The 64,821-nt window shown below is 43.4% G+C and overlaps 1 pseudogene; it reads right to left on the bottom strand.

Annotated features, from left to right (window-relative positions):
• Window positions 1-11,453: 11,453 nt before the first annotated feature.
• On the bottom strand, window positions 11,454-33,386 carry LOC100428143 (uncharacterized; annotated as a pseudogene).
• Window positions 33,387-64,821: the final 31,435 nt, after the last annotated feature.

Raw genomic sequence — 64,821 nt, 5'->3', positions numbered from 1 at the left:
CTAATGTTGAGATACCGAGGTTGCAAGCCTTCACCCAAGTCAACCTTCTCATTTTAGAGACGAGGATGTTCAGTCCCTCAAAGTGCCCGAAGAAGACGTCAAGGCGTGGTGAAGTTAGCGATGTACAAGTTATTATATGAAGAGCTTTCAAAACATACAAGTACCTGGGGGCTACAAATAATAAAATGGGTTGTTAGAGATGAAAGAGTTGGGATTCAGGACCTGTTTCAACCCCTTCTTTTTTTTTGAGACAGTGTCGCTTGGTCACCCAAGCTGGAGTGCAGTGGCGCAATCTTGGCTCACTGCAACCTCCGCCTCCTGGGTTCAAGTGATTCTCCTGCCTCAGCCTCCCGAGTAGCTGGGATTACAGGCGCACGCCACCACACCCAGCTGATTTTTGTATTTTTAGTAGAGACAGGGTTTTGCCATGTTGGCCAGGCTAGTCTCCAACTCCTGACCACAGGTGATCTGCCAGCCTCGCCCTCTCAAAGTCCTGGGACTTTGAGGCATGAGCTACTGCGCCCTGTCCAACCCCTTCATTTTTGATGCTTTTGTCTCTCACTTTGACCACGAGGACTTGAGAAAACACTTGTTCCGGATCAAACCAAAGAGCCAGGGCTAAAACCTGGGTATTATGATTCTCAGCCCTGGGACTTTCTTCAACATTGTGTTCCATACACCCCAGGCAGCACATGAAAGATGGCAGGGCTCCCTACGCAGTGAGTCTTCCATACCTTCACCTTTACTTGACTTGATGAGAATTATGCAGGAACCAAAATTTGCAGGTGACGTTCCTATGATGAAGGATTGGCTGCAATGCCACATTCATCACAGAACTCATAAGAGCAGTGCCTACAGTTTGGAAATCCTTTTTCCTTGACAAATGATATATTTCATTTATTTCCCATGATCTTCTTGCATTATTTCAGTATTATTAATACTTGGCAAATATATTAAAAAAGTAATAAACTGGCAATTATGATTGTGCTATGGACCCCAAACTGCAATTATTCATTACGTTTCAATTATTAACTTCCCTTCAAATGTCTTTCAGTGAAGATTGTAAGAAGAAAAAAAAATCCCGATGAAGCTCTCTACCCTAGTTCCTGGAGATCTATGTTTCACTCTGACTTGACATTTTTCTGATTTATCTGCTATCTCAGGGCTATAGGAATCAAAATAATAATAAAAAAGTCCTCGCTACTTAATAAACAATAACCATCAACACCTTATATTTATATAGAGCTTTTTATCTCTTCCTAGTGCCTTAGTATCTATGACTGCATTTTATTTCAAAACTAGGCTCATGAAGTATGTGGTTCCAATATGTGCCCCTGTTTATTGATGGGGGACACAGAGACACATAGAGACTCAGAGACTAGGCACAGAGGACACTCAGACGGTGAGACTTCCCACCACTCACACCACTCCACCACCACTCCCCACCATAGCATCTCAGCACCAGCCCCAGTTCCAAGGCGAGTCTTGACCTAAAGAGAAAGTCAATCACTGAGACTGATGGAGAAGGTGATGATGACAGGAGTAGCTGTTCTCTGAACTTGCACAGGGACCTGAGCGCTGGGCACATGTTACTTTGTCTAATGTTCCCAAGATCCCAGTGGGGAAGATATAGTAATAATTCTACTTGATGGAAATCTTAGGAGATTTGCCCAAAGGCCCACAGCCAGTATCTAGGAGTACAACCATAGTGATGATAACCCTGATTATAGTTGCGTGAATTCAGTGTTGACCATGTGCCAAGTATATTTGTAGATTTTATAAATGAGAGTCCTGAGGATCAAAGGACTTGCTCAAAGTCAGTAACAACCACCATGTTGCTCACCTCTCCACCAGCACCTCTGCCTTCAGCACCCCCACCAAGCACTTGTGTGTGTCATCCCATCTGATGTGCCACCTCATTACTATTTTTGCTTTAACTGCCAAAGGAAAAGTAGTGATGGGAACAGGAAAGAGGGATGTCTATGGATGTAGTTGCCTTGGAGAGACCCTCCCACCAGAATTTGGCTTATGATTAGCCCTCAAAGCAATTCTACACCCTCCACCTGCTCCCACTTCTCACATTATCCCTGTAGGAGTACGATAAGTGATAGCTATAAAGGACATGAAGAGTTCCTTTTTTTTTTTTTTCAAATAAGCAAATTGCATTAAATTTTAATGATGGCCATTATGGACTGGTTTGTCTTTGGTGCTTAAGCGAGTCCTCCGGTCCCCTTTGAAGAATTACATTTGCACAGATTAATTGTCTGCAATTTTGTCCGGCACATCTTTATCCCAGTCATCACACTGCGAAACCTTGTCCCCATCTGGGCACAGCTCAATGATGTAGCACTTTGGCCTTTAAAATATGCACAATAAATATTTCAGATTTTCTGATGAATGACTTGCTCTCATGGCAAGGCTGCAGGGATAGAGTTTTGCAGGGACAGAAGGAGGGAGAAGCGAAGCAAATCTCAAAACGAGAGTCACTTTCAGGCTTCACAAAGAGGTACTGGGTGCCAGGCAGAAGGGGTGGCTTTTGTGGTCAGATGCCACAGCAGCAGGAGTCACGCTGGAGTTGCTTTCTGAAATGCCTGACTGTGTCCTTCTCCTGGACAGGTGTCACTTTCCCAGGATGACTCTCTTCCAAGGAGCACATTTAACCTTCCCAATCTTAGGAACCCTATATGAGACCAAAGTTCCTGCTGAAAGAGATGTGTGATTTTCGGTAAACCGGTCCATGGAAAACTCAATGAAGTGACCAATGTAACATTCAAGCTAACAAGTGAATAGTAAATGGGACACTCAGTTGAATAGTCTGTGGAACCCTCAGTGAAATAATCAATGTAACATTCAATTGGTACTTTGTACTCCATTTATTCAACAATTCAATTTTCCATAAAGCATCCACTTGGTCCTTTAAAGCTCTGGACCAGATCGTGCCATTTACCTTTTAAAAATATTCCGTGGTTTCCTATTACACTTAGAATAATATACTAACTCCTGACCATGTACCTAAGGCTCTGACATGAACCATAACCACCTCACGCATTCATCACCCCTCACAATACTCCATCCACACGGGCCTTGGCCCATCTTCCCTGAACTCACAGAGCATGTTGCTGCTCCAGAACCTTGACACTTGCTCCTCTCTCTTCCCAGAATACTCTGCCTTGGGATCTTCCCAGGGCTGGCTTCTTGATGTCATCCAGGTCTCAACTCAAACGTTCTGTCAAATGTCTGAGGATATATTCTTGAACTAATCTAAGGCAACCCCTTCATCTCAACCATTCTCCATCAATTACTTTATTTTATCAGCTCTCATCACTATTCCAACTTGTTTGCTTTGTTTATGTCTGCTTTGCTTATTGGTTATCAGTCTCTTCCAGTCCAATGTAAGTTCCATGAAGGTAGGGACTTATTTATGTTGTTCATCGTGGTATCCCTACTGCTTAGAATGTAGCTCATCACCATGTCAGTGCACAGAAGACATCTGTTGAATGAATGAATATTTCTTGAGCACTAATGACATGCAGATTGTATGTTGAGCACCTGGAATATAGCACTAAATGAGACATGTGGTTCTTTTTAATGGATCCCTTTACATTCTAGTAAGGTGTTTGTTCTTTCACCTTTCATGGCCTTGCACAGCAGCTCTGGGAGGCAAACACACCCAGATAGGAGTGACTGGTGTCCAATTTTGATCATGATGCTAGGGTCAGATTCAGAAGTCCTAGAGGTTTTAGTGTCAAAAGAGTTTTTAGAGATCATGACATCCGAACTTCCTGTTTGTAAGTCCCAGAGAGAGGATGTGGCTTAGACAAGTTTACACAGAGGGCTAGCGGCAGAGTGAAAATTAAAATGCAGGACTTTTGACTCCAGGAGTTATATTCCTTCAATTTTATTGTCTCAACACTAGGATCTGGGTTCTGAGCAGCCTACGCATTGTTTCAAAAGAAAAATTTATACTAGCACATTCTAATTAAAACCCATCAAATCAAGATTGGTGTATTGGAGCTGAACCCCAGGTAGTACCACAAAAGACCTTACTAGGGGCACCTGAGCCAGGTAAGCATTCCCACTGGCTCTTCCATAAGCAATCCACCTCTCCATTCTTTCTTCCAACAGATTTTCAGTGCCTCACTTATATTGGGACACAAAAACAGCTAGAGCTGCTATGAATTCAACTTTACTTCTCATCTACATGAGGTAGGTTCCCTATTTCATAATAGAGGTATCTGCCAAGAGAATGTTCCTCATTTCTAGTTCACAAAGAATTCTACAGCCCTTTCCATTAAATATCCGATTGACAGTCCCTCTGAGTGCTTCACAGACTATTCAACTTTTCCATGGACTATTCCGTTGACTGTTACATTGGTCATTTCGTTGAGGATTCCACAGACTATTCAACTGGGTGCCCCATGAATTATTCAATGGTTACCTTGATTGTTACACTGGTCACTTCATGAGTTTTCTATGGATGAGTGCACCAAAAATCACACATCTCTTTCAGCAGGAACTTTGGTCTCAGATGGAGTTCCTGAGACTGGGAAGGTTAAATAAACTTCTGCATGAGTGCAAGAGGCCCTTCTATCTCTGTTATCTTGTTGTGGCAGAATCCTTCAGTGCCCACTCCTTGAGGAAAACCAACATGGCTTCCCTTGTGATAACTCTTACAGCAGTTTCAAACGTGGCCATAAAAAGCAGCACTTGATTTCCCAGCTGAAACACTTCTTTTTCCAGTGTCCCAAGGAGGGGGTTGGAATGGGATAAGTTATGTGTTGTGGTTTTAGGCATTAATGAATATGAGAAACTAAATTATGGAATTTTGCAATGCAAATTATATTTTGAACAGAAATTCTTCATTTCTGAATGCTAAGGACTCATAAAGAATGTCAATGGTTTATGAATTAGGCCATTAGCATGCAATTTGTGATTCAAACAGCACACTAGCACTGTGTAATAAGTAACTATATAAAGAGTAGTGTTTTTGTCTACATTTTCAAAATATTTTGCTTAATGCATTAGAAAGTTTTCAAAAGGCTGCAGTGGGCCTCCCTTCCTTCCTCACTCCTCCCTCCCCGCCTTCCTTCTTCCCTCCGTCCTTTTCTTTTGAGACAGAGTCTCGCTCTGCTGCCCAGGCTGCAGTGCAGTGGCGCGATCTCGGCTCACTGCAAGCTCCACCTCCCAGTTCAAGCCATTCTCCTGCCTCAGCCTCCTGAGTAGCTGGGATGATAGGCGTATGCCACCACACCCTGCTAATATTTGCATTTTTAGTAGAGATGGGGATTTCTCTATGTTGACCAGGTTGGTCTCGAACTCCCAGCTTCAAGCAATCCATCTGACTCGGCCTGCCAAAGTGCTGGGATTATAGGCGTGACCCACCATGCCCGGCCCCTCCTTCTTTTCCAAGCTTCCTCCCCAATCCCAATTCTCTCCCTCCCTCCCTCCCATCCTCCTTTATTGGTTAACTACATTCCCCTCCCTTCCTTCATCCCTCCCACCTTTCCTTCTTCCTTCCTTCCTGCTTTCTTTCCCTCCTCCCTCTCTCCCTCGCTGTCCTCCTTTCTCTCTCCTTCCCTGTCTCCTTCCTTTCTTTCCTCTCTCTCATTCTCTTTCCATTGGCTACATTAGCTATTACTCCTATGCTTCCCAGTCTAGTCCTTCCCAGATTAGATTATGGGAGCTGAAAGAGTTTTAAGAACTAATCTAGACTAGTCCCACTAGCTCTAGAGATGGGAACCCTGAGACCCAGAGAGTGAAAGGTCATGTCCAAGGTCCCACAGGGATAGATCCAAGTGGAGCCAGGTCTCTGCAATACTCAGCCCCTCAGTTGACTCCATCATGCCAGTGAGCAATCGACTTATCTAAGATACTTTACTGAGAGTGGGTTTTCATGGAGGCAGAGAGATTAGGGCACTGGCTATCAGGTGAGATGAGAGGGTGGGAAGGAGATGAGAAACTGGAGGTGAAGAAAGGGTGTGGCAGGAAAAAGCTAATGCAAATTTCAACTGTACAGTTTATTAATTGGGATGACTTGATCTCAAGGCAACTGGGACCAGGAAATAGCATTGGTATGGAGTAAAATTTCAGTTCAGTTGAAAAAATGAGGTTTTGCAATTAGAACCATCAGTCAAAGAAGGAAGTACCTAGTGAAGTGGTGCGCATTCCATCACTTAGAGAATTTCAGGTTGAGTGCAAATACTAATACATAGAAATCCAAGAGCCTAAAATTATTCTAGCTTAGTGGTGGTCAACCTTGGCTGCACCTCAGAATCACCTAGGGGAGATTTGAAAACCCTCTCCATGCCCGAGAAACACTGTCAATGAAATCAGAATTTCTAGGGGTGCGACTTGAGACATCAGGACTTTTTTTTTTTTTTTTTTTTTACGTTTTCTTTTAAGAATTCCAGTGTTCAGCTAGGATTCAGAAGTACTAGTAAGCCCAGTGGTTCTCAACTTTTAGTGTGCATGAGAAACACCAATGAAGCTAATAATCAATGTAGGTTCCTGGGTGCCTCTGCCTACCTATTCCAATTCAGTTCATCCGAAGGGGGACCTGGGAATCAACATTTGAACAAACAACCCACATGACACTGATGCTGCTGATCTGAGGACCACAGTCATAGAAACACTCCCTGTGTACTTCTCTGTGTGACATTCGATTCTCTTCAACAAATGTCCCTGCTAGTTATCCACCCGCCACTTTGCTACTTCCAGAAACAAGGAGGAGCCAATTCCACTAATGGGTTAACTGCACGTGAGAGAGCTCTGACTCAAGGCCAACAGTCTCAGATGGCTTTGGGGAGTCCTGGTCAGAATCATTTGGGAATAGACGTATTCAACTTTTAGCTACAGGGATGCACACATAATCCTAGCCTTGAGTGGAAAGCTAGCGATAAGAGAGAAATAACCTTCATCCAAATCTAGCTGTTCTCTTCCCATATTGATGGAGGATTTTTGGTCATCCTTGCTTCTCACCCTAGCCAGCTGCAGTCTCTTCCAGGTAACCAAGATGCTGAGGATTTTGCTGTCTTCTCCAAACAATTCTCTAAAGCCCTTCTCCAAACAATTCTCTAAAGCTTCTGAGAGTGCCTTTCCCACTTTGCAGGAAAGACCTTCAAAGTCAATAGTCCTGTGTTAGCTGTAATGAAATAGACAAGATCTAGAGTCTGCCAGGGATTCCTGCAGCAGCCATTTTCCAGGAAGATGGCAAACAATAGCATTATTCAAATGACCAGAGGCAAAATATCCCCCCTACCAAGAGTACCTTGCAGATTTGCACATTCTGTAATGGACTGTCTTCAGAAGCACACACAGAGAGTGTGCTCTGTGAGTGATGGCCAGAAGGCAAAGAGCTCACCTTGGGCTATGAAATATTTAGAAGTTAACTTAGCACCCTCATGCTTTATAAAGAAGAAAGTTCATGCATTTTTAAATTATTTTGTAGATCATGTTGAAGGCTGACAATGCAGATTTACCACCACGGCTGCGATTTAAATACCAGGTTATTCTCTCATTATGTTAACAGAGTGAAGAGAAAGAGAGAGTCATTCCCTCTGATCTGTCAAAAGCCTGTTGCGCTCCTCTTGGTGAAAGCATGCCCCCCTCCTCAACTCTGGCTTCCAGGAGATGCTCCCCCTTGGTGTGAGAGGTTGAGGAAGGGTGTGATTGGATGCTTTGAGAGAACTGTCTGTGTTTGGGGGAGCAGGTCGGAAGGGGCGGCAGAGTGTTCATGCCTATTAACTAGAACAGCATGGTGCATGAGCCAGGTTACGTCTTCTGCAGCAGAGTGGGGCAGCGGGTGACGTGAGATGCATCTTCCTCCTTTATCAGAACTTGTGAATTCCTTCAAAAGAGAAAGTGTGTGTGTGTGTGTGTGTGTGTGCGCGCGCGCATGCATTTTGGGTGAACAAATTCATATCAGAAACTATCAGGAAACTGTTTCTGGAATGGTGGCTTAAACCATGAGTTCTAGCACTTTGGGAGGCCAAGGCAGGCAGATGACTTGAGCCCAGGAGTTCAAGGCTAGCCTGGGCAACATAGCGAAACCCCATCTCTACCAAAACTTAGCTGGGCATGGTGGCATGTGCCTGTGATCCCAGCTACTCAGGAAGCTGAGGTGGGAGAATAAAGTTGAGCCTGGGAGGCAGAGGTTGCAGTGAGCTATCACACCACTGCACTCCAGCCTGGGCAATACAGGGAGACCTTGTCTAAAACAAACAAACAAACAAACAAACAAGAACAAACTATCAGGAAACTGGAGACCCAGTCTAGGTGATGAGGAGGGGGAAATAATAACTTGCAAATAGCTCACAGACCCCACACTCCACACCCCGTATTGGGTGGAGACAGAGTCATGGTGTGGATTTACAATCAGATGCTATTTAGTAGCTGTTTGCAGCTGTGTGGCTTTGGACAAGTTACTAAACCTCCCTGAGCATAGTTTCCTTTTCTGTAAAGTGGGGCCCAAAACTACCACCCTCAGTGGTCCCATGTGACAATAAAAAGACACAGCACAAGGAAGGGGCTTAGTACAGGCGCAGAGTACAGTCTCAATGCAGTCTGGCCAAAAACACGCAAAATTCCATGATTAAAAAAAAATCTTACTACAGACTAGAAATTTGTTTGGGCTTTGCAGTTTTTATCTTATTTTGTGCTCACAGCAAACCCACGGGGAACTGTCCATATTATGCTTATCTCACAGACAGGACTGAGGTTCAGATAAACAACGAGCCTCAAAGCACACAGACACTAACAGGCAGAGGCAGGATTTGAATTTGGGTGTCCCTGACACCAAAGCTGGGGCTTTTCCACTTTCCCCTGCTGTCTCCCTTCCCTGGAGAGAAGATCTCATGGCTTTATGAGCTTAGGAGCTGTGAGGGCCCATGAGTTGAGCAGTGAGGGAATATTTATTTATTTATTTACTGAGACATAGTTTTACTCTGTTGCCTAGGCTGGATGGAGTGCAGTGGCGTGATCTTGGCTCACTGCAACCCCCAACTTCCAGTTCAAGTGATTCTCCTGCCTCAACCTCCGGAGTACCTGGGACTACAGGTGTGACCACCATACTGGGCTAATTTTGGTATGTTTAGTGGAGTTAGGGTTTCACCATGTTGGCCAGGCTGGTCTTGAACTCCTGACCTCAGGTGATCCACCTGTCTTGGTCTTCCAAAGTGCTGCGATTACAGGCATGAGCCACTGTGCCCGGCCCACTTAGCATGTTTTCATGTTCAACGTTTAAAGTATTGGTGGCAGGAAAATGTTCATGGGTTGGAGAGAAATCACCAACTTAACTCATACTCGTTAACTTTTCTTGTAGACCAGGGGATGGGTGGGCATTATTTTGGTGTAGCTAGATTGGAGGGTGTAACCATCTGCTCTTGCATTGCTATAAAGAAATACTTGAGACTGGGTAATTTATAAAAGAAGACGTTTAATTGTCTCACAGTTCTGCAGGCTGTATAGGCTGTATAGGAAGCAGAGCAGCTTCTGCTTCTGGGGAGGCCTCAGGAAACTTACAATCAGGACAGAAGGTGAAAGCCCGAACTCTCATCTTGATCATGATACAAAATAAATATTGGCTATATCAGAACAATTGGATAGTCTTGTTTTTGTCAGTCATAACATGGTAAGTTCAACCCCCATGTCAATTTCTGAGATTGCAAAATCAGCAATAACTGAGGCAAAGCACTGTTAATGGACAATTTCATCAAGTAAAATCTCGCAAATAATATATTGCTGTTTGTCATCAAGACACTTAATACATCAGGGGCTGCTCCCAAAGCTCCCACAATCAATTTTTGCTAATTTACCAATTCTATGGCTCTGTGAGGATGCTGGTAATTTCATATTTTACACACCCACAGAGGTTATGGTAATTGATTCAGTTCTAGAAAGTACTGTAATGACTTTGAAGCATAGCAGCTTCTGCTTCTGGGGAGGCCTCAGGAAACTTACAATCATGGTGGAAGGTGAAGGGGAAAGAAGATGGGACTTTAGTACTAAGGAGCCCCAGAAAGTATTGGATAACCAAGAATCAATAAAGGCAAAAACCAAGTCTGCTCTGGGACATGAGCTCAAGAATCCATGATGCTTCTCATTGGAGTGCATTAGATCCAATGACATGCAGTTTCTAACTCTTGGTCTTCCAAATATCAAATTCCCAGTGGGGAATCCGATTTTCCCAGGTCCAACCAGGTGCTCATGCCTGGGATCATTCAGCTATGACTGGGTTGGCAGAGGAAGGGGTTCCTATATATAGTGGGGTCATTATTGGAGCCAGATAGACATCCCATAAGGTCTCAGAGTGCTAGTGCTGGGAGGTATTGTCCACATTCCTATGTTTTTCTGTCTCCTTTCTGAGAAAAGACAATCTGAAGCTTATCTTTTTGCTTTGAGACAAATCAAGACATAAACCAAGAAAGCAGCAGGAACTAGAAGAATGCTACACGGGGAACACAGACTTTTTTTTTTTTTTTTTTTTTGAGACAGAGTCTCACTCTGTTGCCCAGGCTGGAGTGCAGTGGCGTGATCTTGGCTCACTGCATCCTCCGTGGCCTGGGTTCAAGTGATTCTCCTGCCTCAGCCTCCAGAGTAGCTGGGACTACAGGCATGTGCCACCATGCCCAGCTTTTTTTTTTTTTGTATTTTCAGTAGAGATGGGGTTTCACCGTGTTGGCCAGGATGGTCTTGATCACCTGACTTCGTGATCTGCCCACCTTGGCCTCCCAAAGTGCTGGGATTGGAGACACTGACCTTTTAGGGTACAGTGATCCTGCCCTTAATCAACCTGGCTCAGAAAGTGGATCCATAGGATAACATGGGGGAAGGAGGGTAAGAAATGGATTATGAGAAGGGAGTGATGAGAAGCACAAACAGCTCTCCCACATCGAAAGTGTTTAAATAATAGTCTGTTCTCTACGTATGACCCACGGTGTCCAGAGAGGAGAAACCGTGGTAAGCTCATTTGGAAAGCCCAAACTCTCATCTTGATACAAAATACCTATTGGCTCTATCAGAACAATTGGATTGTCTTGTTTTTGTGAGTCACAACATGGTACGCTCAACCCCCATGTCAATTTCTGAGATGGTAAAATCAGCAGTAACCGAGGCAAAGCACCGTTAACGGACAAGACAATTTCATCAAGCAAAATCTGACAAATAATATATTGCTGTTTGTCATCAAGACACTTAATACACCAGGGGCTGCTCCCAAAGCTCCCATAATCAATTTTTGCTAATTTACCAATTCTGTGGCTCTGTGAGGGTGCTGGTAATTTCATATTTTACACACCCACAGAGGTTACGGTAATTGATTCAGTTCTAGAAAGTGCTGTAATGACTTTGAATGAACTTGAAAGGTTTTGCATTTGTTTTCAGAGGCTGTTAGAGAGAGTGATTCAGACTCTGCCACACGGGCACAATTTGTAAAGGTTGGACATGAAAACGACGGATTAGCTTTTCTCGGAGACAGCTATCTTCTTGTTATAACCTCCCTGCTCATGAGGCAGGCTGGGCTTGGCACTGAAACACTCGACTTCCTTTTTATCTGTATCTCGATGGTGGCGGAAATCATCTCTGAACATCTGAAGGGAAAAAAGGCAATTATTGAAAAATCCTCCTAGAATGACTTGGCTTTTTGAATTCAGTTTCTTTAACAAACACCCAAAAAGTAAGTTGGCAAAGATGAGAAGTTGTAAAAATTTCCTTCTCGACTTTGGCGCTTCTGAAACTATATATATTCAGCTTCACTTTGGCCCTGAGTGTCTCTTTTAAGCTGGTTAGGCCTGACTGTGAAGACAATGTCAGGAGGAGAAACCCGGAGCTCTGTTGTAGTGGCACCAGCAGCATGGTTATTGCAATTTTTAAGGAGTGTTTTCTATGTCCCTGAGACTGTGCTAAGCACTTTGTACAGTGAGAGCACTGAAGCTGAATGAATCCCTTTCAGGCGGCTCAACCCATTTTACAGATTATAAAATTGAGGCTCAGCAAGGTAAATGTGTGCAGGCTTCCCAGTCTGTCTGGTTACAATGCCTGTGCCTTTAACCACCCTCCTGTTCTGCTAGTCTACCAGCAGCGTGCTGGTAAATGTTTAACAACCAGCTTTCCGAAAACACAAACAAAAACAACGGAACTCTGATATGTAGCGTTTGTTTATTACTGTGGTGTAAATACTCCCACCACGGTTAATTTCAAGCTACTGATGTGATGCTGAGAAATACGGAAGAGTTATGCAAGTGAGGTAGGAGGTGGGACTTTACTCTGGACCAGACTGAAGAGTGGCTGAAACAGGGAAGAGGCAAAAGCACCTCTCCAGAAGGCATGCCCACCAGTGGCAGGTCAGTTGTTCATTGCCATGGCAACACCCAGAAGTTACCACCATTTTTCATAGCAACGACCGGGAAGTTGCCATCCTTTTTCTAGACATTTCTGAAAAACCTGCCCCTTCATTTGCATGTAATTAAAATTGGGTATAACTATGACTGCAGACCTGACCCTAGGCTGCTACTTTCAACACACTGCTTATGGGGTAGCCCTGCTCTGCAGGAACGATCATGAGATTGTAACACGGCTGCTGCCTCATTAAAGCTAAGCTTTCTTCTACCACCATCTTGCTCTTGAATTCTTTCCTGAGTGAAGGCAAGAATCTCTGTGGGCTAAGCCCCGGTTTTGGGGCTCACCTGCCCTGCATTACATGGTCAGCTCTCACGCTGGTGTGATATCAACCCCATAAAGTTTCCTATGAATCATTTATCTATTAATAAACTCATCTTGCACTCCATTTTCTGATATGTGCCCAATATTGCAGCTCAGATTGCTTTTCCTTGTAGCCTCACTTTGTCGGAAGCTACCACTATGGCCCTGTCTTCTGATTCATTCCCAGGGTATAAACATCTTACTAGTCTTTTGTCCGGCACCCCTGCTGGAATGACCTTCACTCTGAGAACTGGGCTTTCACAGAACCTATTTCAGAAAGACAACAACGCCTCAGCCAGCTGCGGTGTTTGAGGGTGAGGTGTTCACTCATGATGGTGTGTGGGGACATTTTCAGTAACTGAGTGTCGAGAGGTGAACTTTAAGCCCACTCCAACACTCCCACGTTGAAGCCAACACGAGTGGGTGGAGAATGCACCAAGGGTTCTTAAAGTGGGCGAGAAACGACTTAGGGGAGCTGCCCGACTTCCGGGGTGGAGAAGGAGCCCCTCTCCAGGCTCAACAGGAACGGAGGCTCCGGAAGACATTGAGGAGTTTCTGTTCATCAGTGAGGGATGAGACTCCGGGTAAGACTCCCTGGAGTGCAATTAGACCATATAGAAAACATTCTCATCTGCGTCCTGATGACTGCTCTTGGGAGAAGGTGGCAGAGTCGAATATATAATGAGGAAATGAACCAATGAGAAAGGGTGAAACCTGAATCTCAAGGGAGGCTCATGAGTTCGATGGGAGATGATGGTGGCCGGGACTGGGGTGTGGGCAGTGCCCAGGGACAGTGGAGGAGGGGGAGTGCTGCTGAGGGGAGAGAAACCATCAAGGATGAAACAGCTCTGGCTGTGGGAAGAGATGGCAAATCTCTATCCACTGTTGAACACCAGGCAGTTGATGTGGCAGATTGAGAGAAGGGTGGTACTCAAGGCTGACTGAACACCCTGCATTAGGCTGGATACTTTATAGGTGTTGCTCTATTTCATCCTCGTAAGAGTCCTTTCATGACAATTAAGCTGAGAACAGTTGCGACTGGGCACCCAGTTATATAACGGGTGTGGTTTGCAGTCAAGCCAGGATTTTCTGATTCCTCCTTCATTGCTGTCTGGTCTCACCCTGTAGAAGGCAACGCTTTCCTCCAAGCCCTTTCGTTCTTTCCTTGCTGGGCTATTTCTTCTCTGTCTTCAAGCTCCTGGCTTTTGAAACTACTATTTCTTGAGTTCTTAATAAGCTAAAGCGCCTGACTGAAGGCTCTGCACCCAATGTTTCATTAAACACACACAGCAATGCAGTGAGGTGAGCGTTCACTCTTCCTACCACCGTTTTTCCCAATTAGAATTCTTACCTGTAGAGGGGTAGAATCACTTGTCCAAGGTCACCCTGTCAATATATGGCAGAGCTGGGCTACGAACTGTGATTGCATCTTGCCTGCTACTCTTCTGATGTGCAAAGTAAATATGTGCAGGCTTCCCAGTCTGTCTGCTTACAATGCTTGTGCCCTTAACCACCCTCCTGTTCTGCTAGTTTACCAGCAGTGTGCTGGTAAATGTTTAACAACCAGTTTTCTGAAAACAAAAATGAAAACAACAAAACTCTGATTTGTAGCGTTTGTTTATTACTGTGGTGTAAATACTCCTACCACGGTTAATTTCAAGCTACTGATGTGATGCTGAGAAATACGGAAGAGTTATGCAAGTGAGGGAGGAGGTTGGACTTTACTCTGAACCAGACTGAAGACTGGCTGAAACAGGGAAGAGGCAAAAGCACCTCTCCAGAAGACATGCCCACCAGTGCCAGGTGGCAACACCCAGAAGTTACCACCCTTTTTCATAGCAACGACCGGGAATTTGCCATCCTTTTTCTAGACACTTCTGAAAAACCTGCCCCTTCCTTTGAGTGTAATTAAAATTGGGTATAACACATTTCAAGACCTTATCTAGGAAACAGCATTTGTGCAAGAGAAGAGTATGGTTTGATGGGGCCATTCTTTTTTTTTTTGAGATGGAGTCTCGCTCTGTTGCCCAGGCTGGAGTGCAGTGGCCTGATCTCAGCTCACTGCAACCTCCGCCTCCCGGGTTCATGCCATTCTCCTGCCTCAGCCTCCTGAGTAGCTGGGACTACAGGTGCCCGCCACCACGCCCGGCTAACTTTTTTTTTTGGTATTTTTAGTAGAGACGGGGTTTCACCGTGTTAGCCAGGATGCTCTCGATCTCCCGACCTCGTGATCCCCCTGCCTCGGCCTCCCAAAGTGCTGGGATTACAGGCTTGAGCCACTGCGCCCGGCCTGCTGGGGCCATTCTTTAAATGTTTTCCTGGTCCTGGCAGGCTGAGGCGGGAGGATTGCTTGAGCCTGGGAGGTCGAGGCTGCAGTGAGCTATGATTTCGCCACTGCACTCCAGCCTGGGCAACAGAGCAAGAGCTTGTCGCTAAAAAAAATAAAATAACTTTGTGGTCCAGAGCTCCATGGATGCACATGAACAGGCTCTTGTTTAATTGACAGCCTAGGAAGCTCTTTTTTTTATTTTTTGGTCTTTTCCTGGGGATTTTCCTGCTGACACGGAGAAGATGCCTTCATCTTTGCCCTTTAGAGAAAATGTGACAAGTATCAGAAAATAACCGACAGTTGTTAATTCTCACATTCTAAACGCAAGGGTGAACGATTTAATTCCAGAGTTAGAAATAAGGCTCTAACTTCACATTTACAACCAGCAGCGAGGTCCTAGGATAACTGCATTTTTGTTTCCTAAGAAACAGGCTATGTTGATGGGAAAAGGCTGTATTGCAATGCTGTGTCCTTATTCCTCACCCATATGCCTCATAGGTTAAAATCCATTAACTGAGGTGAGATTTGCGTAAGTTACTTTATCCTGCTGGGCCTTGATTTTATTTTTTCATGTATGAAGTAAGTTTGATAGAGAAGAGAGAAAATAATTCCTCCTTTTCTGGGTTATTATGAACCTTGAGTGAGAAAGTAAGGTGAGCATGTGCAGAGAGCATGTTAAATGGCGATGTCACCCAGGTACAGTGTGGTAGTTAGGATATAGATGCTGGTGTCTGACAGGCCAAGGGTCTGAAGGCCAGCTCTGCCATTTACTAATGGAGCGACTTTGCAGAAGCGTTTTAGCCTTTCTTTCTCCTTTTTTTTCTTTTCTTTCTCTCTTTCTTTTTCTTTCTCTCCTTTCTTTCTCCCCTTTCTCTCCTTTCCCTCCCTCCCTCCCTCCCTCCCTCCCTCCCTCCCTCCCTCCCTTCCTTCCTTCCTCTCTGTCTCTCTTTTTTGAGACAGGGTCTCACTGTGTTGCCCAGGCTAGAGCACAATCATAGCTCATTGTAGCTTCAAACTCCTGGACTCAAGCAGTCCTCCCACTTCAGCCTTCTGAGTAGCTGGGACTACAGGTTACTCAGCTAATTTATTTTTGATACCTGGCTAATTTATTTTTTATGTTTCTAAAGATGGGGTCTAGCTATGTTACCCAGGCTGGTCTCAAATTCCTGGCCTCAAGTTATTTTCCCACCTCGGCCTCCCAAAATGCTAGGATTATAGGTGTGAGCCACTGTGTGTAGCCTGTTTTAGCGTTTCTGAGCCTCTGTTTCCTTATGTCTAAAAGAGAGATGTTAATGACACTGCCTTATAGGGTAGATGTGAGGATGACATGGGATAACGCATGGAAAATGCTCAACACACGGCCTGGTGTGTAGCAAACATTTAGTAAATGGCAACAACTGTTGTAACAGGGACCTTGTCAGTAGTCCATCAAGTGGCTTCAGTAGGAGCCAAGAGGCAGTGAGGGTGGGGACAAGGAAGGCGGGTTGGAATGTGGGGTAGGGGAGATCACTCCCCACTGGAGGAGTCCAGGAAGAGTCTGGGGACTCATATGGTTTGAGTTGGGTGCCAGGACCAGGAAAACATTTCAAGAATGGCCCCATCAAAAGTTGGGGATGAAAGGAACCCTATTGATCAGTTACGTTCTATGGACTCTTTGAGACACTTTCGTATATAAGACTTCCCTTAACCCTTGAACAAAACCAACAAGGTAGTGTCATTATCTCCATTTTACAGATGTGAAAATGGAGGTTCATGAAAGTGAACTGTATCAAGGGTAGAGTAGGTGATTGAACCCAAATCTCTCAGCTTCTTGGAACTTGGTGCTGTGTCCACTTTGTTCCAAAAGGGGGCTTTTGGGAGAAGCAATCAGAGAGGACACCCACCATAGCTCCTGAAAATGCCGGTGGGCTGGTCCTCCTTCCACCCCCAGGGGATCCGAGGCAGCCCAGGGCCCCAGCTGCGTTTCTGATGACCACAAGGCCCCTTGCTTGGTTCATTCTGTCTCTCTGCATGCCCAGTCCCAGCAAGACGCCAGTGGCCTTCGCTAATGTTCCTGAACAGACCATTCCCAGACCCAGACAAGAGCCCAATTACCTCTGGCCAATCAAAGGCCAGCTCCCTGCTTGGGCCCCACATCTAAAGGCGATTTCTCTTTCTCAGGAGAGTCAGCCAGGGACCTGCGAGCCGCTGTGAAGGTAATTAGGAAAGTTTGGCTGTGGCAACCTCTCTCCCCCTCCTGCCATGGAAAGGAAGGGAGGGGCTCTGAGAGGAATGGGGGTGGCTTTTCTAGGCAGCTGCCTTCACTGAGCGCTGCGAGTCAAATAAGAAGAGATAAGACAGAAAAACGAGTCTGTCCATGTGCGTTCATGGAGCTCTGGACCACAAAGTTATTTTATTTTTTTTTAGCAACAAGTTTTGCTCTGTTGTCCAGGCTGGCGTGCAGTGGTATAATCATAGCTCACTGCAGCCTCAACCTCCCAGGCTCAAGCAATCCTCCCATCTCAGCCTCCTGAGTAGCTGGGATTACAGGTGCACATCAGCATGCCCAGCTATTTTTTAAAGTTCTTTATAGATACGGGGGTCTCCCTATGTTGTGCCAGCTGCTCTCGAACTCCTGGCCTCAAGCGATTCTCCTGCCTTGGCCTCCTAAAGTGTTGGGATTACACGCATGAGCCACCGTGCTCTGCCCTCAAAGTTATTTTTCACGTGTCTTCAAAACAGGCTTGAGATGAGGATAAGCATGTCGTCCCCACCCAAATTGGCTAATGTAGTCATTAAGATAATAACTATGGCTCCTTCTCCATCCACCATACCCAGGAACCATCTCTGCTTCTTCTCTTTTCTTTCCTATTCAAGTCCTGCTCCAGCAGCAAGCTTTATCAGCTCTGCGCCAAACAGACACACTGAATTGGATAATTTTCCTTTGTCTCTGATGTGCCTTAGTCTAAGCCACAGCCACCCCTTGTCCAGATCACCGTGATGGTTTCTTAATTCTGGACAATCCATTGGAAGTAAAAATTAGGTTACTTGTCACTGCCTTGTTTCAACCCAACAATGACTTCTCTTTGCTCTTTAAAAATGGATGCATGATAATGGTACATATTTAAGGGGTTCACGTGATATTTTGATGCAAGCATAAAATGCGTGATGATCAAGTTGGAGTATTTAGGACGTCCATCACCCCGAATGCCTGGGCAGGCTGATCGGCTGTCTGTGAGCTGACCCAAGCCTGTCTCTCTGACATCAGGTCCTCATCTTCCTCCGTCCAGCAATTGCCTGTTCCAGGCACTCTGGCCTTCGTCATGCTCCTTGAAAATGCCATATCTTAGGCCTGTGCACCGTCTGTTCCCCTCTGTCTAGACTTCTCTTACCCCGGCCTATTGTGTGGCTGGCTTCTTCCAGGCCTGATATCATCCTTATAAATAGGTCTTTCCTGAACACCCTTTCTTTTTTCCTTTTTTCAGATTTTTTTTTTTTTTTGCTTACTTAAAAAATTATTATTATTTTTAACTGACAGATAATTGTACATATTTATGGGGCACAGTGTGGTATTTCCATATATGTAGAGAAAACGTCAGGATCATGTTTAGAATATTCAAAACCTACTTTTCTAGCTATTTGAAAATATACGATAAATTATTGTTTATTATAGATACTTGATACTGAACTCCCTTTCTAAAGTAACAACCTGCCTGCACTCCCCAATAAACTGTGTTCCCATGCCCTCTTTATTGTCTTTATAACATTTATCATGGTCTGAAATTGTTTTATCTGTTGTTTGCTGCCTTATGGGTTGTCTCGTGGTTGTCACCACGAGAATAGGAGTTCCATGAAATTAGGAGCCTTTCTTGCTAGCTTTTCTTTTCTTTTCTTTTCTTTTCTTTTCTTTTCTTTTCTTTTCTTTTCAGACAGAGTCTCACGCTGTCACCCAGGCTAAAGTGCAGTGGTGTGATTTTGGCTCACTGCAATCTCTGCCTCCTGGGTTCAAGCGATTCCCTAACCTCAGCCTCTCGAGTAGCTGGGATTACTGGCGTGTGCCACCATGCCTGGCTTTTTAAAAATTTTTTTAAAATTTTTGGTAGAGATGGGGTTTCACCATGTTAGCCAGGCTGGTTTTGAACTCCTGATCTTAAGTGATCCACCCACCTCAGCTTCCCACAGTGCTGGGATTACAGGTGTGAGTCCCCGTGTCTGTCCACTTGGTTGCTTTTTGTAGTATTGCCATCACCAAGAAGATGTGCTTGAAAAAACATTTGTCGAATGCATGAATGAATAGCAGATGTGAGGCCAAGTGGTTTTTAAACCGTGCCTTATTGTTCTCCCTGCAGTCCGATGAGTTGAGGACTATTTTCATTTCCATTTTACCAGGGAGGAAATGGAGACACTGAATATACAAATGAACAATGGCCATATATGACAAGACCATATATGACAACACATCTGTGACCTGGCACCTCTGTAGTCACCAGTCAAGGAATCAAAGCACAACCTCTGCAGAAATCAGCCCAATATGGTCAGGGTCAAAACTTGGTCAATAAACTGACAGCTTCCCTAATTTTTGTTCCTATTTCCAACTTAAGACCAACCAGAGAAAGCCAAATATGCCCTCTAACCAATCACATAAGATGACCACTTCTAATTATTCCCCTACCGCTTCCCAGTGTTGACAGCTTCTGATCAGGCAGACCTGAAGCCACCCCTTTTCTCCACGGTGACACTTTCCCACTCCTCTGTCTGCTTTTGAGTCTCTGCCAAATGCAAGTAATGGTGGCTGACTCCATTGCTACAGCAAGCTCCAAATAAATAGCCTTTGCTTGTTCATATGTGGACGGTCTTCATTTATGTCCATAAAACTGAGTCTGTTCCATAAAAAGTAACGAGATTATGTCCTCTGCAGCAACATGGATGGAGCTGGAGGCCATTATCCTAAGCAAACTAACATAGGAACAGAAAACCAAATACTGCATGTTCCCACTTAAAAGAGGGAGCTAGACATTGAATACACATGGGCAGAAAGAAGGAAACAACAGATACTGGGGCCTGCTTGAGGGTGGAGGGTGGGAGGAGGGTGAGGATCAAAAAACGACCTATCAAGTACTATGCTTATTACCTGGGTGACAAAATAACAGGTACCTCAAGCCTCTGTGACACACAATTTACTCATAACAGAGCTGCGCATGTACTCCTTGAGCCTAAAATAAAAGTTGAAAAAACAAACAAACAACCAAAGCTGCTCTGAAGGATTGATTGGTAACAGCTCAAGGGCACCCAGCTAAGGAAGGGCAGGACTAGGGCATGGGCTTGCGTGTTTGGCTCCATAGGCCCTTTGTGTTCACTGTGCCATGCTTTATTTCAAAGAGATTTCTCTCTCTCTCTACCCCAAACTATGGAACCAGTGGTGTGGCTCCAGAAATAAGAATATGTGGAAGTGGGGCAGGCAGAAGAAGGCATCTTGGAGGGCAACAGAGAGAAATAAAAAGAAGCAAAGGGTCCCAAGACGGTGGCAGGCAGCTTGGCACAGGCAGCTCAGTTGTGGGACTTCAATCTTCTTCCTTATTTCCAGTCCTCTTCCATTATTCATTTGGCAAAACAAATGCTAAATTTCATCAGGTTCAAGCCATGTTTCATCTCTGGGGCTGAAAAGGGGAGGCTGGGCCAGTTCTCACCCAACCATAAAGTCTAGGAGCCAGGGAAGGGCCCCAAGGGGGTCATAATCCCTGGGAGCAATGAGGTTACACAGCTGGATTTATTAATGTAGAGAGACCTCTGAAAAGGGGAATCTGTTGGGGTCATCTAGTATTAGCCCTAACTTCTTTTTGTAACTTAATTTTTAAAAAAATTTCCTTAGGTTATTGGGGAACAGGTGGTGTTTGGTTACATGAGTAAATTCGTTAGTGGTGATTTGTGACTCTCAATGATTGAGAGTCAATCATTGGCCTTTAGGTTGGTATTTGTCTAAAGGCGAGTATGGCAATGGAGAGATTTGTGGGAGAGGAGCAATCAGTACTCCCATTCATCTCAATAGAAGATAATAATAATATTAATGAATAGCCATACCAGGGTGCAGTGGAAAAATTTAAAGGTCTACAAATGGCAGCTCTTCAGGGATCATATCTTTTCTAACGGCCTCTCTCATAGTTGCCTGTTTGTGATGGGAAAAAGCAGAGACTGTCTGCCTCTTCCATTACCAGTAACCAGTTCCTAATTCCTCATCCTGTCATGCCAGGTGTAGGCGTATTTCAGGGACAGAATGTAGAGTCCCGAAATGCTGGCGGGCAAGGACTAGGGATGGGGACGGAAGGACCCCAATGGAGTCATAATTCCTTGGAGCAAGGAGTTTACACAGCTGGATTTATTAATGTAGAGAGAGCTCTGCAAAGGGAAATCTGTTGGGGTCATCTGGCATTAGCCCTAACTTCTTTTTTTTTAACTTAAATTATTTATTTCCTTAGGTTATTAGGGAACAGGTGTTTGGTTACATGAGTAAGTTATTTAGTGGTGATTTGTGGGATTTTGGTGCACCCATCACCCAAGCAGTATACCCTGCACACAATTTGTAGTCTTTTATCCCTCACCCCCTTCTCACTTTTTCACTCTGAGTCCTCAAAGTCCATTGTGTCATTCTTAGGCCTTTGCATCCTCATAGCTTAGCTCCCACTTAGGAGTGAGGACATGCGATGTTTGGTGTTCCATTCCTGAACTACTTCAGTTAGAATAATAGTCTCCAATCTCATCCAGGTTGCTGCAAATGCCATTAATTAATTCCTTTTTAGGAATGAGTAGTATTTCATTGTATATCTATATATTTCATCGTATATCTATACCACAGTTTATCCACTCACTGAATAGTATTCCATCATATATATATATATATGTATGTATATATATAATATTACAGCTTCTTTATCCAAACTAACAAACACAGCCCTAACTTCTGATTATCGCAAAGCATTTTCCTTTGGGGAACTGCCCCTCCCTGGTTCCTAGTCTTTATGGTTGGATAAGAACTGACCCAGCCTTCCCTTTTCAGCCCCAGGGATGAAACATGACTTGAACCTGATGAATTTGCATGCATCACTCCTTGAGTCACTACAGTTGGTACAGGGATGGTCAAAGAAGAGACCTTGAGGTTGTTAAATTAAAGGTTTGGAGAAGGCAAGCAATGAGAAATAAGAATGACCATGGTGAATTCGTGGGTTAGAGGTATTCCTCTTCCTTTACGTCTTACTGGACAGTCACTTTATCAACAACTTTTGGTTCAGCCTCCCAGATTATCAGCTTGGCTATTCTAACTGGCAGATTATTCAATCTTTTATTTATCTACCTTCTCAGGGTACATTTCCATGGCACGGTGCTGGGTAGATATTAGTTGAATGCACGAATGGAGGCTGGGTGTTACCTCCTATGCGCTATGCCTACAAATCAGGTTGCTCTCTTCATATGGATGGTGGTACTTACCCATGGTTTATCATGGTGGTTAAAATAGCCTAGGTGTGGCTAATCGAGTAGAAAGTGACAACCTCAGGGAGAATCTCACAATTCTACTATTATAGAAAAACAAGGCCAGGCATTGTGACTCATGCCTGTAATCCCAGCACTTTGGGAGACTGAGGTGGGCAGATTACTTGAGGCCAGGAGTTTGAGACCAGCCTGGACAACTTGATGAAACCCCAGCTCTACAAAACGTACAAAAATTAGCATGGACATAGCCTGTGTCTGTAATCTCAGCTACTGGGAGGTTGAGTGAGGTAGGAGGATTGCTTGAGCCCAGGAGGCAGAAGCTGTAGTGAGCCATGATAGCACCATTACACTCCAGCCTGGGTGACCTTGCCAAGAAAAAAAAAAGAGAGAAACTAGTTATGGAAATGACAATATTTAGTATTATTTGCATGAAACAAAGTAAGAAATAGATTGGTCATGAAATAAAAAATGCAGTGAAATTTAAAGAAATATTACATTTAGGTATATATTGCAGCTTTCTTCTTAATACCCATTGCTATTTACCCCAGTCTCCGGCTTATACTATCACAGACTGGAGTTTAAAACTTACGTTGACTTAGGTTCCAGGACAATGTTTCTCAAAGGGTGGTCCATGAACCACCTGCACTGAACAAACTGAACTGGGATCTCTAGGGTGAGGCAAGAACCTACGTTTGAAAGACACTCCTAGGTGAGCTTATGCACGAGAATCCCTGGGAACAATGTTCTGAATTCATTCCTGAACGGGCATTATGGTGCGTGTTTCTCATGGCCATGCATATCTGAACTCAGTGTGATTCTGTATTATCAAGGGGAAAGGGTGGAGGAGAAAGACAAACACAACCTCTCTTAGAACAAGGCAAACAGATGAGCTCATAAAGCAAAGTGCTATGGGAAAGCATGAAAGGTGAGATGAATTCTGCCTCAAAGGACTTTAATGAGGATTAAAGAAGAAAGGTGGGTTTAGAGTGAGATTTGCAGGATATTGAGGTCATGTGGTGTGGAAAAGGAGTCCCCAAAGGAAAAAAAAAGGAGGAATGGGTTATAAGATCTGGGCAAAAAGGAATGTGTAACACCACAGTCTGCTCCACAGGCTGCAGAAATAGCTTGAGTAAGGGACGATGATAAAAACAGACAAACGTGGACTATGTTTTTTTAGTATTGAATGTGTGGCAGGAGCATTGCAAATATCAAGAATAGAGGGATCAAGCTGGAATTGTGGACAGGAACAGTAAAGATCCTGAACATCATGCTGGCAATGGAAAGCTATTTGTTAAATACATAACATCAAATTTGCCATTTTAACCACTTTTAAGTGTCCAGCTCAGTGGCATTAAGCAAATTCAGATTGTTGTACAACCATCACCACCATCCATCTAAAACTCTGCACCCATTCAACATGAACTCCCCATTCTCTCTCCTCCCAGGCCCTGGTAACCTTTATTTTACCTTCTGTCTCCACAAATTTGACTATTCTAGATACCTCATATAAGCAAATTATACAATATTTGTCCTTTTGCGTCTGGCTTATTTCATTTAGCATAATGTCTTGGGAAGTTTCATTCATGTAGCAAGTATCTGACTTTCCTTTATTTATTTATTTATTTATTTAATTTTTAATTTTTATTTTTGAGATGGAATCTCGCTCTGTTGCCCAGGCTGGAGTGCAGTGGCACAATCTCAGCTCACTGCAACTTTTGCCTCCTGCTTCAGTCTCCTGAGTAGCTGGGACTACAGGCACGTGCCACCATACCCAGCTAATCTTTTTCTGTGTTTTTAGTAGAGACAGGGTTTCATCGTGTTAGCCAGGATGGTCTCAATCTCTTGACCTCATGATCCGCCCACCTTGGCCTCCCAAAGTGCTGGGATTACAGGTGTGAGCCACCGCGCCCGGCCCAACTTCCCTTTATTTTTAAGGCTAAATAGTATTCCTTTGTAGATGCATACAAAACATTTTTTAAATCCACTCATCCATTGATGGACATTTGGTTTCTCATTTAATGTTTTTGAAACAAGGACTGTTAACATCTGGGAATTGATGGAGAAATAGGTATTAGGCAGGTTTTTTGTTTTGTTTTGGTTTGTTTTTTTGAGACAGGGTCTCACTCTGTTGTCCATGCCGGAGTGCAGTGGAGCCATCTCAGCTCACTGCACCCTCCACCTCCTGGGCTCAAGCAATCCTCCCACCTCATCCTCCTGAGTAGCAGGGACTACAGGTGTGCCTCATCACTTCTGGCTAATTCAAAACATTTTTTTTTTCATAGAGACAGGCTTTCACAATATCTCCCAGGCTGGTCTTGAACTCATGAGCTCAAGCGATCCTCCCAAGGGGGTAGGTATTTAGAATGAGGAAGGTACTGCAAGGTCTTCTTTGTGGCCAGACGAAGACTCTGGGCTCTGGCTAACCAAAAGAGATAAATATCAACTAGTAATGACTGCATGGCTACTGTGTTGAAAAATCCCCGTGATTGATTAGCTATGCCTTCCACACTCATGGAGGGAGGAGTGACACCTGCCAGGTATGTGCATTCCTGGTCTAAATTGTTTGAACTTGGGTTATCTTCATAGCCCCACTGGGGAAAGAGGTAGCATCTCTAACCCTTTAACCAGAGATAAGGGAGGATCTTGGCAGTGTCTGAAGGGTCATTTCCAGCTTCCGATTATAGCTCTGGCTTAAGAGGCATGAACAATTCAGCCTCCGCCCTTGGCAATATCTCGAACTGAAGAATCAATGGTTTTTTTATTTTGTTTTCTCTTTCCTCTGCTGAATCATCAGTGGTGAGAATGATGATGAGTGGTGAGAGTGCTGGGATTCTTGATCACAGGAATCCGGGTGAGTTCTTCTTCCAGAAAATAAGCATCTGCTTTTTGACCCAAAACTTGTATCAAAGTGAACTTTCTGGGACGGGATGCTTTTGAAAAGCAGGGAGTTTTCATTTGTGCCTGTCACCCCAAGCTATGTTGATTCATTCATTCATTTGTAATGGGCTTCCCCGATTTTTCTAGCAATTCTTCTCTCTTTTTCTGTGGTGACAGTGCTTTGCTTTTCCCCAGGGGAAGTGCTGCTCTTCTATTCTCTCTGGCCTCAGTGGGGCTTTCCATCAAGGTGTCCTGCCCAGTTCCAGCTCCCAGCCACAAAGATGGTTCCAGGATGAAGACTGGCCAGTCAGAGTTTTTTACATCCCTGGCCCCAGAGAGTGATTCAGGGAGAAAATCATATCCCAAACATGTCCTTTGAGAGTTTACACTCATGCATGGCAAAAGTAGAGATCTTTCACTTAGGTCAGGGATTGGCAAACTTTTTTTCTGTAAAGGGCCGGATGGTAAATATTTTAGGCTTTTTGGGCTATTCAGTCTGTGTTGCAGCTACTCAATGCTGCTGCCTCTAGTGTAAAAGTATCCATAGACTATAGATACTTCAATGAATGGGTGTGGCTGTATTCTAATAAAACTTTATTTACAAAAATGAGCAACGGGCCTCATTTGACCCATTGGGAATCCTTGTCTTAAACTAAAACCATTGGAATGTAGGAATCTAGGACCTACCTCATGAAGAGAGCCATCTTGAAATGAACTCAGGGGAAAAATTAAGAGAGAATGAGCTTGGACAACAGTCGCTGACTCCTGGATTTAGCCATGCCTGAAGGCAGCTGCCCCTTGGACAAGCCAGTTATGTCATCCAACATGATCTTTTACTGCTGGTGGTAATTTGATATGGGTTCTTTCATTAAAGAGAGTCCTGGCTCCTAGGGACCTCTCCAGCCATCTGGTCTGGGAGTCTTAAAATTGTACAATGAACTGGAAAGGCCCATCAACAACCAAGCAGGAAGAGGACAGGGACTTTTCAAAATCTGAGTTCAGAGGCCTCCACAGAACTTTCCCATTGGCCAGAAGCAGGGAGGCTGATCTTGTCCACCTATCCCCTGCCCCCACCCAAGTCCTATATATTCTTTCAACCATTTATTGAGTGCCTAGTATTTGCCAGTCCCTGTGGCTTGACCTAGAAGGAAGGGAAGAATGGACACATGTTCCATTGTATAGCACATGCCCAGTGTGTGTGCTGTGGGCACCTGCATACCATATTTCATGCCATCCTTCCAGCAGCCCGAAGAAATAGGATTGTTATTTCTATCTTGCACATAAGAAATCATCAGCAATAGAGCTGAAGAGGGTTAAGTGATTTGCTCAAAGTAACGCAGATAGAAAGTGACGGATCTAGGATATAAACCCAGCTCTGGAAGTTCAATCCATTTACCCCACCAATACCATTGCTGTCTTCCCTAAGAAGAGGCCGAGAGTGCCGGCTCTGGTCCTTGTCATAGAAAAAGGACATTTATAATAAGCCTGCATCTTACACGGATGAGGAAAAGAGTGAAGGAAAGTCAACGGCACCTGTCACCTGGCTCACCGGGAGCATTATAAACAAGCGTGGGCCCGTTAGCTGTAAATACAGACCGGCTATTCTTTCAAGTAAATTGGTAGTGCTGTATTAGAAAATCTCTCTCTGCAAAATGCTAGCAATGCAGTGGTGCTTAAATTTTATGTATGCAAGATGATGACTAGATATATAAAATGGGAAGAAAAAAAATCTGCAACTGACAAGAGTTGGATACATAATTATTATTTTTTCCCCTCTCTCCCAGTTTCTTTCCCAAACAGTTCTGGAGCGAGAGTTTCCTTATGGAGAAAGTTAACAATAAAACTGCTGACTGTAAGTGGGTACAGGGCACTGTATGTTTCTCAGCATGTGGGGATGCTGAGAAACTGGCAATCTCTGCTTTTCTGGAGAAGAATCAAAGACTTTTGTCACTGGTAACATTGCAGCCTATTTAAAAATAGTGATGGTTCTTACCAAATGGATGGAGTCTGTCTTTGTCGTCCAGGCTGGAGTGCAGTTGCACAATCTCAGTTCACTGCAACCTCTGCCACCTGGGCTCAAGCGATTCTTCTGCCTCAGCCTCTAGAGTGCTGGGATTACAGGTGCCCCCCGCCACACTCAGCTAATTTTTGTATTCGTAGTAAAGATGGGGTTTCATTATGTTGGCCAGGCTGGTCTTGAACTCCTGACCTCAAGTGATCTGCCTGCCTCGGCCTCCCAAAGTGCTGGAATTACAGGTGTGAGCCACTGTGTCGGTCCTGTTAATTGATACTGATGCTACGTCCTTCCACTCCAAAGATGCCACTTGCAGACATGCATAAATAGTCAGTTTTCAGAGTCCACTTGTGAGATAAGGTTTTGATGGGGACATGAGGGGCTCTTCCCAGACCACGCCCACTGCAGCGCCTGGATCAGGAAGAGCCTTGGGTTCTTCAACGAATGAATCATGCTTGTGTACAAGGTCAGCCTGGTCAAACCCTCATTTTCATGAGCAACCGCAAATGTCCTGTCTTATCAGGATCCCAGCGAGGGACTAAGCAATAATGGTAGCAGTTTTACTCTTGACTGCTGCTTTGCAAAATCACCATTTCATCTCACCTTGTCCTTCCCTCTCCTTGTCTTTCTGTCTTCCCCTCTGTTCCGCAGAGCCAGCCTCTCCCGTTTGCTCTTAAAATTAAAAGGGACTAGCAAATGGCTAGGCAGCCTTGACACACTCTTGCAGCATCAAACACTCTGGTTGGTTTGGGGCTGCTTCTGCCAGGGGCAATCAGCCCTGAAAGTTCGAAACAGTTGTCTAACAGGAAGTTTCAGGCCTCACCATCTGTGGGCTGGGGCACTGCTGTTGAGAATAATGTCAGGCAGCCTGTGCCATCTTCAGATTCAGCAGAAAAAGAAAACACAATAAAGATATTTTCATTTGCAGAAATAAAAAGAGATCAGCTTCAGGCTGTGAACTGGTGCAGCATCTGAGCAAATCTAACAAGATGAGTTCATCTTGAAGGAATAGAGGGAAGCTATTTAGAGTGTTAGCTCTGAAGTTGGGTGAGAATCCTAGCTCCACCACATTGAGACTCTTACTGAAACTCTAATACTTGTTTTTCCCATCTGTGAAATGGGTTATTCGGTCCTTAGCCCATAGCAGAGAGGAATCCATTTCTGAGAATGGTTTTATGGCCCTCTTGGGGTGAGAGGCTAGAGGAGGGTGAACCCTTGAGTGAAGCTGCTGGAGGCACCATATCGGTATAGACTCTGTCAATATTTGCTGCAAAGAAACTCACAATGTTTGTAAAGTTTGTAAAATCAAAAACTGATTTTGAAAAGACCTATATATTCCACATCTTTCAGTTGAAGAAACTCAGGGTTTGTGACCTTGTGCAAATCGCTTTAATATCTCCATGCCTCACTTTTCTTAAATGTAAAATGGAAGTTACTAGTGCTTACCTCATAAAATTGTGTGGATTTGGCCGGGCGCGGTGGTTCACGTCTGTAATCCCAGAACTTTGGGAGGCCGAGGCGGGCGGATCACGAGGTCAGGATATCGAGACCATCTGACCAACATGGTGAAACCCTGTCTCTACTAAAAATACAATTAGCCAGGCGTGGTGGCATGTGCCTCTAATCCTAGCTACTGGGGAGGCTGAGGCAGGAGAATCGCTTGAACCCAGGAGGCAGAGGTTGCAGTGAGCCGAGATTGGGCACTACTGCACTCCAGCCTGGTCGACAGAGCAAGATTCCGTCTAAAAAAAAAATTATGTGGATTTAATGAGTCAAGACAAATGAAACACTTAGATTAGTGCCTGACATACAGTATGTGACTAATAAATTAGATATGGTTGTTAGATTGTCATCGGTACTCTTGTTTGCAAATGGCCAGCCTGACTGGATTCATCTAGGGCAACAGATGGTGTGTGGATTATGGGCATAGTAACCCAACTACGGACAGGATGGAAATACAGCAAGAGAGGGGTTCTCTTTCTCCTCCTACTTCTCAGCTTTCTTCTATATTCCTGCCAAGCATTTATTTCGTCTTTCTGAGAATGGCTTTCATTAGCCCCCATGGCCACCAATAGGTAAAAGTTAGACTTTTCTTAGGTTTTCCACCAGAGAGGGCAGTATCCCACTTCCAGGCCCCGGTAGAAAAATCCTGGGGAAGAGGAATGATTGGGTTGGCTTCTATCACGTTCCTGCCTCTTAGACCAATCACTGTGGCCAGGGTGGTGAGGTCCTATGATTGGCTGAGTTTTAATCACATGACTGTTGGACGTCGTATAATTGGCTCAGTTTTAATCACATGACTAAGGTCCCATGATGGGCTCAGATTCAATCGCATGACTTTTCTCGGGGACTGTATGTATGATTGATATGAAAGAAAGAGCATTTCCCCAAAGAAAGGACATGCGGGACAGACAGAGGAATGGATGTCTGTTATAGTAGAAGAAGAGCCCAGCATATTTTCTAGCATGCAGCAGGACCTCAGCAGATCAGCCTTCATCTGTTAGTCCCAGCCTCAAGGGTCCTTCTCTGTAAAATGGGCATCTCCTATTACTACTAGTGAGGATGAAATAACATACTTTAGTACCTAGTAGTGCAGAAACGTATTAGGTGCTTTGTGAATTTCTTTGTCCTTCCCCTTTCTACAGCCAGAGATGTAGGAAGACCACCATATGAATAACTCAAATTATACACTGCTGGTGGGCATGTAAATTAGTTCGGCTGCTGTGGAAGGCAGTTTGGCGATTTCTCAAAGAACTAAAAATAGAACTACAGTTGGATTCAAGAATCCTATTACTGGGTATATACCCACAGGATCACAAATCATCCTGCCAAAAAGATATATATTCTTGTATGTTCATCACAGCATTATTCACACAGCAAAGATGTGGAATCAACCTAGATGTCCATCAGTGGTGGGCTGGATAAAGAAAATGTGGTGCATATACACCATGGAATACCATGCAGCCATGAAAAAGAACGAAATCATGCCTTTTGCGGCAACATGGATGCAGCCGGAGGTCATTCCCCCAAGCAAATCAATGCAGAAACAACATCAAATACCACATGCTCTCACTTGTAAGTGGAAGCTACACATCGGGTGCACATGGACATAAAGATGAGAACGACAGGCACTGGGGACTACCAGAGTGGGAAGGGATGGAGGGGGTAAACGCTGACAAACTAGGTTGGGTACTATCTACGCTCATTACCTGGGTGATGAGTTCAGCCATACCCCAAACCTCAGCATCATACAATATACCCAGGTAACAAACCTGCACATGTACCCCCTGAAACGAAATTAAAAAGTGAAAAAGAAAAAATACCCAAAGCTTCTGAAGGAAATGTGCTTGAGAGCTGCCTCCCTGCACGACCTCAGAAACTCCAAAGCAAATGTAAGTTGAGAAACACTGCACTTACCACTTAGTAATTAGGCCGTGATTGTTGTTTATCTGTGCGCTGTACTGTAACTCCCTCTGCCTGAGGCTGGTGCTGGAGCTCGGAAAATACAATTTCCTCCAAACTAATTTAGTTTTAAGAGGAAAATGAAAGTTTAAAGTAGTTTAATGTTTCAGCAAAACCATAATGGCTGGGGAAGATTGGACGATGTGAACCAATAAAGCACCCTAATTCTGATAATAACTCAAGGCTTAACTCTTCCCACATCAAAACCTATCCTGAAGCTGACACTTGGCACGGGACAACATGGCTTCAGCTGATGGTTGAGCAGTCATTCTTCTTTATTTGCTTTAATTTATGTATTTTTAATCAATAGCATCACTTTTGACTTTAGTAGAGTCGTAAAGACACAGCTGTTAATATCATTTATGGAGCCCTGTAGTTACACCTTTAGAGACGACCTCAGGATTTATTCGTTTCCATCTGCAAGTTTTCCCCAGACCTAGGGTTCTCAGGAGGAGTCTCATCCTCGGGCTGAACATGTAAGATAGTTGTTGAAAATCCCCGAGTCAAAACATTAGTTCTAAAACTTGAAACCTCTGAGAGTCTCAGTTTCTCATGTACAAAATAGGCAGAAAGAGAAGGAATTTGTAGGGTTGTTGTGAGAATTAAATGGGATAGTGGTGATACTAGGCACTTGGCCAATAAGAGTGAAGTGGTGGGTTGTGGGGGAGAGAGAGAGAGAGAGAGTAAGAGAGAAGGGAGAGCAGGAGGGAGAACTAAGAACACAGCATCCATTCTTTTGCTACACATTTTTATTTTTTTTTCAACTTTTATTTTAGATTCAGGGGGTATATATGCAGGTTTTGTTTGTTTGTTTTTAACCTGGTATATTGTGTGATGCTGAGGTTTGGTGTGTGATTGAATCCATAACCCAGGTAGTAAGCACAGTATCCAATAGTTAGTTTTTCTAAACCTTGTCCCCCCTGTTCTCCCTACTCTAGTGGTGTGCAGTGGCTATTGTTCCCGTTTTTATGTCCATGGGTACCCAATATTTAGCTCCCACATATAAGTCAAAACATCTGGTATTTGGTTTTCTGTTCTTGTGTTAATTTGCTTAGGATAATTGCCTCCACCTACATTCATATTTCTGCAAAGGACATGATTTTTGCTTTTTTTTGTGTGTGGCTGCATAGTATTCCATGGTACACATTTTCTTTATCCAGCCCATCATGGATGGGCCCCTAGGTTGATTTCATTGCTATTGTGTATTGTCTTTGCTATTGTGAATACTGCTTTGATGACTGTGTGAGTGTACGTGTCTGTTTGGTAGAAAGATTTATTTTCCTTTGGGTATATATCCAATAATGGGGTTGCTGGGCTGAATGGTTGTTCTAAGTTCCTTGAGAACTCTCCAAAGTGCTTTCCGCAAACAACTAATTTACATTTTCATCAACAGAGGTTAAGTCTTCCCTTTTCTCCACAGCCCCACCAGCATCTGCATTTTTTGACTTTTTAATAATAGCCATTACGATTGGTGTCAGTTGATGTTTCATTGTGGTTTTGATTTTTTGCCACACTCCATGGCTGGCATTATCACAGTACCTGAAGATCCGTGAAGCCACAGAACATGGAACCTGACTCAAAGAGTTTCCGGTCTCACTGGGGATATAAGCAAGCAATCAGAGGATCTCAGTCCTTCAGTGCTCAGTGCTGCAGTGTTCTCATTTCTAAAATGGGAATAATCCTGGAACCAGTTTCGTAGGGTTGTTGGTGGATTCAACGTGTCAAGCTTTTAGAAGAGGCTCTGGCATATAATTAGTGCTCAGGGCATATTGGTTGGCTTTTTATTTTCTTACAGGAAAGCAATTTATTAACAGAAAAATATTTTGAGGATTTCTGTCCACAGACGGCAACCACAGTGACCCCCCCTTCCTGTGAGTGCTGTCAGAGGGGACTGGAGTGACGTATTCATTCTGCCAGATCTTCATACCTGAGCAGGCAAGGGGCTCTGAGGGACATCTGGGCCCCAGGTCCAGGGGTCTTGTTCTTATTTCCTCCTGTGGCCCGGAGTTTCATGTGTAAGGCAGAGATGCCCCGCTCCTTGCACCTCTGGGCTACATCCTGGGTGGCCAGCATGGCAGCATATGGTGAGGATTCATCTGGGCCTGCCTTCACCTTCATCCCACCAGTAACAAGACAAAGGGATTCTTTACCAGAAAGATCTAAAAGAACAAAAATCATGCCCTTTGCAGCAAATGGATGCAACTGGAGGCTGCATCTTCCAGCCATGGACAAAAGTGACATGGACCAAAGTGTCAATGAAGGATGCAAAAATTTGACAGACACCAAATACATTCTCTCTCCTACACCCACCTGAGGTCCAAGGCTGATGATTTGCTCTTCCTTTTTTTCTTTCCCTTTCGAGGTGCCATTTCTACATGTCATCTCCCACTTGCTGGATTTTAAGACTGACAGTTCGCAAATGCTCCACATTGACAAGGGTGACCTAGAACTGGCAAATGTCTTAGATGGCCGTTTTTTGAGAATCTCCAGTTCGTGGGGCTGGCAGTGTTCAGCATTCAGAATTTCCTTATATACCAATGCTTGCATCGCTGATCTTGGTTTTGTGTTTTTTAAGTATGTTTATGCATTGATACTGAGAAAACTTCCTTGTGATGATGTGACAAAACTGATTATTATCAAACTTAAAGTATAAAACTTCTACTCCCCCCAGTTAACCACTGTTCTGGTTTCTTTCACTATGTATTAATTTTGCCTCTTTTAGAATTTAATGTAAATGGGATCATGGAGTATGTCTTCTTTTGAGAAAGGCTGATCCCCAGCAAGGTATCTTTGATGCTTATCTGTGTTATGTGATTTGCATTACATGTATCAAACTTTTTATTGCTGAATACTATTCCTTCCTTTCTCAGGGAGAGTGCTACTGGTCTTGGATTTGAGGACCTGGGAATCCATGCCTCTGAACTCTGGTGACCCTTCTAACAGCTCTCAACTCCACCTGGTGGCAGAGAGGTAGGAGAGAGTATGTGTGGGCTTTGGTTCTTGCAGATCTGAGTAACTCTTGTCTCTGCTACTCACCAGTTGTGTGATTCATCATGTTATTAATATATAAGTCCATCCTCAGTTTTTTCACCTGTGAAATAAGCAGGTTGGTACTTAGTGTATGGGTCATTGTCAAGGGTAAGTGAAATAATTTCCACTGTGGCTACTCAAGTCCAAGCTTTTATTATCTTTTGCTGGGGCAACTACCATGGTTTTTATGCTTACTTCTTTGTGCTTTATTATCAGTCTATTGCCCATACAGTATTTATAGCAATGATTAGTAATGTAGATCAGATCCCATCTTTCTTCTCAAAAACTTCCAATGACTTCCCATCGCATCAATTGATTGATTTACAGACAGGGTCTCACTCTGCCACCCAGGCTGGAATGCAGTGGTGCAATCACAAGTTGCTGCAGCCTTGACCTCCTGGGCTCAAGTGATCCTCCCATCTCAGCCTCCTGAGTATCTGGGACCACAGACATGCACCACCATGCTTGGTTAAGTAAAGAACATTGCTTTTTTTAAGAGACAGGGTCTCACTATGTTGCCCAGGCTGGTCTTGAACTCCCGGTCTCAAGTGATCATCCTGCCTTGGCCTCCCAAAGTGCTGGGATTAGAGGCATGAGTAACTGCACCCAGTCCCCGTTGCATTTAAATAATATCCAAGCTCTTTACCTTGGCCTGCCAGGCCCTTCGTCATCTGGCCCGTGCCCTTCTCTCCAACCATATTTCCTGACTCTTCTTCACCATGATGTCCCAGCTGCATTGACCTTCTTTCTGTTCTTTAAAGCTTTGAGCCTGCTTCCAACCTCAGGGTGTCGCTCCTGCATAGAATCCATATTCCCTAGATCTTTGTAAAATTAGCTTTTTATCTGGTGTCAGGTCAAGTGTCTCCTCTTCAGTTTAAATGTCACCTCTTGCCTGACCAGGCTAAAGTTGACTCCTTCTCCTGTTGTAGTCCATTTCCTTCTCTAGTTACTCAATTTTATTTTCTTCATTGTTGTGTCATCATTAACAGATCCATCTGTTTATGGGTTTACTATCTCCTTCTATCACATAAGTTCCATAAGGACAGAGATCTTGCCTGGGGTGTTCACTGCTGTATCCTCAATACGTAAAAGGGTGCCTGGCACATAGTTGATGCTTAACGAATATTTGTAGAATACATGAATGAAATGATGTCTTCAAGGTGCTAAACAGAAAACACAAAACACAATAGTTGGCTTTCCTATGTTGACTACTGTGATTTAGTTTTATTTATGTACAAATTTAAAGTGTTTCAGTGTTTATTTAGGGAGTCACCCAGACATTCCAACTACTTAGCTCCTTAACAGGCCTGCACGGCTTCTGAACAGCTCTCTCCTTTCTTGACACTTCACTAGAGAGCTCCTTGCTTCTTGGTGGCTTCCATCACCTATCTTGTCTCTTAAAGTTGTAGGTGTTTTAATATTTGGTTTCTATGGCATTTCATGAATGCTCATACAGAGACCAGATATTACAAGGACCTTAGATCTGCCACTCCACTGCCGTCTTGGAGGGGGATCCAAGTCTGGATCGCTTTGAATTGTTTGTTGTTTGCATAATGGCTCTCCTTTGTTCTCTGTTAATTGTATTAGAGTACCTTGATTAAACAAATGTGCCTTCAGGCAGTGGAGCCAGTTATAGCACCTCTGTTTGCTAAGCTTTCCATGGAAAAATGTGAAGCATGCATGCTTCCAGTGTTAAAAATACACATTTAGATGTTTAAAGCTGTGGTCAACTTGGGAATTCACATCTCTCAGGACAAAAGTGAAGTTCAAAGAAGCAAGTTGTGTTTCCTTTTAAGGTTATCATTGTGATTGGAGGGGAGTGGATTGAGGAAGTTATTGCATAATCTCACAATTATGTTTGGTCTGTGGTTCACATTTATGGGAACGTAATAGGCAGCCAATAAAATCTTCTAAGATTATGACAGTTGAATGGTCTCTGCCTTGCTTTATGTCTGACCAGGACCCTGATGACTATAACTATGTGGTAGGATAGGTCTTAGCACCCACTTGACTTTTGTAGCTTTGCTTCCTGCCATTTGTCCTGATATACTCTGTGTTTCAGCCAATTAACTTTTATATATACATGAGGGGTCTTCAGAAAGTTCAAGGAAATGTATATTTTCCATGCATAATGTAAAAACTATGCTTGGATTTCTTTTTTTTTTTCCCCACCAGAATAAACTTGTTTTAACTTGTTACAGTATGTTTAAACTCAATCTAGTTTTAGACATTCAGAAGAACAAGACATTCGTTTGAAAAGAGCCCCTCTCAGAGCAACATAAATTCTGCTAACATTGAAGCAAGAACAGACATCAAATTTATGGTGAGACTTGAGTGGAGGAATGGTGAGATCACTGATGCTGCGTGAAAAGTTTATGGGGACAATGCCCCAAGGAAACCAGCAGTTTACAAATGGATAACTGGTTGTAAGAAGATATGAGATGATGTTGAAGATGAAGCCCACAGTGGCAGACCATCCACATTGATCTGCGAGGAAAGAATTAATCTTGTTATGTCCTAATTGAAGAGAATCAATCGTTAACCACAGAAATAATAGCCAACACCATAGGCATCTCAATTGGTTCAGCTTACACAATTCAGACTCAAAAATTAAAATTGTCCCAGTTACTTGGGAGGCTGAGGCAGGAGAATGGCGTGAACTCGGGAGGCAGAGCTTGCGCTTGAGCAGAGATGGCACCACTGCACTCCAGTCTGGGCAACAGAGCGAGATTCCGTCTCAAAAAAAAAAAAAAAAAAATTGAAATTGGAGACCGGGCACCGTGGCTTATGCCTCTAATCCCAGCACTTTGGGAAGCCAAGGTGGGCAGATCATGAGGTCAAGAGATCAAGACCATACTGACCAACATGGTGAAACCCTGTCTCTACTAAAAATACAAAAATTAGCTGGGTGTGGTGGTGTGCACGTGTAGTTCCAGCTACTCGGGAGGCTGAGGCAGGAGAATCTCTTGAACTAGGGAGGCAGGGGTTGTGCCATTGCACTCCACCCTGGTGACAGACTGAGACTCCATATCAAAAAAAAAGAAAAAAAAATCGAGCAAACTTTCTACTTGATGGGTGCCAGAACTGTTGTGACCAGATTAGCTGCAGGTAAGAGAAGAGATTTCAATGAAAAATTTAAACAAACGGGATCAAGATCCTAAAGCATTCTCAAAGAACTGTAACAGGACATGAAACACAACTTTATCAGTACAATACTGAAGACAAAACACAATCAAAACAATGGCTACCAAGAGGTGGAAGTGGTCCAGTCAAAGTAAAATGGACTGGTCAAGAGCAAAGGTCAAGGCAATACTTTTTTGAGATGCTCAAGACATTTTGCCTGTTGACTTTTTGGAGGGTCTATGAATGATAATATCTGCTTATTATGAGAGTGTTTTGAGAAAGTTATCCAAAGCTTTAGCAGAAAATCACCTGAGAAAGCTTCACCAGAAATTTCTTCTCTATCATGACAATGCTGCTGCTCATTCTTCTCATCAAACAAAGGCAATTTTGCAAGTGTTTCGATTGGAAATCATTAGACATCTCCCTTATAGTCCTGATTTGGCTACTTCTGACTTCTTTGTATTTCCTAATCTTAAGAAATCTTTAAAGGGCACTCATTTTTTTTCCCCAGTTAATAGTATAAAAAAGACTACATTGAGATGGTTGAATTCCTAGGACTCTCGGTTCTTTAGGGATGGACTAATGGCTGGTATTATTGCTTACAAAAGTGTCCTGAACTTGATGGAAATTATGTTGAGAAATAAAGTTTATATTTTCATTTTTATCTTTTTTTTTTTTTTTGGTTTTTTGAGACAGAGTCTCACTCTGTCACCCAGACTGTAGTGCAGTGGCATGATCTTGGCTCACTGCAACCTCTGCCTCCTGGGTTCTAGTGATTCTCCTGTCTCAGTCTCCCAAGTAGCTGGGATTACAGCTGCCTGCCACCACACCTGGCTAATTTTTAGTAGAGACAGGGTTTCACCATGTTGGCCAGGCTGGTCTTGAACTCCTGGCCTCAAGCAGTCCCCTTCCCTTGGCTTCCCAAAGTGCTGGGATTACAGGTGTGAGCCAACGTGCCCACTGGCTTTTAATTCTTTTAATTCCACTTTTACATGAACTTTGAAGCCCTCGTGTGTGTGTGCGCATGTGTGTGTCCTAAAATATCTAAATTCCAGAGAAAAAATATTTCTCTTTTATGTGTGCTTTAATCATGTGGTATCATTTCTGTCTTCAGTGTATTTTGCCCTTCTTTCACCTGGAAAACATTCTCCAAGATCAGGCTAAAATTTCTTTGGCTTTACCAAGTCTTCCCAGATTGTGCAGAGGTAGTTCCTTGCTGTATTAGTCTGTTCTCGCATTCCTCTAAAGAAATACCTGAGACTAGGTAATTTATAAAGAAAAGAGGTTTAATTGACTCATGGTCCCACAGACTGTGCAGGAAGCATAGCTGGGGAGGCCTCAGGAAGCTTACAGTCATGGTGGATGGTGAAGAGGAAGCAGGAATATCTTACAAGCCTGGAGCAGGCAGAAAGGGGCAGGGGAGGTACTACACACGTCTTCTTTTTTGACGGAGTCTTGCTCTGTTGCCCAGGCTGGAGTGTGGTGGAGTGATCTTGACTCACTTGCAACCTCTGCCTCCCAGGTTCACGCCACTCTCCTGCCTCAGCCTCCCTAGTAGCTGGGACTACAGGCGCCCGCCACCACGCCCGGCTAATGTTTTGTATTTTTAGCAGAGACGGGGTTTCACTGTGTTAGCCAGGATGGTTTCGATCTCTTGACCTCGTGATCTGCCCGCCTCAGCCTCCCAAAGTGCTGGGATTACAGGTGTGAGCCACTGAGCATGGTCGGGAGGTGCTACACACTTCTAAACAACCACTTAAACAACAGTCTTCAGCCACAGACTGAAGGCTGCACTGTCGGCTTCCCTGGTTTTGAGGCTTTTGGACTCGGATTGAATACTACTGGCTTCTTTCTTCCCCAGCTTGCAGGCAGCCTATCATGGGACTTTGCCTTATGATTATGTGAGTCAGTTCTCCCTAAGAAATTCCCTTTCAGAGAGACATATATCTTATTAGTTCTGTCCCTCTGGAGATTCCTGACTGACACAGGCTCCTTGGGAATAACTTTCTTTCTCTTTGTGTATCTCCCTGTGGACTCTTCAGCATAGCGGCTCCAGGGCAACGAGGCTTCTTACAGGGCAGCCCAGGGCTCCAAAGAAGTGTGGGTGGAGGGAGGGGTGCAGGGCTGTATCACCTTTTGTGACCAAGCTTCAGAAGTCGTGCAGCCTCACTCTATCACATTCTATTTATTGTGGTGATCCCAAAGGCCTTAATTCAAGGAAAGGGGGCATAGACTCCATCTCTTGATGGGAGAGTAACAAAGTTCTGTAGTAGCATGTGGGGCCAGAAGCATCGTTGCCGATGACGGATTTTGGAAATGCAATCATAATCTGCCTTCTGGTCATGATCATTCTCAGCCCTTCCACTTGCAAAATACACTCAACCCCTCCTCTAAAACACCTCGATGCCATATCATTTTATGCTATTAACCTTGTGCTTGAGGTCCAGGATCTTGTTATCTAAGTGAAGTTCAGGTGTGAATGAAGCTTCCTGAGTGTCTCACCAACATACCATGGTGAGACAGGCATAGATCATTATAGACACTCGCATTCAAAACATGGGAAAATAGGAGTCACACAGCACTCATTGGTCCATAGACATTTTGAAATACAGCTGAGTACATGTTGCTAGTTCTTTAATTACTATTTAGCTCTATTTCCTGGGAATAATTCTCTATGCAATGGAATCCTGGTTCACTTTCTGAATTATCCTTCCTTCTCTATAAAACAGCTGGTGTTTGCAGCTGAATATTTTTTTTTTTTTTTCCAGCCTGATTCCTATCCATAGTACTTTTTGGAGGGAGTGTCTAAAGAGTCCTTTTTGCTTTGTATGAGTTCTGTCCAGAAAAATAGGTTGGCAGAACATCACCAGCTTCATAGTTTTTGCCAACATAATTTTCTTAAAAACTTTGAGGATTTTTTTGTGACTCTTATTTGAGTTCACTCAATTAGCTACAATCAATACCCACAAATCTTGTTGATAAAAGTGATTCTCTACCTTGGGCTCCCTGGAAAGCTACTGTGAAACGTTGTCCTTATTGTTATGAGTTTAACGTTGATGAAGTTCAGTGAGGAATGTCTCAGAGGCATGCCTGTAAGATCCTTAGAGGACCTTTTGTTTGCTGCAAGGGTCTGTGAGGCACCACCTTAAATTCTTCTAAAGCCTGAAGAAAGGATCTCATAGTTCTACTCTGGATTTGATTTTTGTTCTAAGGTCATTTCTTAATATAAGAATTTTTTTTTTTTCATGTAGAGAGGCTAGAAATGAGAAACAACTTTATTTTCAAACCCATCAGTCCAGGATCCTTCACAACTTGCTTTAAATTTGGTTGAAAATCAAACAGTTCCTTTTTCAAGTCATGTTTCTCCATACTTTTATTGATTGATTGATTGACTGATTGAGACAGGCTCTCACTCTGTTGCCCAGGCTGGAATGCAACAGCACGATCTTGGCTTACTGCAACCTCCACCTCCTGGGTTTGAGTGATTCTCCTGCCTCAGACTCCTAAGTAGCTGGGATTACAGGTGCGTGCCACCACACCTGGCTAACTTTTTTGTATTTTTAGTAGAGACAGGGTTTCACCATGTTGGCCAGGCTGGTCTCGTACTCTTGACCTCAAATGATCTGCCCACCTTGGACTCCCAAAGTTCTGAGATTACAGCTGTTAGCCCCATGCCTGGCCTCCATCCTTATCTACTAAAAGAAACTAGTATCAACATTCTGTTTGGAATTCTAATCTCTTCATCCAAATTAAACAGTTAATTCTGTATATTTTCTAGTCTCTACTTTGGCACAGGTGACAGTGCTGCTAAACCTTTCATAATTACATAACAAGGATCATGACATTTTTCTAACTTTACTAAGCCCTCACCAGCAGCCTCCTCAAGGGCCATCAAACCTCGGCTAACATTTCTCAAAGCCTTTGTAATGTGTACACACCCCCGTCTCAAAGCCATTACTGCAGTTTAGGTTTTGTTATGGCAGCCTCCCACTTCCAGAGACCAAAGTCTGTTTCTGTTATCTGTTACTGAACGGTAACTCCTCACTTAATGTCATTGACAGGTTCTTGTGAACAGCAGCCTCAAGTGAAATGACATATAAGGAAACCAATGTTACCGTAGGCTAATTGATAGAAACAAGAGTTAAATTACTGCAGCATATTTCTGGTCACAAAAACATCACCAAACTCCTAAATAAAGACCCAGAACACTTCTAAAATCTTGACATAAGTGTGAGCTATATATGTATTTAAGAAAGATTAATAAAAACAAGCGAGAGAATTATTTATCCATTTTTTGTTGTTGCTGTTGTTGTTTTTTGAGATGGAGTCTCACTGTACTCCCAGGCTGGAGTACAGTGGTGCGATCTTGGCTCACTCCTCCTGAGTAGCTGGGATTACAGGCGTCTACCACCGTGCCAGGCTAATTTTTGTATTTTTAGTAGAGACGGGGTTTTACCGTGTTGGCCAGGCTGGTCTCGAACTACTGGTTTCAAGTGATCTGCCCACCTTGGCCTCCCAAAGTGCTGAGATTACAGGCATGAGTCACCGTGAGCCTATTTATTCAATTTTTGGTTAATCAATGAGTGATAGCTGTTGGTTAAATTGAGGAATCAAGGAATAAGTGTTTAGAAGTGAAAATTGAAAGGAGCACTTCTTGCCACCACACAGTTAATAAACAATCACAAGTCGGGCGCAGTGGCTCACGCCTGTAATCCCAGCACTTTGGGAGGCCAAGACAGGCAGATCACCTGAAGTCAGGAGTTCGAGACTAGCCTGATCATCATGGAGAAACCCTGTCTCTACTAAAAATAGAAAATTAGCCTGTAATCCCAGCTACTCGGGAGGTTGAGGCAGGAGAATCGCTTGAACCTGGGAAGCAGAGGTTGAGGTGAGCCGAGGTTGTGCCATTGCACTCCAACCTGGGAAACAAGAGCGAAACTCCGTCTCAATAAAAAAAAAAAAAAAAAAATTACAAACATGGCGGGCTTGCAGAGTGCTATTTTACTGCATCGTTTATTGTCATGCATTTGTATGATTATCATATACTTTATGAATTTTTCACAATAATTTATATTCATTCATTTTTCTAAACTGCTCATTCCAGTTCAGGGTCTCTAGTGGCTGGAGCCTCCCCTGGCAGCTCACAGTTCAAGGCAGAAACCAGTCCTGGACAGGACCAATCCCATCATTGCCAGGTGCACTCACACACTCCCCTACAGCCACTCAGACTGGGACCAAGCAGACACGCCAACGAGCCTAATGTGTACATCTTTGGGATGTTGGAGTAAACTGGCGTACCCAGGGAAAATCTATAACAGACATGGGGAGAAGGTGCAGACTCCATACAGACAATGCCCCTGGCTGAGAATGGATTCTTTCTCTCACCAATGTTATAATGAAATGACATTGATTGAAATGATGTTATTTAAGGAGTTGCTGTATAATAGAATACTCCAAAAGAGTGGCTTGGAATAACAATAATTTTATTATAATCTCTCACAGTTCTGGAGTTGCTTTAGCTCAGCTACTAAATGGTTCTTGCTTGAAGGTGCAACCTAATCATGGAAGTGACAGCCCATGATATTCCTAGGTCCTACCACCCACAGAGTACCTGCGTCAGGGGGCTGGGATCTCGAGGTCCCTCTTGGAGTTCTGCCTACTCCAAATTAATACAGTGGTTCTCAACCGGGGCAATTTTGCAACCTCCCTTTTTGGGGGAACATTTAACAGTATTTGGAGACATTTTTGATTGCCACAAGTGAGGGTGGTTAAACAGAGACCGGGGTGCTGCTAAATATCCCACCATACACAGGACATCCTCCCAAGAAAAAGAATTAATCTGGTCCCAAATGTTGATCATGCTGATAATCATTGAACTAGAAGAGGAAGGAGTTTGGGGAAGGGGCTTAGAAGAGTACTGGTGGATGGGTTGGTTCTGTGGATTCCATTTCTTACCTGGCTCTATAAGCTGGGTTTGAATGCCTTTGATTAGAGGAGAGGTGGTCAGAAGGTTAGAGAAAATTTCTTTAAAGAGTTTTCAGACTCTGTGCAGGCTGATTTTGGCCCCAGAGTTGGAAAAAACATAATTTTCTGTCTCCTAATGGAATCCAACATCACTCTGTACCCTTTCTCCTGAACTTAGCAAGATTGCAAGCCAGGGGGGCTGCAGGAGAAGTTCTTGGCATGGCCTTTGAGTAGTAGCCACAGTAAAGTCTGCCTTTGTGGGTTTATGAGCAGCAGGTGTACTCCAGCATGATCTGCAGACGGGGAGCGGGAATGGGATGATTTGACTTGGTAATTGCAGCAAAGAGGCTGACAGGAGGCACTAGGAGAAATTAATCATTGGAGATCACTTTTTAAAAGGCTAATGTGTAGTAATCAGGCTAGAAGGGACACAAGGATCATGATTTGGTCATTAGAAGGAAATATGTTAGTTATTAGGGAAACGCAAGTTGCTGCAATGAGATACCACTTCACCCCCATTAGGATGGCCATAATAAAAAAGACAGACAATAGCAAGTGTGGACAAATTGGAACCCTCCTACACTGCTAGTATAAATGTAAAACAGTGCATCTCCCTTGGAAAACAGTCTGGCCATTGCTCAAAAAGTTAAATATAGAGTTACCATATCACCCTGCAGTTCTATCCCTAGGTATATATCTAAGAGAATTGAAAGTATGTCCACAGAAAAATCTGCACACCAGTGTTTGTAGCAGCATTATTCGTAATAGCCAAAAGGTAGAAACATTCCCTATGTCCATTAACTGATGATTCGATAAATACAATGTGGTCTATACACATGAAGGAATATTATTCAACCATTAAAAAGGAATGAAGTTTTGATACACGCCACAACATGGAGGAACTTTGAATACGATATGCTAAGTGAAGGAAGCCAGACACAAAAAGACACACGTTATATGATTGCATTTATTAGAAATGTCCGGAAGAATTAAATCCATAGAAATAGAAGGCAGATTACAGCCTGGCACTGTGGCTCATGCTTGTAATCCCAGCACTTTGGGGAGGCCAAGAAAGGAAAATTGCTTGAACCCAGGATTTCTAGACTGGCCCGGGCAACATAGTAAGACCCTGTATCTACAAAAAAATGCAAAAATTAGCTGGGCATGGTGGCATGTGCCTGTAGTCCCAGCTACTCAGGCAGGAGGTTGAGGCTGTGGTGAATGGTGATAGCAGCACTATACTCCAGCCTGGGTGACAGAGTAAGACTCTGTTTCCAAAAAAGGAAAGCAGATTACTGTTGAATAAAGGGGCAGTGGGGGAGTGATGATGATGGGTACCGGGCTCCTTCTTAAGGATGATGAAAATGTTCTGGAATTAGATAGTGATGATGGCTGCCTAACTTTGTGGACTATACTGAAAACGACTGAATTGCTGGGTGCAGTGGCTCATGCCTGTAATCCCAGCACTTTGGGAGGTCAAGGTGGGCAGATCACTTGAGCTTAGGAGTTTGAGACCAGCCTGGGAAACATGACAAAACCGTGTCTTTACAAAAAATGCAAAAATTAGCTTGGCTTGGTGATACATGCTTGCAGTCCCAGCTACTTGGGAGGCTGAGGCAGGAGGATCGCTTGAGCCCAGGAGGCAGAAGTTGCAGTGAACCAAGATCGCATCACTGCACTCCAGCCTGGATGACACAGTGAGATCCTGTCTTACAACAACAACAACAACAACAACAACAACACAAAAAAACATTGAATTGTACATTTTGAAAGGGTGAATTGTATGGCATATGATTGATATCTCAAGAAAAAATAATGTGAAAAGAAAATGTGATCTTATTTTGTGGTCTGTGTAGCTGAGGTCTGAGACAATTACATATGGAAAGTCATAATTTCTAGGAGGCTTCTTGACTTGTCTGTGAGAGCCCGTTCAGAGGCTGAGACACACCCAGCACTGTCCTGGCTCCACTAGTCTTTCCTTAACAAATGTCCTTCCTTTGGATTGTTTCCTATGCAAATCCTTTTATTCCGTCAAGGCAGAATACAAATTCCTACAGGTGGTGTTTTATATTCCCTTCACTTTTTTCTGAACTTTGTATATATATGTTTATGTAAAATATATATTTATAGATAAATTGTATGCATTATATAATTTATAACTATAAATATATAAATTATATATTTATATATGTATCAACACACTTTTTTTTTTAAAGGTGGAGTTTTCACTCTTGTTGCCCAGGCTGGAGTGCAATGGCGAGATCTCGGCTCGCTGTAAACTCCACCTGCTGGGTTCAAGCAATTCTCCTGCCTCAACCTCCCGAGTAGCTGGAATTACAGGTGCATGCCACCACACCCAGCTTCTTTTTGTATTTTTAGTAGAGATGAGATTTCACCATGTTGGCCAGACTGGTCTTGAATCCCCGACCTCAGGTGATCTGCCCGCCTCAGCCTCCCAAATCCCAAAGTGCTGGGATTACAGGCGTGAGCTACTGCGACCAGTCACATATTTTAATATACATATTTATATGTGTGTGTGTGTTTACTTATGGCATTTGTTGTGTACTATTACGAATTATAAACAAATTACCTTATTGGATTATGTGTTCCTCAAGGGCAGAGTAGCCACTAAAATTCTTTCTGTTGAAAGTGATATAAAGCTGGCAGGGTGCGGTGGCTCACACCTGTAATCCCAGCACTTTGGGAGGTCGAGGCAGGTAGATCACTTGAGGTCAGGACTTCGAGACCAGCCTGATCAACATGGTGAAACCCCATCTCTACAAAAAGTACAAAAAATAGCCGGGTGTGGCAGCGCGTGCCTATAATCCCGGCCACTTGGGAGGCTGAGGCAGGAGAATTGCTTGAACCCAGGAGGCGGAGTTGCAGTGAGCCGGGATCATACCACTGCACTCCAGCCTGGGCGACAGAGTGAGACTCACTTTTGTTAGGGGGAAAAGAAACGTCTAATGTCTGGGTTACTTTTCCATGTGGCTTCATCTAGGGCTCAGTTCCGTCTTTGCATCTTTTGGCTCCATTTCTCAGTCTTTGCTGGAGATTCACTCTCTGTCTTTGCAGGTTTAACTCCAGTGGCAGGTAAATGCAGGACCCTCTTTCTGGGTTGATCTAGCTCAGCTCCAAGATTTATTAATAGCTCGGACTGACCCTTCCCTGAAGCCATCTCTGTGGGTGGGAAGATGGGTGGGAAGCACTGAATGGCTGGTCACTTCTTGGTCTCTGGTGCTGGGGACTCAACCTGATCAGAGGCCTTGGCTCAGGAATAGGAATAGAAAAGTGAGTGGTTGGGGCGGAGCAAGATGGCCGAATAGGAACAGCTCCAGTCTCCAACTCCCAGCGCGAGCGACACAGAAGACCGGTGATTTCTGCATTTTCAACTGAGGTACTGGGTTCATCTCACTGGGGAGTGCTGGACGATCGGTGCTGGTCAGCTGCTGCAGCCCGACCAGCGAGAGCTGAAGCAGGGCGAGGCATTGCCTCACCTGGGAAGTGCAAGGGGGAAGGGAATCCCTTTTCCTAGCCAGGGGAACTGAGACACACAACACCTGGAAAATCGGGTAACTCCCACCCCAATACTGCGCTTTAAGCAAACAGGCACACCAGGAGATCATATCCCACACCTGGTCGGGAGGGTCCCACACCCACGGAGCCTCCCTCATTGCTAGCACAGCAGTCTGTGATCTACCGGCAAGGCAGCAGCGAGGCTGGGGGAGGGGCGCCCGCCATTGCTGAGGCTTAAGTAGGTAAACAAAGCTGCTGGGAAGCTCGAACTGGGTGGAGCTCACAGCAGCTCAAGGAAACCTGCCTGTCTCTGTAGACTCCACCTCTGGGGACAGGGCACAGTAAACAATAACAAACACAGCCCAAACCTCTGCAGACGCAAACGACTCTGTCTGACAGCTTTGAAGAGAGCAGTGGATCTCCCAACACGGAGGTTGAGATCTGAGAAGGGACAGACTCCCTGCTCAAGTGGGTCCCTGAACCCTGAGTAGCCTAACTGGGAGACATCCCCCACTAGGGACAGTCTGACACCCCACACCTCACAGGGTGGAGTACACCCCTGAGAGGAAGCTTCCAAAGCAAGAATCAGACAGGTACACTCGCTGTTCAGAAATATTCTATCTTCTGCAGCCTCTGCTGCTGATACCCAGGCAAACAGGGTCTGGAGTGGACCTCAAGCAATCTCCAACAGACCTACAGCTGAGGGTCCTGACTGTTAGAAGGAAAACTATCAAACAGGAAGGACACCTACACCAAAACCCCATCAGTACATCACCATCATCAAAGACCAGAGGCAGATAAAACCACAAAGATGGGGAAAAAGCAGGGCAGAAAAGCTGGAAATTCAAAAAATAAGAGCGCATCTCCCCCGGCAAAGGAGCGCAGCTCATCGCCAGCAACGGATCAAAGCTGGACGGAGAATGACTTTGACGAGATGAGAGAAGAAGGCTTCAGTCCATCAAATTTCTCAGAGCTAAAGGAGGAATTACGTACCCAGCGCAAAGAAACTAAAAATCTTGAAAAAAAAGTGGAAGAATTGATGGCTAGAGTAATTAATGCAGAGAAGGTCATAAACGAAATGAAAGAGATGAAAACCATGACACGAGAAATACGTGACAAATGCACAAGTTTCAGTAACCGACTCGATCAACTGGAAGAAAGAGTATCTGCGATTGAGGATCAAATGAATGAAATGAAGCGAGAAGAGAAACCAAAAGAAAAAAGAAGAAAAAGAAATGAACAAAGCCTGCAAGAAGTATGGGATTATGTAAAAAGACCAAATCTACGTCTGATTGGGGTGCCTGAAAGTGAGGTGGAAAATGGAACCAAGTTGGAAAACACTCTTCAGGATATCATCCAGGAGAACTTCCCCAACCTAGTAGGGCAGGCCAACATTCAAATCCAGGAAATACAGAGAACGCCACAAAGATACTCCTCGAGAAGAGCAACTCCAAGACACATAATTGCCAGATTCACCAAAGTTGAAATGAAGGAAAAAATCTTAAGGGCAGCCAGAGAGAAAGGTCGGGTTACCCACAAAGGGAAGCCCATCAGACTAACAGCAGATCTCTCGGCAGAAACTCTCCAAGCCAGAAGAGAGTGGGGGCCAATATTCAACATTCTTAAAGAAAAGAATTTTAAACCCAGAATTTCATATCCAGCCAAACTAAGTTTCATAAGTGAAGGAGAAATAAAATCCTTTACAGATAAGCAAATACTTAGAGATTTTGTCACCACTAGGCCTGCCTTACAAGAGACCCTGAAGGAAGCACTAAACATGGAAAGGAACAACCGGTACCAGCCATTGCAAAAACATGCCAAAATGTAAAGACCATCGAGGCTAGGAAGAAACTGCATCAACTAACGAGCAAAATAACCAGATAATATCATAATGGCAGGATCAAGTTCACACATAACAATCTTAACCTTAAATGTAAATGGACTAAATGCTCCAATTAAAAGACACAGACTGGCAAACTGGATAAAGAGTCAAGACCCATCAGTCTGCTGTATTCAGGAGACCCATCTCACACGCAGAGACATACATAGGCTCAAAATAAAGGGATGGAGGAAGATTTACCAAGCAAATGGAGAACAAAAAAAAGCGGGGGTTGCAATACTAGTCTCTGATAAAACAGACTTTAAACCATCAAAGATCAAAAGAGACAAAGAAGGCCATTACGTAATGGTAAAGGGATCAATTCAACAGGAAGAGCTAACTATCCTAAATATATATGCACCCAATACAGGAGCACCCAGATTCATAAAGCAAGTCCTTAGAGACTTACAAAGAGACTTAGACTCCCAAACATTAATAATGGGAGACTTCAACACTCCACTGTCAACATTAGACAGATCAACGAGACAGAAAGTTAACAAGGATATCCAGGAATTGAACTCATCTCTGCAGCAAGCAGACCTAATAGACATCTATAGAACTCTCCACCCCAAATCAACAGAATATACATTCTTCTCAGCACCACATCGTACTTACTCCAAAATCGACCACGTAATTGGAAGTAAAGCACTCCTCAGCAAATGTACAAGAACAGAAATTATAACAAACTGTCTCTCAGACCACAGTGCAATCAAACTAAAACTCAGGACTAAGAAACTCAATCAAAACCGCTCAACTACATGGAAACTGAACAACCTGCTCCTGAATGACTACTGGGTACATAACGAAATGAAGGCAGAAATAAAGATGTTCTTTGAAATCAATGAGAACAAAGATACAACATACCAGAATCTCTGGGACACATTTAAAGCAGTGTGTAGAGGGAAATTTATAGCACTAAATGCCCACAAGAGAAAGCAGGAAAGATCTAAAATTGACACTCTAACATCGCAATTAAAAGAACTAGAGAAGCAAGAGCAAACACATTCGAAAGCTAGCAGAAGGCAAGAAATAACTAAGATCAGAGCAGAACTGAAGGAGATAGAGACACAAAAAACCCTCCAAAAAATCAATGAATCCAGGAGTTGGTTTTTTGAAAAGATCAACAAAATTGACAGACCGCTAGCAAGACTAATAAAGAAGAAAAGAGAGAAGAATCAAATCGACGCAATAAAAAATGATAAAGGGGATATCACCACCGACCCCACAGAAATACAAACTACTATAAACACCTCTACGCAAATAAACTGGAAAATCTAGAAGAAATGGATAATTTCCTGGACACTTACACTCTTCCAACACTAAACCAGGAAGAAGTTGAATCCCTGAATAGACCAATAGCAGGCTCTGAAATTGAGGCAATAATTAATAGCCTACCAACCAAAAAAAGTCCAGGACCAGATGGATTCACAGCTGAATTCTACCAGAGGTACAAGGAGGAGTTGGTACCATTCCTTCTGAAACTATTCCAATCAATAGAAAAAGAAGGAATCCTCCCTAACTCATTTTATGAGGCCAACATCATCCTGATACCAAAGCCTGGCAGAGACACAACAAAAAAAGAGAATTTTAGACCAATATCCCTGATGAACATCGATGCAAAAATCCTCAATAAAATACTGGCAAACCGGATTCAGCAACACATCAAAAAGCTTATCCACCATGATCAAGTGGGCTTCATCCCTGGGATGCAAGGCTGGTTCAACATTCGCAAATCAATAAACATAATCCAGCATATAAACAGAACCAAAGACAAGAACCACATGATTATCTCAATAGATGCAGAAAAGGCTTTTGACAAAATTCAACAGCCCTTCATGCTAAAAACGCTCAATAAATTCGGTATTGATGGAACGTACCTCAAAATAATAAGAGCTATTTATGACAAACCCACAGCCAATATCATACTGAATGGGCAAAAACTGGAAACATTCCCTTTGAAAACTGGCACAAGACAGGGATGCCCTCTCTCACCACTCCTATTCAACATAGTGTTGGAAGTTCTGGCTAGGGCAATTAGGCAAGAGAAAGAAATCAAGGGTATTCAGTTAGGAAAAGAAGAAGTCAAACTGTCCCTGTTTGCAGATGACATGATTGTATATTTAGAAAACCCCATTGTCTCAGCCCAAAATCTCCTTAAGCTGATAAGCAACTTCAGCAAAGTCTCAGGATACAAAATTAATGTGCAAAAATCACAAGCATTCTTATACACCAGTAACAGACAAACAGAGAGCCAAATCAGGAATGAACGTCCATTCACAATTGCTTCAAAGAGAATAAAATACCTAGGAATCCAACTTACAAGGGATGTAAAGGACCTCTTCAAGGAGAACTACAAACCACTGCTCAGTGAAATAAAAGAGGACACAAACAAATGGAAGAACATACCATGCTCATGGATAGGAAGAATCAATATCGTGAAAATGGCCATACTGCCCAAGGTAATTTATAGATTCAATGCCATCCCCATCAAGCTACCAATGAGTTTCTTCACAGAATTGGAAAAAACTGCTTTAAAGTTCATATGGAACCAAAAAAGAGCCCGCATCTCTAAGACAATCCTAAGTCAAAAGAACAAAGCTGGAGGCATCACGCTACCTGACTTCAAACTATACTACAAGGCTACAGTAACCAAAACAGCATGGTACTGGTACCAAAACAGACATATAGACCAATGGAACAGAACAGAGTCCTCAGAAATAATACCACACATCTACAGCCATCTGATCTTTGACAAACCTGAGAGAAACAAGAAATGGGGAAAGGATTCCCTATTTAATAAATGGTGCTGGGAAAATTGGCTAGCCATAAGTAGAAAGCTGAAACTGGATCCTTTCCTTACTCCTTATACGAAAATTAATTCAAGATGGATTAGAGACTTAAATGTTAGACCTAATACCATAAAAATCCTAGAGGAAAACCTAGGTAGTACCATTCAGGACATAGGCATGGGCAAAGACTTCATGTCTAAAACACCAAAAGCAACGGCAGCAAAAGCCAAAATTGACAAATGGGATCTCATTAAACTAAAGAGCTTCTGCACAGCAAAAGAAACTACCATCAGAGTGAACAGGCAACCTACAGAATGGGAGAAAATTTTTGCAATCTACTCATCTGACAAAGGGCTAATATCCAGAACCTACAAAGAACTCAAACAAATTTACAAGAAAAAAACAAACAACCCCATCAAAAAGTGGGCAAAGGATATGAACAGACATTTCTCAAAAGAAGACATTCATACAGCCAACAGACACATGAAAAAATGCTCATCATCACTGGCCATCAGAGAAATGCAAATCAAAACCACAATGAGATACCATCTCACACCAGTTAGAATGGCGATCATTAAAAAGTCAGGAAACAACAGGTGCTGGAGAGGATGTGGAGAAATAGGAACACTTTTACACTGTTGGTGGGATTGTAAGCTAGTTCAACCATTATGGAAAACAGTATGGCGATTCCTCAAAGATCTAGAACTAGATGTACCATATGACCCAGCCATCCCATTACTGGGTATATACCCAAAGGATTATAAATTATGCTGCTATAAAGACACATGCACTCGTATGTTTATTGCAGCACTATTCACAATAGCAAAGACTTGGAATCAACCCAAATGTCCAGCAGTGACAGATTGGATTAAGAAAATGTGGCACATATACACCATGGAATACTATGTAGCCATCAAAAAGGATGAGTTTGTGTCCTTTGTAGGGACATGGTTGCAGCTGGAAACCATCATTCTTAGCAAACTATCACAAGAACAGAAAACCAAACACTGCATGTTCTCACTCATAGGTGGGAACTGAACAATGAGATCACTTGGACTCAGGAAGGGGAACATCACACACCGGGGCCTATCATGGGGAGGGGGGAGGGGGGAGGGACTGCATTGGGAGTTATACCTGATGTAAATGACGAGTTGATGGGTGCAGCACACCAACATGGCACAAGTATACATATGTAACAAACCTGTACGTTATGCACACGTACCCTACAACTTAAAGTATAATAATAATAATAAATAAATTAAAAAAAAAAAAAAAAAAGAAAAGTGAGTGGTTTCAGGAGGAAATTGGGATGGTGTTGCCAAAAGAATGGGAGAGGAACACGGACTGGCAAAAATGAACTAGTGCCCACTGTGGTTCCTTTTTGAACCCCCAGTGCTTAGAATGGAACAGGCATTTAGCAAACACCTACTGAATTAAATCGAACCCTGAAATACAGATATTGGCTTCCCAATGACAGTCTACAGGAAGGAATGAACAGCTTTGAAAGTTGGGCCAAACAGAGAAGATACATGATATTAAACTCCCAAAGTACTTTTGTATCTAAAAAGCACATGCTCTGAAGCTCATTTTGGACATTTCTTTTACACCAGTGAAGATGTTCCAAACAGTTTTGAGAGTCCAAATTAGGGGTCTCAACCTTTTTGTTTAGTGACATAGCTATGGTTACTCTTTTAAAATTCAGTGAAAGCTGGTGGGGCCTGGTGGCTCATGTTTGTAGTCTCAGCAGTTTGGGAGGTCGAGGCAGGAGGATCAGTTGAGGCCCAGAGTTTGAGAGCAGCCTGGCTAACATGGTGAAAACCCATCTCTACTAAAAATGCAAGAATTAGCCGGGTGTGGTGGCACATGCCTGTAATCTCAGCAACACGGGAGGCTGAGGCATAAGAATGGCTTGAACCTGGGAGGCAGAGGTTGCCGTGAGCCAAGATGGCGCCACTGCGCTCCAGCCTGGGCTACTGAGAGAGCTTGTCTCAAAAAAAAAAAAAAAAAAAAAAAAAAAAAAAAATTCAATGAAAGCCACAGACGCTTTCCACAAAATGTTTTACATTATAGACTGACTTATGTGGAATTTTGGGAGTCCCTGGAACCCTTGGAGTGCCAAGTTGGGCCGCTTTGTTGTGAATAATTACATCCAGTGTTAGATTTTGTGTATTTTGTAATTCCCCATTGTTTTCAGAATCTTTTCTCTTGGAATTACCCTGACTCAAGACTAGAGGGCATTGTGTACCTTGAAACCACATCAGACACAGTGCAAGAGCTCCTTAGATTTTCATACAAAAAGGCTTGTTCACTGCTCAGTTAACAAGTGAGTCCGTCCTGCTCCCAGGAGGCAACGAAGTCAGCTCCCTGTGAAGAAAGGGATGGGGACGAGGGTAGAAGCATTGCCTCAACGTTTCCCTCATTTGTATGTTGATGAAATGTTGGCAATCTCCGTAGAGTTCAAGTGCCTGGTTTGGACTGATTTCCCAGCAAGGATCCCGGTGTGTTAGGAAGTGCTGCATACTGGGAGTGGATGAGATTGAGAGTCCCAGCCTGCCTCTGGCTTCCTGTGGGGTTTCAGGAAGGTTCCTTTCCTTAGCTGTGCCTCAGTGCTCTTATCTGCAAAATGAGGGGATGAGATTAGCTGCTCCCAAGCTCATCACAGTATATGATGCTTCACAGGTTCAAATGTTTCAGGAGTGGTGCAGACATGAAGAGGAAAAAAAAAATGCAGCCAAGGAAAAGTGTGGTTAGACTCAGAAATGAACATGTCAGGTGATCCCGTGAGGATTTGGTCCAAACAAATCCAGTGAATGAATTTGGAGGGTTGAAGGAGAAGGCCCCTCCGCAATACTAAATGGTTTGTATATGAATGCAGCCTGTTTATCCAAAAAGAAAAGTACTGCAGTAGGCAGCCTCTATGATAGCACTAAAAGTTCCCACTTCCTTATGCAATTGTCTTCCCTTAAATGTGACTCAACCTAGTGACTTACTTCTAGCCAATAGGATCAGGCAAAAGTGATGGGATTCACCTTGGAAGGAAGGTTCCAAAAAGATGGTAAATTCTATCTTGCATACTCTCTAGCCTGCTGCTGTGATTAAGCCCAGTGCCAAGTTGTAAGCTGCTAAATGGAGAAGCCCCTATAACGAGGAACTAAGGAAAGCCTGTGATGAATGACCAGTGAGAAACTGAGGCCCGTGGTCCAACAGCTTATGTGGAACTGAGTTCTGCCAACCACCCCATGAATGAGCCTAGAAACAGATTTTCCTGCAGTCAAGCCTTCAGATCAGACTGCAGCCCTGGTGGACTGCTTGATTATATAGACTCTGAGGGACCTAGAGGCAGAGGCACCCAGCTCAGCCATGCCTGGATTCCTGGCCCACAGAAACTATGAGATAACAAATGTTTGTTATCTGAAGCTGCTAAGTTTTGGGATAATTTGCCATATAGCAACAGATAACTAATGCATCTATTAAGGCAGGAACTTTCAAACAGTTTTCCTTCCTAGCAGAGTGACTTTGGGTAAGTGTTTTACTTTCTCTAAGCCTTGGTTTTGTCTTCTGTCAATGGTCCCTACATCATAGGATTGTTGTCATGTCTAAATGAGATCATGCATGAAAAGTGTTGACACATGTTTGGGATATGAACATTAAATTGTCATCATCATCATCATTATGGTGTTCATCAAAGAAATCCAGTAATAGAGGGATGGAAACCAGTAGCTGTTTCTTTAAAAAATCCATCCAGAGATCTTTCCTATTTTTCTTCCTCCATTAACAGTCACTACAGTTGTGTGCAAATAACTGGCCAATCAGAGAGCCCCATCCTTTAGCAACAATGGTGGGTCCAAGGGACGAATGTTGACCCCAAAAGACCAATTAGAGTCTTTTTCTGAGATTTACACAGTCTCTGGGAGGGGAGAAGGCTTCTGGAGTGGGGCAGAATTTCTAGTGGTCCTGAAGCCATAGAGAGAAATCTTCAAATCTGACCCTCAGAACAGTAATTTGCAGAAAAGCTCTTTGATATTTATTTTACTTTTCATGGAACTAAATTCTAGTGATTATTGATGTCTTTGCAAAGAAACAAACACAACAACAGAAATCCCGCCTCCAAAATCTATCTGCAAATGATCTCTCATGGTTTAATTGGCCCTTTAGGTAAAACCTCTCATTGTTGCAACAAAAATAGGTCCTTTCACTCCAGAGAGTGCTCAGGGCTGATTACCTTTGAAGAATGAGACTTGCAGGCAGATCACACAGTGAGTTATTTTATCCATCCCTGTCCTGGAAGCAAAAGCGTCACCATGGATGGGTGGGGAGGAAAGCACTCCTTTCTCCCAGATTTCCTGGGAGTCTCCTAGAAACCCTTAGTGATTCTCCCAACTTTTGGGTACTGATGTTTTTCTCCTGGGTAGCCAGGAGGGGTAATGGCAGATTGCCAGAAAGACACTGACTTATAAAATAATCCAACTCTAAATTCCCTCCTTGGAATTTAGAAAAGGCTTATTTATGTACAGATTTTTTTTTTTTAAATTGAGGAAACTAGGAGTTTAATTTTGGACATGTTGAACTTGAGACACCTAAAATGCGTGCAAGTTGCAGTATCAAGTAGCAATTGGCTGGGCGAGTCTGTAACTCAAGGGAGAGTGTGGCTGGGTGTATACATTTGGGAGTTATAGTACGTGGAAGCCATAGGAAACCACGGCACTGGATGAGAATAAAAAGGGAAGGGAAGTTTGCCTCCCACCCCAATTCGTAGGCACCTCTTTCTTTTGGCAGGTGAGCTGAACAGAATCCCAGGATGCCCTGTGGGGACTGACGAGCTTTTATTCTTGGGTTACCCGGGAGATTATTCCGGGCTCCCGACTTCTGTTGTGCTTGTGACTCTTGCAAGCGAGTGTGTCTCAAAGTGAGGAGCTGAGGAAGAAAGAGATGAGGCACATGAGAAAATAAAAGGTGTTGCCTAAAAGTGCCTAACCAATATCTTGACTGTACTGTGTATCTCCATACTGTGGCCTTTATACCTGTCTCCTGTGGCTATCTTTCCCTTTGGGAAAAAAAACTTCTTGAGATATTTGTCATTGATTGGAGTCATGAGAAATTGTGTCTTATCATAGAAGTCTTTGCCTAGAACTCTCCTTCCTAGAAGCTATAGATTAATCCCAGAGAAAGTCGCTGATTGGCCCCATGTAGGTCACATGCTCAGCCTTTGGGCCAATCACTTTGTGACTTGGATGGATACTATCAGTGGTGAATTACTCTGTTTCTGTCTCATCTGTCACTTGCTGTTTCTGTGAGATGCTCGGTTTTCTCTCTCTATCTCTTCTGCTCCATATCTCTCCCTGTCAATTTCTCTGTGTCTCCCTGCATCCCTACTGCTCTGTGGGTCTCTCCTGGTTTTACCCTATAACATTTTCTGTGTCTCTACTCTTTCTCTCTGTCTCTGTTTTTTTTTTTCTTCTGTCTCTCATTTATTCTCTGTCTCTGCAGGTGCTTCCTGTCTCTCTATGGAGATGGAACTCAAGTCTATCTTGCTGATCTCTGTATTCCTATTGTCCTGTATACAGTCGACATTCAATACACATTAAGTAAATAAGTGAATGAGAGGATCAGCCTTCACATAAAGATTTGCAGTCAGAGGAAAATCAGTACCTTTTGGGAGAATATGGTAAGGAAGTACCTGATATCATGGCATTTTAGGAATCGGAAGAAACCTCTTCCTGGTGAAATCTATTCTGGCCTGGAGGCAGAGGGCTTGGTTGCCTCCATGGCCATAGCATCTCTCTTCTCGACAGGGTCTAGGAATCACTGGGCTATTACCTGCCTCTAATATATATTCTGACAATCACTCTCAGCTCTTCCTGTTGTCTTGTCTGCACCTCTTTTGTTGTAGCTTAAGTCTAATTTCAACTGAGAGGAGATCTAGCCAAGATGTGCAGTGGTGACATTTAAAAAAAAATTGTTTTTCTTTATTTCTTCTAAAAAAAACCCTGGGATATATGTGCAGAATATGCAGGTTTGTTACACAGGTATATGTGTGCCATGGTGGTTTGCTGTACCTATTGACCCACCCTCTAAGTTCCCTCCCCTTGCCCCCCACCTCCCACTTCCAACAGGCCCTGGTGTGTGTTGTTCCCCTCCCTGTGTCTGTGTGTTCTCATTATTCAACTACCACTCATGTGTGAGAACGTGCGGTGTTTGGTTTTCTGTTCCTGTGTGAGTTTGCTGAGGATGACGGCTTCCAGCTCCCTCTATGTCCCTGCAAAGGACATGATCTCATTTGTTTTTATGGCTGCATAGTATTCCATGGTGTATATGGACCACATTTTCTCTATCCAGTCAATCATTGATGGCCACTTGGGTTGGTTCCATGTCTTTGCTATCGCGAATAGCGCTACAAAAAACATGTCTTTATAGTGTCTTTATAGTGGAATGATTTATATTCCTTTGGGTATATACCCAGTAATGGGATTGATGGGTCAAATGGTATTTCTGGTTCTAGGAATTTCTGTCCTTGAGGAATTGAATGGCGACATTTTTTTTCCATGACTGCATTAAATTTTTCCTAAAGGATAACTTGGATCGTCAGAGCAGTCTTGTTGGAAAACGCTCTTCAGGGAGGTAAGATTCCTGCGTTAATAGTCAAGGCTCTGAGATTATCTTGCTATGTGACCGGGGGTAAGCCACTTTTTCTCTGTGAGCTTCAGTTTTCCATCTACACAATAATTAGCTCCACCAGGTCATCCTATAGACCTATCCCACTGATATTCTTCTTCTATCAGTTCCAGTAGGTTGAAAGCTAGCACATTGCAGATGTGCCTGACTGCTATGGCTGAGTCCTAAAAAATTATGGCAAATACCATCTGGCCCAAATCTTAGTAATTTTATAGAGGCTTCCAGTGACCTCTCTCTATCATCTCTTTGTACCTAGAAAGCAAGAGTGGCTTTGAATCCTGTCATCCTCCCTCACTAAACCATCAAGGTGGGCCATTAGAGTGCATTTATCATGAAAGGTTGAGAAAGAGGAAGGACTACGTTCAGACATTAAGGGAACCTATCACGTAAATTCCACTGGAACATTTTATGTCAGGCAATATAATGGAATGTGAAGACTTTTGGAAGGGGGTTGTTATAAAAGACTCATTCATTCCCTTGGGGACACTGGATCCAATGCTCTTTTTCAGTGTCCTGGTTCATGGAAGAAACAATGGCTTACTCATCATTCTTTTTACTAAACAAACATTTAATGAGCACCTATTATGTCCTGAGATCTATCTTCATGATGCTAGTCCATTCAGGCAAGAAAATCATCCTGGGATAGAAGACTAAGTCCCTAGATCCAATTTTGCCACTTGGTTACTGGGTGAGCTTGGGGAAAATTTCTTAAGCTCGTTGACCCTATTTGCATGTCTGTAAAGTGGGGATAGTAGCATTATCTCTCTCTTAAGGTTATGGTGAGCTTTAGGGAAGGCAATGCGTGCAAAGTGTTAGCATAGTTCTGAGGGCATTTGTAACTGGCTGTTATTATTACTTATTACCTTGTGCCAGGTAGGTTTGATGCTTTGCTTATACCATAGTGTTATGTTTACTTACATCATGGCCATCTGGTCCACTGCTGCTATTTGACAGATGAGAAAATGATCTTGCTTCAGGTCATACAACTCTTGATATTTGGCCACAAAAATTAATGGATGCTAAACTCAGGTAGGCCCTTGGGGCCACCTATAAATTCTTTTTTATTTGTGCTAATATAGATTATCTCATTTATTCTGTACAGCACACCTAAGTGGTAGGTGTCACTATTACCTCCAAGGTACAGATAAGAAAAGGAATGTATTAAAAGGCCACGTGGCCTCACCTTCGTCTCCATCGTTCTCCATCTTCATGACAACCCTGCTGAAGCGATATTTTCATTTTGCAGTCGGGAAATCTGAGGCTTGGAGAGAGTAAGCAAATTGCCCCGGGTTTCAAGGCGAATACAAGGCAGAGATCTCATTCAAAGCATACATTCGTCTGTCTGATTCGGGAACCCATAGTCTTTCCCTTAAACAAGGTAGCAGAATGATTCAGAATCCCAGTTCTGGAAACAGGTGTGCTATACTTATCTATTAAAAATGACAACCCCTTAAAATTGTAGCACCCCTCTTCTATTCTCTATGGGCCTTCTCTGCCTTATTTTTAAAATTTTACTTATTTATTTATTTTGAGACAGAGTCTCACTCTGTCGCCCTGGCTGGAGTGCAGCACAGCGTCAGTTCACTGCAACCCCTGCCTCTCGGATTCAAGTGGGTCCTCCGGCGCCTCAGCCTCCGGAGTAGCTGGGATTACAGGTGTGCGCCACCACGCTCAGCTAATTACTTTGTATTTTTAGTAGAGACGAGGTTTCGCCATGTTGACCAGGCTGGTCTCAAACTCCTGGGGCCCAAGTGATCCACCTACCTCTGGCTCCCAAAGTTCTGGGATTATAAGTGGGAGCCGCTGTGCCCCACATCTGCTTTATTTTTCTCCCCAAATACTTATCACTTTCTTCCAGGTTGCATATTGTACTCATTAATTTTGTTATTGCCTTCATCCCTTTCACAAGAATGTAAGCTCTGTGAATGTGGGGAATTTTTTTTCTATTTTATCCACCACTATATCTCTTGCTCCTGGAATATATCAATACATGCCTGGCCCAAGGTAGCCATGTCTATAATAATTCAGTTTCCTCAAGAGCAAAATCGGGAAAATGGCAACACTCACTTCATAGGTTAGGTTCAAGGAATGTAAGGGTTAATGCATCTGAAAGTCTTGAAACAGGGTCAAGAACACACTGGGCTCTGAATAATCGTTAACTACTATCATGTAATCCATTGCATGCCAGTGCTTTATTGATGTCAGCTATCCCCTGATGACTGCCCGCTATGCCAATATTTGTTTTACATATATCATCTAACCAATGCCTTTAAACAATGATTGCCCTCACTTTACAGTTGGGGAAATGGAGGGGTTAAAAGGCAGTGCTTTTTTCTGTCATGTCATTAGTCAGCATTCAGGGAAGACATCGTCATGGTGCTCAACAAAGTCATCCTCTCCAGCTGTCCTCCTGTGCAAGCTAGCCCCAACTCTGTCCTGGGACTTCATGTTTCCACTCATGAAACTCCAAAGCTTTACAGAATCAGTGTTGGTTTGCAAAATACCCCGTGAACATTGTCCCTTAATTTATGCCAGTCTTCATGTAAAGCCACATTGGTAGGACTCTTGTATCTTAAGACCCCAAGCAATGCAATGTCCAGGACAATCTATATCTGAAGTGTTTAAAACAGTTTGCCTTCCCCCAACTTTACACAAAAATTAATTTATACTAAATGCTGTTGCAAAATCAGATTTATCACCCAGGGAATTAAGAAAAATGAAGGACCAATTTAATGACAGGATTTAGTTCATTATTTATCTTCTAACATGTAAATTATAGATTATCATAAATTTTTTATTCTTTGGGTGCCCACCACCTAATTCCAGAAAAAAAGAGAAGCCTGTATTACAAAGAGCAAGTGTCTCCTCTCTGGGCACAAGAGCCATCTCTTCTGCCTTCTGACGGACGATAATCTGTCAAAATGAAAAATTAATGGCTGCTCCCTTAATTCATCATTGCCTGCTTCTGTTCTATTAATGCCTTTCCCCCTTCTTCCTTCCCTCCTTCCTCCCTCAGCCTCCCCGTCTCCCTTCCTCCTCCACCCACTCCAGTGGTGTGACTGCATTCACCAGCAGTGAATTGGAGGCAGAGAACTGGAGTGGTGGTGGTGAATAGGACAAAGAAAAAGAAAATCAAATCCATTGACCTCTATATCCATGTAGCATCTGTTAAGATGGGAAAGAATGGGCTCTGCTTTACTCACCTAATGCATCAGGGCCCCATGATGTCAATGCTGATGTAGAGTGTGTATCACAGCAGGCATCTCAGACATTCTATTCCCTTCTAAGACCTGTGGTCGGCATAGGGGTGTTAAATGGCATGGTGTTTCAGTATCATCAGATTCACTGTCCAAATGATGAATCTTGGAATTTGGTAGAGAAACTTACAGGCCATCCGATCCAACTCCTCCGTTTTACAGATCAGAAGACAGAGCCTCAGAGAGGAAATGGGTTTTGCTAAAAGTCCCGCAACTAGTGAAACTAGCAGCACTATAAATTATGGATGCCAAACTCAGTCAGGTTGTCAAGGCCACCCATCAGTCCTTTCATTTGTTTGAAATCATCTCCCTTTTTCAATTCCCTTAAAGACTTTTCCACACTCCCACTCAATTTCCCTGACTGTAGACAACATATCTCTCACTTCCTTGCAATAACCATCTGTGCCATTTACGAAATATTTCTAGCTCTCTACTTTCTGGTCAAATGTTAACCTTGAGGTTAGGCTTACCCACGTGGCTTGCTTTGGTCAATGAAATATGGGCAGGAGCTTTAAAGACAGATATCCAATTTACTGAATTCCCTTCCCATTGCAGTAGCAATTAAGTATGGTGGAGTGCATCGCCAGCAGCCCAGGTCCTCAAGTGACTGCAATGAGGAGGACACCCTGTGGACCCAAGTTACCACACAGTGTGTTAAGCCTCTGAGATACTGGGGGCATTTTTTTTCCTGCAGCAAAACTTAGCCTATGCTGACTCCTAAATTCATTAGAAAAAAAATGGAGATCATGAGACTCTTCTTTTCCCAGCTTCCTGCAGTTGTATTTACATCTGGCCCATCATCATCTCATTTCTTCCAGGCTGAGTAAATGAGATATCTCTTCTCTTCCACAGGACACATCATTTTCTCCTGGAGTTTCCATTTCCCCCTTCCTTTTGTGTCTGCCTTGTCAAGGTATCAATATGCTCAAGTTTCTCTCGCCTCTAAATATCCTTCCACTGGCTCCCCCTCTGAAGCTTTCATCCATTCTCCTTCCTATTTCTCATCTAGTATTTTCTGAAAGACTTGTCCACTGTTACTTTCTTCCATTTCTCACCTCCATTGCCCTCCACCCCCCGACCAGTTTATTATGATTAGGCTTCTCCTCCCAATACTCCAGTGAAGCTCTCTGTGGTACTCAGTGTCATCTGCTTGGTTAGGTCCAGTCTACCATGCTGGTCCTTGTTGATGCGTCTGCTCCTGTTGATTTTGGCTCCTTCTTGAAATACCATGACTCTTGGCTTGTATTACACCTAACTCCCCTGGATATTTGCATGCCTCTCTGGCCAGTTCCTTTCTGGATCTTCCTTGAATATTTTTCTCCTACAACTTCTACATGTATTATTATTGGTGTTTCTCAGCACGCCAGCATCCTCAGATACTCCACATTTATTCCATTTATAGTTTAGATCATTTATTCAGTCTAGATGCCTTCCTAAAGACTTAGGAATAACATAGCCAACTATCTGCTCCTCATCTCCAGAGAGTGTCTGTATATTTGTCAACACCATCACCTTCTTTCAAAATATTTTTTCCTTTTCTTTTTTTTCTTATAGTTGGTGACATCATTTTTCTAAGCATCCAAACCAACCCCTCCTTCTTTTCAGAATCTCAATACCTAAATCAGGTTATTTCTCTTATATTCCCTCCTCCCCCAGAGGATGAATAAGAGAAGGAGTCAAGGGTAAACTCCAGTTGTCCAGTAGATCAAACTGCTTTTATTTCCTTTCTGAGAGATAAGAAAAGAATTATTGGGCAAGAGAAGAGAACCTACCTTGAGAAAGGAGGGTTCGTGTGTGTTGAGCTGTTGCTCTCTGAGGGCTCAAACTTGTCTGGGTGATTTTGGGAAAATCCTTTCACCCATATAGACCTCTGTCCATTGATAGGTTGAATGAGTTGGATCCATGAATCTCCAGGCATCTCTTACGGTTTTCTCTTTCTCTCTTCTTACCATAGACTGGAGCAGATATTCAGATAGTGCTCAAATGTACTCTGAATCCTGCAACCCCTCCCAAGTTAAGATGCAGATACAGCTTCTGGGGTCAGGATGGAAGTTATAAGGTGGCACTTTAATGGGATTGGAGTAAATAATGGGAGATAGTAAGCTTAAGGCCCATGGAGCATAACTTAGCTGCCTTCCCTAAAAGATAAGAGAGGTGGTAGAGATAATATGCTACAACGGATAAATGGGGGATTAGTCGGTTTCAACAACCTAGTGGCTATGGAGTAACCACAAAGACATCACAGCTGGAATTGAAATTGTCCACAGAATCTCTAGCATCCTCTGAGTAGCCATCTCTTCCTCACCTTAAGAAGCCGACTACACTGGCTGGTTGCAAATATTGACAAATTTCAGGATCACCTTGGAAGGTGGTTTTTTAGGTTCTTTGATTAGAACTCTTCAATCATGCTCCATCAACCCACCAGTCCCAAGTCAGGCTGGTATTTGAGGCTCCTCATGACCTGATTTCTGGTCTTGGCTTCAACCCCTCTACCGTCCCTTGTTGAATCTTGTGTGCCAGTCTCCCTGTGGAGGTCACGATGAAGGTGAAAGCCATGTGACCAGATGAAGGGACTGAGAAGTGCCAAGGAAGATGTCAGGGCGAGGCTTGTTCTGGGTTCGATGTAAATATGGCCACAGAGATTTCCACCTCTAAGCTCTGGCCCTCCTTTCTCTACGACATTCCTATCTCCTTTCCTGCCTTCTGTCTTAGGTCAAAGAACCACAAGCAGCCACCTGAAAGACTGTGCACCATAACATTCAAGAACATGGGCTTTGGAAATCCATGTGGTCTAGGTTTAGATCCTGGCTGCACCACATACTAGCTGTGTGACTTTGGGAAAGTTAGGTTACCTGTCTGGGCCTCAGTGTTGTCATCACAGCTCTTTAGCTCAACATCCGTTCTAGTCCCCATCATCTGCAATAGCAATCGTTCTCCAGGAAAAGTTTTCACCTCTTCATTGAAGGCTGCTCCAACTCTCAAGCAGTCTGGGTACCCTTTTCTCCGACCCCTACTCTAGTTATATCTGTTACCTGTGACCTTCCCTTCTGAATATTGCTCCAATAGCATGAACTTTTTATAGTTTGAAAGACAGCATGGAAATATGGAAGCAGAGAAAGTGCATAGAATGTGGAATGTGAGTCCAGGCTCTGCTACCAGCTGTATGACCTTGGGCAGATTATGTAACCTGGTTGAACCTGTTCCCTGTTTTCAATGAAAGATCAGTAATTCCCTTTTCTCAGGATGTTTCTAAGTATTAAGTGGGATGAGATGCATATGCTTTGGGCTTTACTCATCTGTGAGTACCAAATAAAATTATATCACAGTTATAACCTGAGTTCTTGACAATAGGGAAACCTCCTTACCCCAATGTTTTCAAGAATCCTCATGGTGCCCATGAATGTCCAAAAATCAGACTTATTTCTTTTCTATGCAAACCTAGGCAAAGTGTGGCAGCATGACCTATGTTCTCAGTTATAGCTTTCCACCGTCTAGGTTTCAGAGAGTTAGAGCTCTGTCCCTCCTCAAAACTGCGGAAACTGGAGAAGCCTTTTTTATTTTCTTTTTTTGAGACAGGGTCTTGCTCTTTTGCCCAGGCTGGAATTCAGTGGTGTGATCATAGTTCACTGTAGCCTCAATCTCCTGGGCTCAAACAATCCTCCCACTTCAGCCTCCAGAGGGGCAGGGAACATAGGTGCTTGTCACCATGTCCGGCTAATTAAATTAAATTTATTTGTTTGTAGAGATGGAGT

The sequence above is a fragment of the Macaca mulatta genome, chromosome 20, assembly GCF_049350105.2.
Source record: "Macaca mulatta isolate MMU2019108-1 chromosome 20, T2T-MMU8v2.0, whole genome shotgun sequence".
NCBI lineage: Eukaryota > Metazoa > Chordata > Mammalia > Primates > Cercopithecidae > Macaca > Macaca mulatta.
This window is presented reverse-complemented; position numbering and strand designations above follow the sequence as displayed.